The following is a 72,089-nucleotide window of genomic DNA, read 5'->3' on the forward strand; positions in this document are numbered from 1 at the left end:
GCATTCATCTAACCCACACCTAGTGCCATTCCGTGGGGAAAAAATAAAACATTGGGAAGCTGGTGCCTCTCCTTTATGCCTATTGCTTTCAGTGTTGCTCTAAGTGAACAGAGGCTTAATTGTTACATTCAGTTTGACTCCTTGTGCTAATAGACCAGCTTGACACCTGAAAGCTCAACAGCCAATTCAATGTTATTTTTCTCTGGCTGGAGTATAAACTATAGAGTAAATTGAACAGTTGATTTAAAGCAGAATGTATTTGAGTCCAATATTTTGAATAGCAAAGAGTTGGCAGCAAAGGACCTTTTGTGAACTGGCTTATAGAGGTAATGACCGAAATTGTAGTTCAGGCTATAGCACTGTCATAAAGCTGAGGGTAAATGGAATGATATGGAAGCATAGTCAAACTGACACATCATCATAATACCATACAAGAAATTTATGTGATCTAATACTGAAGCAAAAGTTTAAAAACTAAAAACACAGACAATAGGAAAACAGAAGTCAAAATTTGAAGCAGAGCACTGGGAAACACTATCAAGGCAATCAGGGTCTGAAAACACAAAGGTACCAGAGAGCATGACAGCACATTATTTCAGAAAGATATTCAAACAAAAGCGGTGAGATATTCAAATTTCAAAGCAAGAAAATAAATTTTAGGTCATAAATTGTGCAATCTGGACACAACTCAGCCACAAAAAACAATGGTGATCTAGTACCTCTTGCTGGAGCCCATTCTCCTATGTGAAATATCACAAGAACAGAAAAACAAGCACCACATATACTCACCATCAAATTGATATTAATTGATCAATACTTATGTGCACACATGGTAGTAACATTCATTGGGTATCAGGCAGGTGGGAGGGGGGAGAAGGGGATGGGTATATTCACACCTAACGAGTGTGGAGTGTGGTGCACACCCTATGGGGGATATCCACGCTTATAGCTCTGACTCAGGCAGGACAAAGGTAATGTATGTAACCTAAACATTTGTACCCACATAATATTCTGAAATAAAAAATAAAAATTAAAAAATATTAGGAATAGAAAAGACAGGAAGACATTTGGACAATGTTGGTGGGAGCCATGCAAAAACAGCAGAATTTAGTAATGGAAGAAGGCAATTTGTAGTCAGATGTAGAGCATCAGGAATAAGGACACTGAAACTTGCAGCAGTGTGGGATAGCAGAGAATAAAGTTAGTAGTCAGATACACTGAGTTTAGGAAAGACCTCCACACCTACTATTTTAACAGTCGCCACGAATATAGTACTGTAATTAACTTGTTTATAAGTGCAAGGCAAGCCTCAAAGTTTGTTTGTAACGTGAGTTTAAAAAATGTTTTTAAAGTCAATCATACTTTGCAGTTTGTATTCACTTTTATACCTATTGTGAATGTAAATATAAAATGCAAAATTGATAAGCAAAGTTCAAAATATTAAAAACAAATAAGTAATTTTCAAATTATATCTCCAAGATACCCAACATCTGGTAAATTTAGAGATAATGTTAGTTGTTTGTACCTCATTGCATAAAAACTTCCTAGACTGACTAAAATTAAAGTCACAAAAGGTTTCTAACTTTCTTGCTGTCAGAAGACTTTGGGGCAAAGAGGTGGAGAGAAGTTTGGAGATACTAAAAATCATGAAGAACATAGAGTTTGACTCCTTATGGTCTTTTCATTTCACTAAATTCTTTTGGTGTTTTTAGCAAAATTTCAAAATATTTAATGTTTCTCACTAAAAAACAAAGCGTATGGTTTTTAGGTTTTGAAGGTTAATTCTGGGTGTTATGAATTATATAAGATATCTGGGCCATATCTTTTTAAATCCATAAAAAATCTAGGTAATTTTATTATCTGGTCATAAAGAAATAAACTCTGTGTATATGTCAAACCACACCGAGTAGCTAGAAACTGAACAGGAAGTAAAATGGAGAATATTTGTGTTTAATTTCATTTGATGATGATTTAGTTCATTATTGCCTTTTTTAGTAAGTAACTCTGTATACTATTTATCATTAAAAACAGTGTTATTCATTTATCAGTTACTGTTTCTTCAGATAATATGCTCCAAACCAATCTATTGTCCTATACATACTATGTTTTTTGTTTGTTCTTTTGCTTTTTAACCAGGATGATATTGCAACTAATGAATAGTGAGGGAAATTTTAAATTAACTCAATGAATAAAAGGATTTTTTCTGATAATCATTCAATTTTAGATATGTTCACTTTGTTTTTTGTATAGGCAATGGATCATTTATGAATATTATATGTTTATGTGTCTCAAAATGATAATTATATATCCTATAGATTGTGCCTACATAAGCAGAATGATTTGTAGATAAAGCAATGCTGAATTTAGTAATTTAGTTCACTTTAGTTCCTAATAACTAGCAGGTGTCAAGCTCTTACTGACAAGATTAATAAAATAAAGGGAGTCTATAATCTATCCATTCTATAGTGAGGAGATAATGCCAATACTCTATAAGCAGATTATACCTAAGAAAGATATAATAAATATTGTTGAATTTTTACAAATGGAAGAGTTGAGAAAATCAACTATTCAAATATCATTGGAATTTCAGGAAGTTGACAGAAGCTCACATAACCCACTAATAGGAAATCTAGAATACTCACAAGTTTTGTATCATATTTATAATGCTGATGTTAGAGTGCCTCAAAATATAACAGGATGATACAGAAAACTCTCAAATGGTTATAGAGAAAATATAGAAATCATATCAAAGTATAATAGTATAATATATAAATCTCTCAAGCAGTTATAAAGAAAATATAGAAGTCAAATCATAAGAGATACATGTATACCATATTTACTACATATCAGGCACTTTTCTAAGAGCTTTAGGTATATTAACATTTAATCTTTGCAAAGATTCTGTGCAACAATTGCTATTTTTCCCATTTTACAAATGAAGGAACTATTTAGATTAAATAACTTACCCAAAATCACAGATTTTGGAAGTGGCAAAACTGGGATTCAAATTCAGGCAGTCTAGTTTCTAGTTTATGAGATTACTAGCACACTATATTGCCTTGTCTGTGGTGTATAACTTCTCAGAAAAAAATTATTTCATAATATTTTTATGTACCAAAGGGTTTGGTCAAATTTTCTGGATGGTGGAGAGAAATTAATATATTAGTCAAGTTGGATTTTCATGCTTTGTGTTGATAGTGTTAGAATTTTTATCATAAATGTGTAATACCCTTTGGGAATTTTTACATGTCATTAAGTATTTAGTGTACGTGACTGGTTTTGCTTTTTCTTTCTTTGATTGAGTTATAAGTTTGAGTTATAGCAAGCTTGGCAATGTTTCTAGTAAGTCAAAATCAGTGTTAATATGAAAATTATAAATATGTGATTCAAGTGGTAAAGATAATATAAGACTTTAAAAAATTCATTTGTAATTAAAGGTACCCCACAATGTGTACTTTGTGAATAAGTTTCTGCAAATAGCAACATAAAACCCCTTTACTTCAACTTTTAGCAACAAATACAAGATATATTAACATTTCAGTAGTTCCTCAGTATTTGTTCCATTTTAATGTAGCAACTCTAAGATAATTTTAATCTATTTTAAAAGTATTATTTAAATAAAATAACAAATGTTATTGTTAATAATTTTTAAATGTTTGTCAACAAAGTATATATTGTTTTTTTCTTATATAATTTAAAGTAAATCATGTTTCTCACTTGTTAAATGGAAAACAAATCAAATTCATGTATCTCTGATGCATCAGTTTATGCAAATGTTTTTGACTGCAGGCAACAGAATGAAAGACTTATTCTGATATTTGTTGCATAGTTCAAGAAGACTAGAAGCAGGTACTTCTCTGAATGTCTCTTGACTTTTCCTCAAGGCCTCAATATAGTGTAGCAACTAAATATTACCATCTGAGAAGATACCATCTACAGAAAAAGGCAGAGTTCTTAATTTCTGTCTTTTATCAGGGAAGAAAATGTTGCCTCTAAGCCTTGAATAGATATTTCCTATGTCTCTTTGGCCAAAGTTATGTCATATGCCTGTCCCTAGAACGATCACAGAAAAGGAGAATGAGACTATCATTAAAGGATTAAACCCCAAATAATTCAATCCCTTGTGCTGGATATTTCACCATAGAAACCCTATTAAAGATCTGTTAGCAGGTAAAAAGGGGGAAGAATAGCTCTTGGGAAAGATATTGTTTCTAGCATACCTATAAAAGTATAATTAAATATTATATTAAAAGGAAATGTAGACTGTAATATTTATATGTAACAAATCATAATTGATGTTATTTTTAATATGAAACCTCAGTTTTATTATACACCATACTATAAAGAACAGTTGTTTGTTTGATTTTTTGTTTTATCTTTCAATGGGATGGAAATAATATCTGCCTAGGAAGGACTTCCAAAGTCAAGGAGGGTGAGGATCATGTGCAATATGTGGAACCAAATAAAATATTCCAAGAGTGAAATGGTCTGAGTTTCCATTTTGCATTATCCTCACATGTTCTATCTACAGTATTTATGGCTTGCAAAAAATACAAGTGTTCTACCTGACACATTATAATGGAAATTGGAAATCAAATGTGCTCTCAATATTTTAACTGAAAAAGAGCATGGGTTTAGAATCTAGGATAATTGGATTCTTAGCTCAGTAGATACTTATAATCCTACTTGATCAAGAGTTCTGTGAAAACACAAATCTTATTTCATTCAGTTTTCAATTCTAATAATGCTCACCTATGATGAGCATATGCATGTTCTTAGTAAACAATTGTTATGTGTGAGAATTATAGCTTTAAAAAAATCACTCTTTTGCATCTTGGCCTAAGAAGTTAAAACTTCTTGCTTTCCTTTTTATTTTATTTTTATTTTTTTTTAATTTCAGTTCATTATGGGGGTACAAAAGTTCAGGTTATATATATTGCCCATCCCCCCCACCCCTCCCCCGAGTCTGAGCTTCAAGCGTGTCCATTCCCCAGACAGTGCTCATCACACTCATCACATAAGTATACACCCATCCCCTCCCCCCACCCCCCCCGTCAGAACTTCAAGCGTGTCCTTTCCCCAGACAGTGCGCATCGCACTCATCAAGTAGGTATACACCCATCCCTTCCCCCCAGCCCCCACCTCTGTCCGATACTCAATTGGTGTTATTCCCAAATGTACACTTAGGTGATGATCAGGGAAACCAGTTTGCTGGTGAGTACATGTGGTGCTTATTTTTCCATTTTTGGGATACTTCACTTAATAGAATGGGTTCCAACTCTCTCCAGGAGAACCAAAGAGATGCCATATCACCATTATTTCTTATAGCTGAGTAATATTCCATGGTATACATATACCACATTTTGCTAATCCATTCATGAATTGATGGGCATTTGGGTTGTTTCCACATCTTTGCAATTGTGAATTGTGCTGCTATAAACATTCGGATGCAGGTGTCTTTTTTATAGAATGACTTTTGTTCTTCTGGGTAGATGCCCAATAATGGGATTGCTGGATCGAATAGTAGGTCTACTTGAAAAAGAAGATATAAAAATGGCTAACAAACATATGAAAAAATGTTCAACATCTCTAATCATCAGGGAAATGCAAATCAAAACCACAGTGAGATATCACTTAACTCCAGTGAGAATGGCCTTTATCAAAAAGTCCCAAAATGATACACGTTGGCGTGGATGCGGAGAGACAGGAACACTCATACACTGCTGGTGGAACTGTAAACTAGTGCAACCCTTATGGAAAACAATATGGAGATACCTTTTTATTTTTTAAAAAAAATTTAAAATAAATACACACGTACATAAGAGAAGCATGACACTGTACCTCGGGTAATCCTGGTGCTAAGAAAAACTTCCATATTTGCAAGTCTTGGCATAGTCATTTTTTATCTTCTTTTCAATAGAGTGGTTGTATCTATTTCTGGGTGTGCAGCATCAATTCATAGTATCATCCCAATTCCCTGTTTAGAGAAACTACCTCTTCCCCACTGGACAAGTCAAGGGATAGGTACGTAATGTGACCTAGGCAAAATCCCACCCCACCCCCAAAATTCAAATTCACCTGCATTTCCATCTACATTCAGTTCTGTAAATTTCTAGTACATTTCCCTTTAAACAATTCCCTTTTCAGTAAGAGAATAAAAGTTCATTTTTGTTGTTTGTGCCCTCCAAAATTATATAATATTTTGCCAAAATATTAATTTATGTTAAGCAATATAAAGCCTGCTTATAGGAATCATAAAAGTGCTCTCTTTCTATGGTAATTTTTAAAAGTTATTTTGTTAGTGTATAGTCAAATCTTTATGCTTTTTAACACAAATTTTTAACATTTAGAGAAAGAGATAGCCATATCTGAAGATCAACTTGTAAAAAAGTTAAAAATAGAAATGAATCTTCAGAAAATATATAATTAGAACACCATTTTTCAGAAGCAAATCTTCATCATGAAAGGACACATATTAACAAGACACTAAATCTCAATGTATTAGATTCTTTCTATCAGTAATTACATCAATATTGGTCTTGTGAATATTAATGTCTTAGTGTATGTATTATATATAGTCACCTATTGGATTTATATAAACTTCTTTCTAAATGTTTTCTAAATACTTTAAAGTTCTTGAAAATATCTGTTAGTAATATAAAAACAACAGGACTCAGGTGTGTCTGGCAGAAAGCTTCTCACATTTCTATCTGTATATATTTGAGTATAGGTGCAAGATTCTGACTTGCATTGCATCAACCAGCTGGTACTTTCCCCCTTTAGTGTGAAATTAAGCAATTTTATCAGTCTGGAGACCATAATAATAATTGCCTCCATCAGTCTAATTTTGTCAAAATTTCATTTATAATGACAAACATGATTTGCTTTTAAAAAAGTACATTTCAGGGGCACTTAAAGTTTTGGAGAAAATTCTAATTTTTCACAGTAATATCTCAAATTTTTTTCTCAAATAGCCTTAGAGCTACTGACAATTTCTTCTTTTCCTTTTTGAGTTTTGGCTCACTATTTCAGGTATTATATTCATAATTCCAGCTCCCAAGGGGGGCTATTGTTCTTACACAGTGAAAACAAATATGGTGGGACTGTCCTTCTCAAAAATATGTGCCTTAGTTTAAATATGATGTGCTGTCAGTGTATATAAATTCAGAGCTGCTGGGATCATGGGCCAAAAGTGTAAGGGTGTTTCCACTAGAGAACATCCTTGCATTTTTGCTAGCATAGCCTAACAACCTAAATAATTTGAAGAATGAGGATTGAAAAAAATATAGAAAATAGCAACTTTACTTAAACCTCAAACTTCTCTCTGGCCATAATCACATAACTTCCAATCCAACTGATCATACAGAAATCCTCTTTGAAGTAAGAATATGAAGAGTCTCTGTATAATTTGTAGACACGTAGCCCAACTTACATGGTTTCTACATTTCTTAATTGATTTTCAATTAAATATTGAAGTTCCACTAATAATAATGAAATAATATTTCAATATTTCAATATTGCCTGTTTATTTTCAGAACTACTAGTTTACTTGTCAGTTAATTTGTCACTAGGTCCTTGTTTCTCAACTTGGCTGCTCATTAGAATCACTTGGGTTACATTTAAAAATTCTGAAGCCCTAATGTCTGGGTCCCACTACCAGAGGTCCTGAATAAATAGGTTTGATTGGGGACCTAGAAATGATGTTTTAAAAGCACCCAGATAATTATAATGTACATCCAGGGATACATTAGAATGTATATTTTTTTCCACAAAGACTTGATAGTTATTGACAAAAGATGCAGTCCATGAAAATAAATGTGATCCTCATGCATTTCTAACCTTTAACTTCTATATTGATATAACTTAATACTTAAGTCTCTAATTAGTGATTATCTTACTATTACAGAGCAAAATCTTCTATTGACTTTTCCATTTCTCAGAGTTCACTCTATGTGATCCTTAAGAGAAGCAAAGAAGTCATTCTGATATTCTACCTAATCAAAATAACATTTATGGTATTATTCACTTCCTAGATCAGTATCACAAAAACCTAAGAACACTAGTGTGATATCCCTAGAACTGAAACTTATTTAATGGGGACCCTATATTTAATATTTTCCTTCTCAGATTTTCCAGTTCCATTGTTACTAATATGGGCCTAGTATTCTGTATTGACTGAAGAATTTTTTAAGAAATAACTTTTGTAATGATAACTTTTGGGGAATATTAAAGTTAACCTGATTGTACCATTACATAGTTTAAAACAAGAAGAACTGTAATTTATTTTATTTTTTTCACACAGATAATGAAGAATATAATATGGATAATAATTAAATTATTTACCCAGCCCTCTTCTATGTGTCATCTTTGATCACTGAAACAATCCCAAATGGAAGGTGTTATAATATCCATTTCGTAGGTGAGATAACAAAAAGTTGTCTAGGGTAGATTCATATAGGTAGAAAGTGCCAGATTCATATAGCTTTTAGAAAGTGATAGAAACAAATTACCCTTACTCCAAACCAGTAATTCATTCTTCATACCATGATCAATCAATATTCCCAGAAAAATAAAAGGGGCATGTTGGGTCATTAAAAAGTAATCAGTAGCATCAACTTATAAATGTAATGTCATGTAATGTTTATTTGTATATTTATTAAAAATAGCTAAGATATGGAATCAACTCGAGTGTCCATAAATTGATGAATTGATAAAGAAAATGTGGTATATATACACAATGAAATACTATTCAGCCTTGAAACAGAAGGAAGTTCTGCTATTTGTGACAACATGAATGAACCTGGAAGACATTATGCTAAGTAAATAAGCCAGGCAAAGAAAGATAAATACATGATCTCACTTACGTGTTGAATATAAAATAATCAAATTTATAAAAGTAGAGAGTGCCAGAGGCTGCGATGGGGGGAGGTGGAGAATGGGAAAATGATTAAAAGGTACAAAGATTCAGTTAGACACGAGGAATATGTTTTCAAGATCTAGCGCACATCATGGTGAAAATAATTAATAATAATGCATTATATATACTAAAATTGTTAAGATTTTTAAATATTCTCACTACAAAAAATAAGTGTGTAAAGTAATAAATATACTAATTAGCTTAATATAATCATTCCACAATGTGTATACATGTATCAAAACATCACACTGTGCATCATAAATATATACAATTATTTGTCAATTAAAAATTTAAATTAAAAAATAAAAAACATAAAAAAATAATAAATACAACAGCAAATAAAATCCAAGAAAGAAAAAAATTGATAAATCAGACTTCATTCAAAATTGAAACTTCTGTGATACAAAAGACACAAGAGAATGGAGAAACAAGCCAGACTGGGTGGAAATATTTGTAAATCATATATCTCATAAAGGATTGTATCCAAAATATTCAAAAAAATCTTAAATATCTACAATGAGAAAATAACACAATTTTAAAAATTGGCAAATATGAATACACCCTCTCCAAAGAAGATACACAGTTGGCAAATAAACATACAGAAAAATACTAATCAACACACATTAGCAAGAAATTGCAAATTAAAACAATGAGACACTACTATATACCATTAGAATGGCTAAAATTTAAAAAAAAAGATTAAAAAATAAAATTTAAAAAATTAAAAAATACTAAATTGTGATTAATAATGTGGAGCAATAGCTACTTTCATTTATTTCTCAGGGGAATGCAAAATGGTACAGCCACTTTGGAAAATAAGTCTGGCAATTTCTTACAAAGCTAACCATAGTATTGACATAAAACCCACCAATAACACTTCTAGGTATATACTTAAGTGAACTGAAAACTTATGCAAATCCCCAAACCTGCGCAAGAATGCTAAAAGCAATTTTATTCATAATTGCCAAGAACTAAAAGTAGATAATATGTCCTTCAATAGGTGAATGGATAAACAAACTGTGGTAAATCCTTACAATGGAATACTACTCAGCAATGAGCTATCAAGCTACATAAAGACCTACAGGAATCTTAAAATCATATTACTATATGAAAGAAGTCAGTCTGAAAAGACTACTTATGGTATAATTCCAAATTCCAACTCTATGACATTCTGGAAAAGGCAAACTATAGAGATGGTAAAGATACCAATGGTTATCAGTGTTTGGCAGGAGTGAGGGTAAAAGTGAAAAGGTGAAGCAAAGGTTAGTGCAATGCAGCTATTTTTTATGATACTGTAATGGTGAATATATTACATTATGCATCAAAATCCATAGAACTGTACAACAAAAAGAGTAAACCTTATGTAAACAATGGACTTAAGTTAGTAATAATGTAGCAATATTGATTCATTAATTATAACAAACATACCACTCTAATGCAAGATATAAATAATCAGGGAAACTGTTGGGAGGAGGTAAGTATATGGGAAGCCTGTGCTACATGCTCAATTTTTCTGTAAATCTAAAACTGTTCCAAAGATGAAATCTGTTTATTAAAGCAAATAAATTATAAAGTTGGGCACAATATAGCCATGGCAAAATGCCATTACTCTTTGCCTAGGAAATGTCGGTGAAACTAAAAAGGTAAACCCTATCATTAAAAACATGTCTGTGCCCTGTTCTATCCTGTTTGTCACCCAGTTCTTTTTCTGCTATCTAACCTCATCATTACTGTCTATCATCAAGGTGATCAAGTGCTGCTTTTTGTGACAAAGACAGGATAGTATGTGTTTCCTGGGAGATACTGACAGCCTGCCTATGTGGGTGAAAGAATTGTACTTTGATGGTCATGTGCACATACGAGCAATAGATACAATCTGTTTGTATAATTCCTACCTTGGCTTTTTGTTTCCTGAATTTTATGCCCTGATGTTACACAGAGACTACATTTAGTTCCTGTCTTAATCTGTCCTCCTAGGAGGTGACTTACCCATCTTCTCCCCTGTAAAGTTGTCTCTATATTAAAACTAGTAATAATTTTATTACCAATATAATTAATATATAGCAACAATTATTAAAATATAATTAATATTATGACATTCAGTAATGTTAATGATCACTTATATGACAAATAGTGTAGTAAGTACATTTTACCAGTAACATGTCTTTTATAATCACAGCAATCAAATGATAGAGCCATAATAATTATACCTTTTATTACAAGGAAAGAAACCAAAGATTTGAAAGGCTAAATAATTTTCCCACATCTCACTGCTAATGAGTGATGTAGCCAGGTTTTAAACTAAGGCAGTGTAACTTCAGAGCCTTTGCCATTATTGCCTCTGTATGCTGTATCCATAGAGCTGCTTTGAGATATTCTAGACTACAGAATTAATCTGAGATGCATTCTTGGTGTAGCAGAGACTGCAATGGGCAAGAATCCAGAGTTTCTACATAATTTGCAATGTGATGGGTCACTTGAGTTATTAGGAAATTCAGGTTGTTTAAATATTTAAAATACAACTAAATCTAATTATCACTCAAAATCTTGTGACTAACCCTTGAAAGCTTGTATATAAGAGTATATAAAATAGTTTTTATAGTAAAAACCACTATATGTATGTGCATTTTTACTGAGATATAATAAAGTAAAAGCACAAATATTAAAGGTATAGTGAAAAGTATTTTGACAAATATATACAGCTTTAAAACCAAAATTTCAATGAAGATATAGAAGACAGCCTTTTCCCTAGAAAATCCCCTCATAATCTTTTCTGTCTATCTTTCTCCAGTGGCTGCCACATAAAAGCTGTTGAGTTCATCTGAGATAATATTGTCTATACTTCTAGGTCTGGCTTCTTTGCTGAGTGCAATGTATTCAAGATTCATCTTTATTTCCCCATATATTACTAATTATTATTAGTTTGTTCTTTCTAATTTTTAGTAGTATTGTATTGTATAAGTAGACCAAATTTGTTTAATTTTTCTTTTATTGATGGATACTTGTGTTGCTTACAATAATTTGCTACATTGAATAAAGCTAAAGTGAACAGTCCTTAATGCATCCTATGGATATGTTTCTTTTTTATTTTTTTCTTCAAATACTTAGGATTGGAATTGTTGGATCTTAAAGTAGGTATTTATTTAACTTTGTAGAACCTGACAGTTTTGCACAGTGGTTTAACAATTTGACACCCTCCCTCAGCAATGTGTTTGAATTCCAGTTTCTCCTCATCCTCTTCAACAATTGGTATTGTTAGTCTTTTAACTTTAGATTTTCTAGGGCTATAACATGAGATCTCATTGTGTTTTTAATTTATATTTATTTTACGAAAACAATGTTGAACATCTTTTTATGTGTTTCTCACTGCTTGTATAACTTCTATTTGGAAATATTACAATCACAGTCAAAACTTGGTTGCACTGCCGTAAAGATAAACAGAGAAACAGAACAGAATAGAGAGTATAGAAATAGAGCCATACATTTCATGGACATATAATTTTTAGAAAAGGTACAAATGTAATTTAACGGGTACAGGAAAGTCTTTTCAACAACTAAATATTTGTGTGGAAAAAAAATAATATTAACCTACTGAAATTTCTCCTCCTGGGAATTGGTAAAGATTTCTTACACAGAATGCAAAAGCACTGATCATAAAAGAAAAATTTATTAACTTCTCTTCACCAAATTTAAAAATTGTTTTTATCAAAATAAATTGATAGGAAAATGAAAAGGCAAGCCATAGTTTGGAGGAAATATTTACAACACATATCTGACAAAGGACTCATAATCCAGGTTTATAAAGAACTTCTATAAATTGATTTATATATGAAGTTCTAATGATCCTCAGAACTCCCAAACACTATATAGCATTCTGTTTAACAGAGTTCACAAGACACATCAAATCCCATGTGTTTTACTCTCTCTTAAAGGTCCTTGAGGCATCTCTGTTGTATCTCTTTAGTTGAAAATTAATGCTTGAATATTGACATTTAAAATAGCACTCTAAATAAGAGAACTCCTTTTTATTTGTTTGTTTTTCTTTTCTTTCATGGGAAGTCTTTCTGGAGACTCTCAGTGTCAAGAAAAAAAAAGTGCTGCATACATCTAAGGGAGCTGGAGCTGCCACAACCATTTGAGTTGTCCAAATTTTCACTGAAGGCAACAGCCTTAGCCTTTACCACTATCACTGTCTTGTATGTGAGTTACCAAAAAGAGATTTAGAGATTTAAGGCCCCATTTGAATTACAATGGATGTAGATATATTCTAGTTTTATGATCAATTCTAACAAACCTTTAGTTCCTTTGAAGAGCAAGATGATAAAAAATATATTATATCATGGTCTCGGATCTCAGTGAGCACATTTTCTCTCATCTCCCAATAAATTGTTTCATCTGCCTAGTAGGTGGACAATCTAGTGTAAAGGAAACTCACAAAACAATGGGAAGTTACCTTTAAATACAGAAGGAAAATAATATATTATTTCTGATAAAAACATAATAGCACCAGTCTCTGACAATGTACCTCCTACCTTATCTTATACACATGGTTTGCCCCAGTAAGAATCCTACTATACCCTCCCTTTCAACAAATAGAAGGCTTGGAGGGACAGTTTATCTACTACCTTTTTTTTTTTGGTGGGGGGCAGGGAGAAATTCATGTTTCTTATGCCCTTTGTATCATTCTCACAATGCCTTGCTCATTAACTATTACCTGAATTAATTTTATGTCTTGACTTATCATTCTTATAAATTATACATTTCAATGTTTAAAAAATCTCTGCATCTTTGTCTTTTGTTCCAACATTATATGTAACCAAAATGTTTGTAGCCCCATAATATTCTGAAATTTAAAAAAAAGAAATACATTTTGGAAAAATTCTAATTATCTGAATGCTCTTAGAGAAAAATGAAGTATCACATTGGATAATTAGCAGTAGAAAATTTGATTGGGTAACATTAAGTCCCACAGTTTCTAAATTACATGAACAATAAACTCAAGTATATGGTGTTCATTTAGTGAATAGAATAGAAAATTAGCAATTTCTACGTTTAAAATTTGCTACTTCATGTATACTTTTATCAATATGAAGCAGTATATTCATTGAAGGGAGGAGTAGAAATTTCCAGTTCTCTCCACATAATTCTTGACTCTGTCCATACTTTCAAATAATGAGAGCATCATGGAGCTTAAATAAACTTTAGAGATCATCTCATTCAGCACTATTTTTATTGTAAATTCCTAAATCCCAAAATGATGACAATCCTCTAAACAAATATATTCTGGAAGAGAAAATACCTTGATTATATGTTTTTACTACAGTTATTTAAAATTCTAATCAGGGTATCAAAGTAATTATTAAATAAGATTTTGTAGATTTGCATCTTTTATAGTTCAGAAGAATCACAATAGAGAATTTCTCTCTTATGTGAATTGCAGTTGAGAAAAAAATACAAATGATATGTTTTTCCCATGATCAGTTATAAAAACCATGTTAGTAATTCTAACATTTAAGTGCTTCTTTTGAAAAACAAAATCACTTACCAAATAGAGTATATCAGAAATAATATTAAATTTTTTTCAACTTAAATTTTATTAACTTGCAAACTCAGTAATTTCTAGTAAATTATATATTTACTTTCAGAGCTAATAGGGAAAATTAATTTCTCTTAAATACAAAATATTAGTTTATAAAAATTGTAGAATCCTATACCTACTAAGGGCATATTCAAGAGCATCTTTATTCAGTAAAGAAAGTCCTAGAACCATCACTGAAAGATATAAAGTATACATTATTTTTAAAAACCTCAATCAAGGAGAGATTGTATAACTACCCTCTGGAAAACATTCCAAGGTTTTAAAATCCTATTGTCAAGAATTTCTTCTTCTCCCTATCTAACCTACATCACTCATGCTTCAGTTAAGTCCATTACTTCTTGGCTTTTTTTTTTTTTTTTTTTCAGTATAAATCAAGAACTGCTGAGATAGAGCTGATTTAGAGATTGAAACAAGTTGAATTGTCACCCGGATTACTATCTCTCAAAAGAGAACATTCTAAAAACAGCAATTTGGGCAACTTAAATAGAGTTAAATATAGTAAATTACCCACAGCAATAAATTTTCCTGAAATAATTTGTAATTTTTTTTTTTTTTGGAAATAGCAAAACTGGTGGTAAATTTTCTTTTTCTTGGTTTAGTACTGCTAACTCCTTAAGTAAACGTATGTAAATTCTCTCATTACACTAAAAGTAATGGAAAGAAAAAATATGTAGCCATCTATTCAGAAACTTCACAATATGTAGAATTCATTCTGAATATTTTTATTTTTAAAATAATGCACTTCAATTCTTTTTATTTGTCAGAGCTTATTACTAAATGACTGTATATAAGTGATTATAACAAATTAGGGAAGATGATAATAGCATACACTGGCATGGAAACCTATGTGCTGACTTTTTTGGGTTTTGCTGCCAAATCAAGGTTATATACCTCACATTATTAGCCCTCTGTAAGTTGACCAGTAACTCTGTTTATGAGTTTCATTCCTTTCAAAGTTCGAGAAACTCTAAGAAATCCATGTCTTTAGAAGGAATATCACAGATAGACATGAATATCTGTCTTTTAGAGACATGATACTTGGAGAGAAATGGTAATTTGTATAAATCTAGAAATTCCTATAGCACCTGTAGTTGACCTGAATCTGTAAGACCACAGAGAAAAATTAGCTAGGTCATACCAAACTTAGAACATTTTATCCACAGAGAGGGAAGCAGAACTTCAACAGAAAGGAAAAAATGACTTTTAAGAAAGAGACTACAATTCAGACAACCTGGGTTATTCAAGGTGCTGACATTCCAAATCCTTTGTATTTGTCATGACTTTGCAGGTTCAGTGTTGAAAACAAACTTTTTTGGCTTCTACCACTGTCCAACTTGAAACTGTAAAACTTAGAGACTTTCTCTGCAATTTTTTTCTCATTTTCATGCTTTTCCAGCTACCACATTCAGTGTTATTTTTTAGTGTTATTTTATGCAATCAAAATCGTATATGTTTAATTTCTCTTTGGGATGATATTCTTGAGCTATAAAAGAATTCATGAGAGGGAAAGAGGAATGGAGAGAGAGGGGAGAGAGTGTACAAACTTTGTAAAGAAGTATCTCATAATCAGACAAGAAATTGTCACAAGATAAAAGTGTTCCAAATCCCAAGAAGGGGGGAAACAAATAACAATAACTTTTAAACCCAGAAATATTATTTACAAATCTACACAAACTTCATAATCTGAAATTAAGATTTGATTTTCTCAAAAACATGGATTATGGACCATTCACATAGGATTCACCTCTGCCACTAAAGATACCTATTTCTGACCATCAGCCTAGAGTCAACTAAATAAAAATCTTTGAAGGTAGACCTTAAAAATTTGAATTTTTTTACCAAGTTTATTATATGATTACCTGAACCACTGAAATTTGACAACGAACCTTGTAGAATTTCACAGACAGAAAGAAAAACAAAGCAAAACAAAACAAAAACATTTTCCAACAAGAAAAATTTTGATGATGTCAAGGTCTAAGTCCTTTTAGCCTGATTAGCTTAGTTGAAACAGAGGATTCCTTCCCTTGGGCAGAAAGCCATTTCATTAATACTGCTCTTGGCTACAAAAGGAAGGGACAGCAAGTAACAGACTAAAAGCAATCATCCCAATGCAGAAATCTCCTTAACAACAGAGGCTATGTGGTTTACAGCTGCTTCCAGATAAAATAGGCATATAAATATTTGTCAAATGAATGGGTGAACATGGTCAGAAAGTTTGCCCTACCAGTCAACGGCTGATCAATTGCTTTATTTAAAGCACAGCAAAGCCCTTTTCAGAATGTATAACCAGCTATACCACACCTTGAATAATCCACGTCCTAAATATATCGAAGGCAATGGTGTGTGTAGGAGCCTAATGGAAAATTACCAGCCGAGAATGAAAGCAAGCTGTGTTTTTGACCTTCTCTGTGCTTTTTCTTTTTACTATGCAATTGGCCCTATTATTGTTTTCATCACTGCTGCTTACGGTATTCTTTGTGGACAATTTATTAACATATTATTATTCTTTGCAGCTTTCTATTGTATTTTTTCCCTTCAAACTTTCAGTTACTTTTTTCAGATGTGACTTTATTTTATTGCAGAAATCATAAGTAGATACTTAAAATGATGAGGAAATTGAGACGTTACCTGCATATCTTAATGCAATGATTTTTAAAGTAGTACATTTTTGGCATAAATTGGGTTCCACAAAGGGGAATAATCAATACCTAAAGAACAAGTGAAACACTCTGGCAAAGTCTAATAATATTATGGTGGACCAAAGCAAAGAGTTTTATGAATAGCAATTTCATAGTGTGAAAAATACATACAAAGAGAATGATAATAAATTCACATAAAAATATTCCTGTAAAATAAATATTTACATTCCAACAGCTAGACAAAATTAAGTAAATCACTTGAGCTACTTATTACAGTCTGACTTTCTAAAATTTTTGTACAATAAAGTTCATGATTCCTGAAATAGAATGTTTTGATAAAACAATATGGGAAATCAAAACCTGATAAAACCATTCCAGTGGTTTTAAATTGGAATGGATTTTATACCCAGTAACCATGTAAAAATTACATATCATCATTTCCAATTTAAATTTATATATGGCATATATTTCAATTATTACATACTATTTATAAACAAGATAAGGCACCCCCATGAAAAATAGTGTTGCCTTCAAAAATGGCATTAATTAATAAAGTTATTTATTCCAGAAAAGTTTTATATGTTATCTTCTAAATGCTAAGCATCATAATATAGGATTTGGAAGTCTAAAGATAAAATATATATGGAGTCTTACTGATGAAACACCCATAAGAAACATTTTATAGATGTAATACCAAATATTATGAAAATAATGAAATATTAAAATAAAAAAAAACGTTGGCACTGACCAAATGTAAAAAGGAAGTTTCAGAAAGAATGTATTTCAGACAGTTTCAAAAGGCATTGGATTGGTAATTGTGAGCAGTTCAAAAGAACTGAAGTATGGAGGGAAGGAAGAATTTTAGAAACTTAACCTGTACAATAACTGCTTTGTTGATGATGTGCAAAAGCTTCAACCACTTTTACTATCCATTTAATTTCAATTTGAATCCCTCACTACCTTATCTGCATGGACCTTACCCAGTCCAGACACACCTTCGAGCAAAATGTCCTACTCATTCCTTTGCATGTGAAATATAATGTAACTCTTTTTCATTTGTAACTCTTTTCTACCGAATCTCTCAGCTAAAAAAGTATAAATCAAGATTATTTTAATACCTAGAGGTAAAATGACATAGATACGAAAATATAAATATAAATACATATATATACACACATATATATTCAACTCCAGTTTACTATCAAATCTATCAAGAACTAGATCATTTCCCAGGCTTGATGATTCCCTTCAACTTGTGGTTATGGTAGTAGTAAAACACTATGATCCACACTTACTCTTCTGACGTGTGAGAGTCTAGGATGTATTACCATTTGTGTTGAATGAGGTGGATATTTGCAAAGTTGATAAAAATAAACAGAATTTAGGAGTTTAAAAAGAGTATGCTAATACTTATCTCTGAAATATTTAAATATTCCATTTTCATTAAATTTTATATATTTGGATTCCTAATATCTTTGAAGTCTCCATTTCTAAGCCTCCTCCTAACATCTGCATTCACAATAATGGATGAACTTACTGTTTCTATCTAACAAGTGGAAATGGAAAATCTACAAGCATGCGATTCCCAATGCATACTGCAAGAAAAACAGATAGCTAATGGTGGGTTTAAATAGTTCTTTACAGTTTACAGAATGCTTGAACATATATCATTTTATAATATTTGTGTAAGATTTCAATTTCACTGTACACATGTATTGAAAAAGAAATTGAGATTTTCAGATTATTCTTTAAGTCATACATCTAGGAAATGCCAAAGCTCAGTATTGAATTTAAACTCATTACTAATCCATGTATTTTTCCAAAAATACCATAACATATGACTAATAAAGCCAAACTCAAGGGTGACATCCCTCCAAAAGGTAATTAGATTTATTTTGATTTAATAATGTATTATTTTATTTAATATTAATTAAAAGTCAGTTTTGTAAATGCATGTCACACTAATAAGTCCTTGTCCCTAATAACCAAGTCATTACAGAGGAGACTGTGCATAGTTCAGGAGAAGTTTTAACCACGAGTGAATAAAACAAATCAATACTCATAATTCTGATGGTTCCTCAATACAATTCCAAATGCACAATTGACTATTTACCTATATAAAACTCTATCTGTACGTACAGATAGTTATGTATAAAAATATTAAATACCAATGTGTATACAGAAGTGTAATTATTTCTACATTTTCAACATTTGAGTTATAATATGCCTCCATTATTAGAAATAATTTTTTTAATTACTTTTGAAAGACTTCAACAAATATTTTTCTCAAAATGTTTTACTATTTTTTTTTTTTTTTGCTTATCCTTCCCCTTTGGTTTTGCTTAGAATTTTGATTGAGAGTTTTAAGTTTTCTCTATGTAAAGTGAAAGTTATCTTCTTATACTAATACTTTAATTAGTTCTCTGTAGTTCTCCAAACCCCGTCAATCTGCACAATGACTAATTGACAGCACAAAACTTTCTCTAAACTAGTATGGATCGAGATATCAAAAGAGATTTTTGAGTTTTCTACTTCTGCCTAAAATGTTGTCAATGCTCTTCCTGATAGAGCAATTTGCATGTATAAGATATTCAATAAATATTTGTAGAAATAAGGTGAGAATGTGAGGGAAGGATTCAGTTTATAAAAAGTAAGTGCTATTAAATAGAGTGCCTACCTCTGAATGTCAACTTATAGGCAGTTTGAATTGTCTTATCGTGTGTGATTCATATCCCCAGGTGGATTATCCATTGCTTAAAGTAAAAGAAAAAGAATAAAGACCTAACTCATGGTATTGCTTTTCTTCATCCATTTATAATCAGAAATAAAACAGGGAAGAAAAAAAATTGGAAGTAATAATGAGGACAGATTAATTAAACTTCTAAACTTCATAAAAGCTAAAAGTTTGGGGAAATAGAAGTTTATACTTTAAATGACCTAGAGCTTTCATTTCTAATAACTATAAAATGACAATTTTCTTTGTAAGTGAATCCCTTCTCATGCATGCTATTTTAGATTGATCAGAGAATCCTTTGAAAGGTTGAAATACATTCTTGCTTGGCTTTTAATGAACTTGTATATTAGGATAGAATTATAAGCATGATATAATTCCTTTTTCCCATCAGGTAGGGCAAGGTTGTGTGGCTTTCTTCATTGACATCATGTTAAGGACATGACCACAGAATAGTCCCAGAAGATGACTGCCCAAAGCAAGTTTTCATATATTTAATTTTTAGATTATTGTAACGACCATCCAGTTTTTTGCTTTTTTTTTTTCCTCCCACAAAGTGCTGGCAATTTAATTTAATATACAGCCAATAGGGCAGCAAACTGATGACTTCTGTGGTTGATTGTGTCTCCTCAATTTTTTCAAACAAACTAGTTCTTGTAACAATTTACTTATTTTTTTCCTGCAATCATTCAAAACACTTTTTGAATGTCTGCTAAGTGCAGTACACTGTGAGAGATGAAATCACCTGCAATCTAGTAGAGGATTCAGACAGCAAACAAATCATTACTCAATATACTGGGATGGGAGCTTAAGAGAAGCAAATACAAAAGCTCACTGATAGCATAAAGATAATGATGTTTTCAGAGAAGTGCATACTTGTGCAGGGCCTCACTGGAGAAAAAGTGGGCTTGGGAAGCTGCAGAAATGAGGGGAGAAATTATTCTAGCCAGAAAGAACAAGGCATGGAAAGGCAAAACAATGTGGACTGGTTGGAACATTCTGAGAACAAATGTGATTAGAAATATACGTTTTTAGAAAAATAAACATAATATACTTTATTACTCTAGAATTCTGAAGTGGGAGGAAGATAACAGAGCCAAAATGTATTATTTTGGTCAGTCAGGATCAATGATGATAAAAATAGAAATGGAGAGAATAAAAATGTAGATACTAAAAGTGATAATGAATAGAAATTTTCAACTCATAAAACACCATGAGTTAGGTATAATTTTTTCTTAAGAATACTATGAAGTTACTTTTGGTATTAATATAGCCAAAATAAAAATTTGAGGTCATTTACTTATGTGTTTGGAGTAAGTGTTGGTGGATTGTAGCCATGAAAGAAAGTCTGGGAAGTTATTCTCATCCTCACAAAAGGGAGAGATAAAATGAAAACCTTTCCCTATCTCATCAAGTTCCAAGTCTTTTAAGGTTAAAAAAATTCTATTTTTCTCATTTTTACACCAAACTGTAAGTGTTAGTCTCAAAGAATCTGCATAATCTAAAACTTTATTATTTTTGAATTCTCAGACCCATTCTGTATAAACAGCATTTAATAAAAATTACACAGTGTTAATGCATATCCCTAAATTTGGAATGTCTCCAGTTTTTGAATGGTCTTGGATACAACAGTATTTATTTATGTCATATCAGTAGAAATAACCCTGTAGTTACTGCATCAAGGCATGCAAAATATTTTTTCAAACAAAATGTTTTAATACTCATAGTCTAAGAGGAATATTTCGATCTTGAAGGTTCATATCAAAAAAATATTTGGTATTCAAGTAGAGGAAGGCAGCAGAACATCCAGCTTCCCTTAAACTTAAGGTCTCAGTTCTTTCTGCCTTACCACAATTGTATGACACTGCTCTTTCCCATGACTGCTATCTCCTTAACTAGGACATGAGATATGAGGTTGGAGAGTTAGCAACCTGACACTGCAGAGAGAAACAAGAAAAACAACCAACTGCAAAACCTATTCATGAATCTAATGGGATTGGTCTTTATCCCTGAATATCACCATGCATAAACTTTTTTCTTTTGAATTTCCTACCAACTTTCAAATGAAATAGCTATGGGAAAATGAGTGTCAAATGCCTTTGGTATGCTGCCTCAAAAATCTGTCCTTGCACTGGTATAAAATATTACCTAAAACCAGTAAACTAGAATTTCTGTTATAGCACTAAAATTCACAAAGAAGGTTAGAGTGAAATCAAACAAAGAGGAGGCAGAGACTTTAAATTGCACAGTAGCCATCATCTCACATATCAAACTATCAAACCAAGAATAATGAGTGAAAACTCGGTGAAAATTTGGATGATTTCAAAATACTTCAAAGTCCTCTAGGTAGAATTTTCTAATTGAAAAAAGAAATTAAGTACAAGCCTCAAATTGGAGACCATTCAGGTTCATTAGTCACCAGTAGCCATACCAAACAATAATGAAAGAACTATGAAAGCCTAGAATGCTGCTAAATGTTCAATTAACTGTCCCTAGTACCTTGAAAATGAAATGAATGGGAGCAAGTTCTCAAAAAGAAAAAGAGGTGAAAAGTAGATAAGTCTATTGTTTGAAAGGATGAAGTAGAAAACAATGCCAACCACTATGCAAGGGCTCACTACCTCTCACCCTTCACCTCTCTCCTTGAAAATAGATTATAATGCAGGGAAAAGACATAACAAACAATATAATGCAAAAGATTGAACAAAAAAATAAGTATATTCATTTTTGATTCCTTTTTTATATAACCTTGTACATGCGTTTCATTCATCAACATGATGAATGGCATGAGTTTGGCACTCAAACTCCAAAATGTATCAGTTCACTTCTCTACTTTTCATTGCTTATCACCACCCAAGCCTTCAATATCTCTGCCTTTACTGCTTAAATAGTCTTTCAGCTGGTCTCCTGATTGTCTGTTCTGCCACAGTGCCCATTCCTGCTTCATTCTCCACCCATTTCCAAGTGCTCTTTTTGAAATATAAAGTAGATAGGTCAGTCCCTGCATGAAAATACTCCAAGAGCTGTCCATAGTACATTTTGTTTTATTTACTTATTTATTCTTAATATATATAGAATAAAATATACTGTTTGATGTGCCCTATGATTTGAATGTTTTGCCCCCTCTAAAACTCATGTTGAATTTTAATTGCCATTGTAACAGTATTATGTGGCGAGACTTTGTGAGTGATTAGGCTGTGAAGGCTCCATCCTTATGGGTGGGATTGGTACCATTATAAAAGGGCAAGTTCAGGCTCCTTCTTGCTCTCTCTTGGCCTTCCACCTTCTGCCATGTGAGGCTCCTGCTTTCCTCCTTTCTGGAGCATGCAGCATGTAAGACACCATCTTGGAAGAAGAGAATGGCCTCACCAGACACCAAACCTGCCAGTGACATGATTTAAGTCTTCCCAGCCTCCAGAACTGTGAGCTGATAAATTTCTGTTCATTATAAATTAACTGTATGTGGGATTGGTATTTTGTTATAGCCAGCACAAAATGAACTAAAAAAAGGTGTATGACTCTATGGGTTTTGCGAAATGCATGGAGTCATATATCTACCACCACAATCAGGAAAGAAGGAAGGAAGGGAGGAAAGGAGGAAATAAGAAAGGAATTTTATAAAATGAAAATAAATAAGAGTACTTGCTTAGCAGCGGCTCAGCCTCTGGAGACTACTTTAGTGTGATCATGCAAATCCTCTAAACAATAGATACTTACATCTCAGTGAACACTTGAATGAAAACAAAAAGACATCTATGTGAAGATGTGGGCACAGTATTCATGGCATAGGATTAAAACCCCAATCAGGATGAATTTTGTTAGGCATAAGTGATGGAATGGCCAAGGTCACTGGAGTACTGTGAACAAACAGAAGACTTGTATATGATGAGCCTGCAGAGGTGATGGGCTCAGATCTTGTAGAGCTTTATGGGCCTAGTGAGGAGATTGTATTTTTTTCCTAATTGTGATAGCAGAGGCGTGTTATCCTTTGCTTTGTATTTTAAAGATATTGCTGGGTAGAAAATAAATGGAAAAGAGAGGGCGTAGAATCAGATTGTTCAGCAGAAATACTATAGCAATAGCTCAGGTCTGAATTATGGCATTTGGAGCAGACATCATTGAAGATGATAAAAATGGTTGAATTGGAGATATATTTGGGAAGTTGAAGAGATAAGACTCTCTGAGATAGGACAGGATGGAGGAGTATGAAGGGGAAGGGAGAGAAATGATAGATGAGTGTTTCTAGCTTTGGGGAAAAAACAACTGGCTAGGAATGAAAACATTCTGAGAATTTAAGGCCTATTTTAGACTTGTTAAATGTAAAGTTCAGTTATGACATCTAATATTATTGTACAAATCATGATAGATTTTAATTATGTTACTTTAAATACAAACTAATTTCTCAAATCTCAGCTAAAATGACACATCTTTTTATCTCCAGGCTTACGAATATACCTCTCCTCTGTTGTGACAGTGCTCTATGTTCACCCAGATGATAAGAGAGAGAATGTTTCATTCATCAGCCCTAGCAAAGTTCCTATCCTACGATGTATTCAATTAATAGATTTTAAATATCTGTTGTCTCTTTTTCATATTCTGATTTTTTGAATCATATTTTCCCCCAAGAAAGACTTTTATAAATAATATTTTGAAAATATCAAAGTATCAGACAACCACAGTAGGTTAAAAGGAGCAAAAGCAGCAGGAAATGAAAGACAAAGAGAAATATCAAAAGACAGAAAAGATTATCAGAGACAATTTGCCTTAATGAAATGATTCCAACACAGGTAATGCAGATGTTCACCTAATGTCAAGTGGGCTTTGTTTTGAATCACTTCATATTTTATTAAATATGCCTCAAAATCTTTTCCTTTATGTAACAGTTCACTGTTTTTTTCTTTTGGTTTTGTATTTTTGATATTTTAAAAGGTTATTCATTATTCTCTTTTTCCACCGTCTCAAACAATTTCCTTTTATGGACTTCTACTTTTGTTTACAAAAAGATTTTCTTTTCACCTCTCTGATATGAGACCTTGCAAAAGTACATTGGAGTTAAACTCTGGATGAGTGGTCTTTGATTACCAATTGCTGTTAAACTGACATAAATGTTGTAGGTAAAACTATCATTTTCTACTCAACATGTTTTGATCTTTTCGGTATTATGTAACTCTAACCAAAGTTGGAACTATTTTTTCTACTCTCAAAGTATAGCAACACAAGCAAATACCAGGATTATTGATATTGATCTTTTCAACTAAATAACTTTTATTGATATAGTTGATAAATTAACCTTCTTTCTCAGTTATGGGTATTTAGACATCCTATCTTGTATATTGTATACACAGAATACTGTTTTACTAAGGTTGCACATTTTTATTAAAAGAACAAAGTTAAAGCAATGCAGTGCGAATTTTTAAAATATTATCTAGCATAAGGTAATACCATATTGAAAGAATATTTATGATTATTTTACTCTTAAGTATCTATGAGGTACACAAAACTATCATTTTGTCAATCCCTACACATATAAAGAGTTTAGTCACAGAAGAAGCCGTATAGCTCCAGAGACAATAGGTTTACAGAAGCAAAAAGGATAGTCTTCTAAAAAGGCTTCATAGATTAGTGAATTTAGGCAATAAATACCTTCTAATATCTGTACTCGTGTGATTTTTTTAAAAATCAGTGGTAACTCATGATCTACCTTATTTGCAAAGCAGTAGCATTTCATTAAGAAATATGCATAGGCTATGCCAGCCAGAGAGGAGAGATGGGGAAAACATGCAGCTTGTAACCACAATGGTCAAAGAAAAGGCAACATAGAGAAAATGGAATATTTAGTACCAATACAACTGCAATAATCCCAAGTATACTTTGTTTGGGTTAGGAAACTGGTACAGCTATATTATGAGTAAGAAAGAGAGGCAAAGAGAGAGAGAAAGCTTGAAACATTTGCTATGTGTCCTAGTCACTTCAGGCAGCTATAATAATATCATAGACTGAACAGCTCATAAATACTAGAGATGTATTTCTCACAGTTGTGGAGGCTGCATGTTCAAGATCAGGGTATCACCACGGTCATGTTCTGGTGAATGCCCTCTTTGCGGTTGCAAATAATTGTCTTATTCTTGTATCCTCACATGGAGGGAGAGTTCTCTGGGGTCTCTTTTTATGAAGGTACTAATCCCAGAGTGAGGGCTCCACCCTCATATAGCCTTACTATCTCCCAAAGTTCCCACTTTCTAATGCTATCACATTGAGGGTTAGGAGTTGAACATATAAATTTGGGGGTGACACAACATTCAGTCCATTGCATTATGGATAGCAGAGCAGCATAAAAATATTCTAAACATAGACTGTAAATCAAACCATAAATCAGATACCATGATATAAGAGGCACAGTTATTTATTTTTCAGAAATTCAGTAATTAATTGAGAATAAAAGAAAACTATACAATTTCAAACAAATTAATAACAAAATTATCATTACTTATATTTTTAGTATTTTCATTTAAACCTCAAATAATACTACCTTCTTCTGTAGTTATCTTTTGGTTGATTTGATTAATCATGCCACTCACTTTAAAGATGAAAATAAAATCGTAAAATTTAATAATAATGTTTATTTCATGTGAGAGAATTTTTGTATAAATGAATATATGTATTACATGATTTCACAAAGAAAATACTTTTTTTATAATAAGACATTAATTATATACATCAGTTAATTTATGTTACTGTTTAAGTGGGTTAAAATAGTTTTAATGTTTTTAGTCTCATAATTAAAATGATAATCACTGTGTTTCTAGTATATTATTCTGTATTTAGTAATATTTTCCTAATTGCTTCAAATTTTAACCTAAGTATCACATTTCACAATTTTTTAAAGTGATACATCACATAGAAAACCTGTAGGTTCTTGAGAGTCAAAGTCTCTTCTTATTATTGAAGACATTGAATCAGAATTCAATCTACTCTTTTTATATTATATCCAAAGAGATAATTATGACAAGCATATTATAAGTTAAACACACACACATACATTTTCGATGTTTCTGCTGAGTGATAAGAAATCAGAAAGTTCTAATCTCTAGTTCTTTAATTGAAAAGGTTAGTTTTTCACAGATACATTTATTAAAATAAACACATTTAATAGCAATTACATGCCAAGCATAGGTTCCTACTATAAAATATAACCAATTGATGAAATAAAATCTCTTTCTGAAAATATTCTAAAAAACAATTTTACAGGTCTTTGCTTCAAATTAATATATATTGTTCAAAATTTTTACACATAAGGTAACTAAAATAATGTTAAAATGGCTTACAATGAGGTCTACATGTTGAGGAACCTTTGATTCATTTCTTTATTTTCTCTTTGTTTAGTTAGATGAGTTAAATTAAACACTATGCCATACTTAAGCTAAATAATTAGCTCTTTATGTATTTTAAAATTTATTTTGTTAGTGAAATTTATTGGGACAGGATGTGTTGCCTGTTTCTAACAGAAGATAACATGAGATAACAGGTAAGCCACTTAAGTTTTAAAAATTCAGTAAGCATCCCTCACAGCAGAGACATCATGAGAATATAGAGATGGAAGGAGCAATAGATTAAAATAAGAGCTACATTTCATGGTATGACGTACTAAACAATAGAAACAGTTCAATCAATGAGAAGTGAGCCCTCAATTTTGTTGTTGAACCTTAGCAATAAGTAAGTTCAGAGGAAAATACACACACACACACAGACACACAGACACACACACACGCACACACACACACACCTCACACCCCTCATGTAATAACGCTGAAGATGCACCCATGAAAAGGAGGTCCAGTTCAGGGAAATAAACCTGCAGTTGTCAAAATTTCAACTTATGTGCTCAGATAAGGCCGTGAGAACATATTTGACTCTCTAGGTTGCCAGGAGCAAGTAAGTAAAGTGGAAACTTGGCAACAGCTGAGTCCTTGTCCAAGAAACATCACCTCCATCACCATGACATTCATCACTCGCCAGGCATGCTGCAGGAACACCATGCCTTGGGAACAAGAATGAAATAACAGGGGAGTAGGAGGTTAATTTACTAATGTGCTAGTTTTGTTTCACTTCACCCATAAAAGTCTAGCAAAAATGGTTGCTTCATTTTATCATTCTTAATAGTGCATCAGGAAGAAATGGGATATGCTGTTAAAGTTCCCATTCATTTCTCCAGGTTCCCCAGCTCACACAGGAACAATCTTAAATAAAGAAGTTAAAAAAATCACCGAAGTTCCAATAACTTATCTCTGCCTGAGCAAGACTTCACCCTCAAGTCTGTCTAATTTTTAAGCTTGTGATAGGTGGTACTGACTTATTAATTGAATGTGATCTGATTTTTCCTTGCCAGCAAATGGTCAGAAGATTTACTAGAGGGGTTGAATTCATGTTGCCAAGATTCTTGAAAGGGGGATAGGACAGGAGGATATACGGGCTGACCCAGTTTTATTAATTCTTCCACATTCCAACAATCTGCCATTTAATTCTGTAAGTGGATATTAAATGAATTTCTGCTTTCCCCTAGTCAATAGCTGAAATCATCATAAAGTGTCAGTAAAAGCCATGCTCTAGTAAAATCACAAGATGTCCACAGAGACATTTCTCAACACATTCTATGATCTGATATAAGACAAAAAAAAGAAGAAATTATGATCTCATGGTTATAATTTGCCACTGGAATTAATGCATGAAATTGGCTGCCAATGAATATGACTAACAATAGTAGCTATTAGAAATTGTTTCTTTGAAAAATATTCTATGGAGGAATTACATTAGTTCAAAGGCATAAAATGAATAGCACAAAGCAATTTGGAAAATTTTTATTAGTGAATTGGGAAAGGACAGAATTGGGGAGTAATTATTAAAGCAGAAAACTTAATATAATATTCAAAAATGATTAAACCCATGATGATAAAATAAACTTTGCAATTTTTTCCAGACCCTTGGCTGGCCTTTCTAATTTACACAAAATCCCCAAGCTCTCAGAACTGATCTAAGCAGAACAAGAATACACTCATCATACTACTAAGAGCTTCCTACAATTTTTTAACATTCAATGATTGCAAAAGAACATAATCAGTAATCTTTATAGACTAATTGTAAACCAATATGGAAAGCAGTTAATTATATTATCATAAGCTAAAAAATTATCTGAAAACTAACAAAAGCAGAAAGTGCCCACAGATTCCAAATATGTATCTGGCCATGGAAATTTTAGACCTGTTTTTAAAACAAATCAAGGATATCAGAATTAAGCTAAATACATGGTTTGGTTCCCAAAGAGGTCTCAGAGAATTCTGAAATGGGATATTTAGATCAAATTTTCAGCTAAGAAAAGAGAGTTGGGATAGCTGTTGAAAACACTGCACTGAGAAAATAAAACTGTGAGAAGTGGATGCTATGTTTTAACAGGAATAAAGCAAAGGAAAAGAGCTGGATCATGAATATATGTTTATTGTAAAGAAATATTGCCTGAGGAACATTAAATATTAATTCTAGATTTAAAACAAAAAAAATTCACCTACACTATTCAGTCAGATATCAAAGTGAGACCTTGACAAAATAAAATATTCATATATAAATAAAAGTGCCCATAAAGGGATTTAAATTTTATCTCTGCATCTGCCACTCTCACATTACAGCACCAGAAGGTTGTCAACATAGCATAAGTCTACTTTCTTGTCAAACACAATGACTTAAAATCACACAAAGTTCTCTGGTACTAAAACAATGCAGCACAGATAAGAGTTTGCTGTTGTCACTAACTTAAAAATGCCTAAAACATTTATAATTTATAGAGAATTTTAAATTATGTTTCATAATCATTTATTTATTCATTCAAATATAATTTATTTAAATTCTAGAAGCTAGTCATATAAAACCTAGAAGATGTATGAAGCTCCTGCTCTTCTGAAGTTTACAATCTATTTGGAAAAAATTTAAAATAATAAAATAAATTTATAATTAAAAATAATTCAGTAAAGTCTCAGGATACAAAATTAATGCACACAAATCAGTGGCATTCATATATGCCAAAAACACTCAAGCCGAAGATCAAATCAATCACGGAACACCTTTCACAATAGCATCAAAGAAAATTAAATATTTAAGAATATAGTTAATGAAGGAAGTGAGAGACATATATAGGGAGAACTATGAAACACTGAGAAAAGAATTTGTAGAAGATGCAAACAGATGGAAAACCCTACCACACTCATGGATTAGCAGAATCAATATTGTTAAAATGTCCATACTACCTAAAGTGATCTACAGAATTAATGCAATCCCTATTAAAATATCATCATCATTCTTTATAGATCTAGAAAAAATAATTCTATGCTTCGTATGGAATCAGAGAAGACCTCATATAGCCAAAGCAATCTTCAGCAAAAAGAAAAAACTGGGAGGTATCAGTCTACCAGACTTCAAGCTCTACTACAAGGCTATAGTAACCAAAATAGCATAGTATTAGCACAAGAACAGAGATACAGACTTTTGGAACGAGACTGAGAACCCAGATATAAAACCATCCTCATATTGTCATCTAATTTTTGACAAAGCAGACAAAAATATACATTGGGGCATTTTTTTTTTTTCCCCGCAACAGGTTTGCTGCCAGAACACAAGTGTCATGAAAACCACCCATAAAAGCCAAAATGGGGAAGGAAAAGATTCACATCAACATCGTTATCATCGGATACGTAGATTCGGGCAAGTCCACCACTACTGGCCATCTGATCTACAAATGTGGTGGGATCGACAAAAGACCATTGAAAAATTTGAGAAGGAGGCTGCTGAAATGGGAAAGGGCTCCTTCAAGTATACCTGGGGCTTGCATGAGCATGGTATCACCATTGATATCTCCCTGTGGAAATTTGAGACCAGCAAATATTATGTGACTATTATTGATGCCCCAGGACACAGAGACTTTATCAAAAACATGATTACAGGCACATCTCAGGCTGACTGTGCTGTCCTGATTTTTGCTGCTGGTGTTGGTGAATTTGAAGTTGGTATCTCAAAGAATGGGCAGACCAGTGAGCATGCCCTTCTGGCTTACACACTATGTGTGAAACAACTAATTGTTGGTTTTAACAAAATGGATTCCATTGAACCACCCTACAGCCAGAAGAGATCCAAGGAAATTGTTAAAGAAGTCAGCACTTACATTAAGAAAATTGGCTACAACCCTGACACAGTAGCATTTGTGCCAATTTCTGATTGGAATGGTGACATGTTGGAAGCAAGTGCTAACATGCCTTGGTTAAATGGATGGGAAGTCACCCATAAAGATGGCAACACCAGTAGAACCACACTTCTTAAAGATCTGAGCCGGGTGCGGTGGCTCATGCCTGTAATCCTAGCCCTCTGGGAGGCCGAGGCGGGTGGATCGCTCGAGGTCAGGAGTTCAAGACCAGCCTGAGCGAGACCCCGTCTCTACTAAAAATAGAAATAAAAATTATCTGGACAACTAAAAATATATATAGAAAAAATTAGCCAGGCATGGTGGCACATGCCTGTAGTCCCAGCTACTCAGGAGGCTGAGGCAGTAGGATCCCTTAAGCTCAGGAGTTTGAGGTTGCTGTGAGCTAGGCTGATGCCACGGCACTCACTTTAGCCTGGGCAACAAAGTGAGACTCTGTCTCAAAAAAAAAAAGAAAAAGATCTGGATTGCATTCTGCCACCAACTCATCCAACTGACAAGCCCTTGCGTCTATCTCTCCAGGATGTCTACAAAATTGGCGGTATTGGTACTGTCCCTGTGGGCCGAGTGGAGACTGGTGTTCTCAAACCCGGTATGGTGGTCACCTTTTCTCTAGTCAATGTTACAACTGAAGTAAAGTCTGTTGAAATGAATCATGATGCTTTGAGCGAAGCTCTTCCAGGGGACGTGGACTTCAACGTCAAGAATGTGTCTGTCAAAGATGTTCATCATGGCAACATTGCTGGTGACAGCAAAAATGACCCACCAATGGAAGCTGCTGGCTTCACTGCTCAGGTGATTATCCTGAACCATCCAGGCCAAATTAGTGCTGGCTATGCTCCTGTACTGCATTGTCACACTGCTCATATTGCTTGCAAGTTTGCTGAGCTGAAGGAAAAGATTGACTGCTACTCTGGAAAGAAGCTGGAGGATGGCCCTAAATTCTTGAAATCTGGTGATGCTGCCATTGTCAATATGGTTCCTGGCAAGCCCATGTGTGTCGTCAGTTTCTCAGACTATCCTCCTCTGGGTTGTTTTGCTGTTCGTGATATGAGACAGACAGTTGCTGTGGGTGTCATCAAAGCAGTGGACAAGAAGGCTGCTGGAGCTGGCAAGGTCACCAAATATGCCCAGAAAGCTCAGAAGGCTAAATGAATATTATCCCTAATACCTGCCACCCCACTCTTAATCAGTGGTGGCAGAATGGTCTCAAAACTGTTTGTTTCAATTGGCCATTTAAGTTTAATAGTAAAAGACTAGTTGTTAATGACAAAGCACTGTAAAACCTTCAGAATGAAAGGAAAAGGTTTTATAGACCACTTTTGGGTTTTTTTTTGTGTGTGTGGCAGTTTTAAGTTATCAGTTTTTAATATCACTACTTTTTAATGGAAACAACTTGACCAAAAATCTGTCACAGAATTGTGAGACCCATTAAAACAAAGTTTAATGAGAAAAAAATATATACATTGGAGAAAAGAATCTCTATTCAATAAATAGTGCTGGGAAACCTGGATAACCACATATAGAAGATTGAAACTGGATCCCCACCTCTCACTTCTCACAAAAATCAACTCACAATGCATAACAACAGACTTAAACCTAAGGCATGAAACCTTAAGAATCCTAGAAGAAATTGTGGGGAAAACTCTTATAGACATTGGCTTAGGCAAAGAATTTATGAAGAAGACCCCCTAAGCAATTATAGCATCAACAAAAATAAATAAATGGGACCTTATCAAATTAAAAAGCTTCTGCACAGCCAAGGAAACTATCATTAGAGCTAATAGACAACCTACAGAATGGGAGAAAATATTTGCATTCAATACATCCCATAAAGGATGATAACAAGAATCTATATATAACTTAAGAAAATTAACAAGAAAAAAATCAAACAGCCCCATCAATAAATGGGAAAAGGACATGAACAGAAACCTTTCAAATGATGACAGAATAATGGTCAGCAATCATATAAAAAAGTGCTCAACATCTCTAATCATTAGAGAAATGCAAATCAGAACTACAATGAGATATCACCTAACTCCAGTGAGAAAGGCCTTTATCAAAAAGTCCCAAAACAACAAATGCTAGTGCGGATGTGGAGAGATTGGTACACCCTTACACTGCTGGTGGGACTGTAAATTAGTACAAACCCTGTGGAAAGTAATTTGGGTATATCTCAAAGAGCTAAAAATAGAAATACCATTTGAGCCAGCAATCCCACTACTAGGCATCTACCCAAAGGAAAAAAAGACATTGTATAATAAAGACATCTGCACTCAAACATTTGTGGCAGCACAATTCACAATTGCAAAGATGTGGAAATAACCAAAGTGCCCATCAATACATGAGTGGATTAATAAATGTGGTATATGTATACCAAGGAATACTGCTCAACTACAAAAAACAATGAACTAGCACTTCTTATATTATCCTGGATAGAGCTTGAGCCCATCCTTCCAACACAAGAATGGAAAAACAGGCACCACGTGTACCCTCCAACCAATTGGTACTAACTGATTGACACTAAGGCGCTCACATGGTAGTAATATTCATCGGGTACCGGTCAGGTTGAGGAGTGCTGATGGGAGTGGGTAAACTCACAACTAATGGATGCCGAGTGCACTGTATGGGGGAAGGGCACACTTGTAGCCCTAGCTTTTGTGAGGTAAAGGCATTATATGTAACCAACAAGTTTGTACCCCCATAATACTCTGAAATAAAAAAATAAACATTTCAATTAGTTAGAAGTTCCATGAGGAAAGTAAGTCAGCATAAAATGAAAGGGAATTACTTCATTTAATATACATTTATTAAATGCTTACTAAGTGCCAGGAAGTCTTGAATGGAAGTCTTGATATATAGTAGTGACCACTACATGTAAAGTCTGTGCCATCACAAAACTTATAGCAAGTATAAATATATATTTTAAAAAACAAATTTTTGGTTTGTTTCCTCTTTCTTTCACCAGAGAAAAATAAGATTAGGGACTATATCTATGATGCTGATCACTATATAACTAACACTATCATGTGGTAGATATCTGCAGAATAATAATAATAATGAAAGAAAGAAGAAGAGGAAGGAATTGGAGGAAGGGAGGGAAATAAAGGTGAAGGGTCAAAAGAAAGGAGGAAATGAATAAAGGAAATAAATGAACAGAATAAATGTAGAAAGGAAGGGAGGAAGGAGGGGCAGAGAAAATTTAACAGATATTTATTATCTGCTATTATTGAGTGACTAACCTTATCAGACAAACTGTTGCTATGATTAAAAAAAATTAAGAACTTACCAGTTTAATACAAGTAAATGAATGTTTGAATAGCAGAATGGCTATTGCTATGAAGAAGAAAAACACAAATGAGGTCAAATCATTCTATTTAGAAAAAGAGTCAAAACAATGGTGGAGAAAGGTAATACTGAGTTATATCTCAACTATTTGCCTTTGGATGAGGTATAAGTCTAACATAAGACTTTTTACTGAAGTTCAAATGAATGTTTCTAACAGTTTACTGGGTCTTCACTATGGGCCACTCCATCATAATAAAAATTCAATGTGTCCAGACTGACTTTCTCATTCTATTCTCTATACCTGTTCCTAATCTTAACTTCTTGTCTTATGTATTATGTGATCATCCATCTCATTGCTTAAGCCAAAAAATTTGACAGCCTTCCTCTTCCTTAGGTTCTCTCTCCAAATGATTTCTAAGTCCAGTCAAATGTTCTCCTTATTGCATCACAAGTCCTTTCTCTCTATTCACACTTACCTTGCCTTGTTTCAGACCTACCTTGTTTCTTTGCTAGATTATTATAACGGCTACTGAACTAGAACTCTTTATCCTTATTCTTGAATCCTTCATCCTATAGCACAAATGAAATCCAGATCTAATTATGTCACCTCTTTGACTGAAAGGCGCTAATGACTCTCTTGAGTAAGAATAAACTTAGCTTGAAATGAGTCTCCTTGTGATTTGATCCATAAATACCTTTCCTACCTCATGTTCTCTATGCTGTAGTGATATCCCACTGCTGAAAATGTCCTAAATATGTCCTTCTTTTTCTCACCTCCATAATCTTGCATATGCTGTTATTCTGCCTGAAGTGACTTCAATCCTTTGGATACATAACTAATTCCAACTCATCCCTCACTTTTCTCAAACCCCTCCTGTGTAATGCACAATCTTAGCACCCATGTATACCTCCTCATAGTGATTACACAATGCAATGTAGTAGATGATAAATTTTGTCTTCTCTACTGAATTTTGAAGTACTAGAAGGCAAAATATCTTATCTGATTCACTTATAACAATATGAAGTGCATAGTTAGCTCTGACATAGAGTGAGTATATTAATGAACGAATTAATTAATATATCAAACAGCAATTTATTATCTAATGCATAAAATATTTTCATTAAATAAATTTATTTCTAAGTTATTCTCTATTACCAAATTTTAATCTTTATTTATTTATTTTTACTATTTTAGCCTTGCTCTGTTGCCTAGGCTAGAGTGCAATGGTATCATCAGAACTCACTGCAACTTCAAACTCCTGGCTCAAATGATCTTCCTGCCTCAGCTTCCTGAGTAGCTGGGACTTCAGTCTTATGTAATCACAGACCCACATAACCATGCCTGGCTAAGTTTTGTATTTTTTGTAGAGACGAGGTCTTGCTATGTTGCTCAGGCTGGTCTTGAACTCTTGGCCTCAAGTGATTCCCCGTCACCCCCCCGGCCTGTCCTTCCAATGTGCTAAGATTAGAGGCATGAGCCACACACCCGGCCTTCCTTAAAAAGAAGAAAAATATTCCAGGATCTTACATTTTATTCTAAGAGGGAATTTATTCCTTTTATTTTCACACATACATGGATATCTGCCTATAGACTTACTATTCAGAATATTTAGTCTTCTTATTAATAGAAAACAGAATTGAAGAGAGAAGATATTGAAATGTAAAATTGCACTGTTAATGCAAATTAGTATGCCAATGAATGGTTACCTCAAATTAGAACTTTTAAAACTCCAATATATTTGAATAAAGCATTTGAAACTATATTGAATTTTTTTCTCGCCATTTTCTCTTCTTAAGAGAATTTCAAAGTCTAAATTGATCCAGGTGTAAGTTTGAAAGAAATAAATGCCACATATCATTTACTATTGTGTGTACACACACACACACACACACACATATATATATATACATACATACACACACACACATGCACACACACTCCTTAAAAGTCTGAGGATTAAGAACACTGGAATGAAAATTCAGTCAAAATGGATTTTAAAAAAATTGAATGCTAACATCAGCAATGAAAATCAATTAGTACAACCAGCATCTATTTCAAAAGAAAAAAATGCAAGACACAGTCCTAGGAAGGAAACAACAACAGACTCCTTGGACCAACAGTTTAAATCTAGTCATGCTTTCTAAGTTTTGATTAAATAAAAAATCAATAAAAATGATGCAAGAGATAATATGTTACACAATAAGCTAATATAGAACCAAACACTGAGTAAGACAAACTATTCTATTATTAAACATACTCAAAGAGCACAAAATAAAAAATAGGTGATAATATAAACCCTAATTATGATAGGAGAAAAGCCTCAGATAAAATGTACCATATAGATGTATCTTTATGAAGGGAAATATGAGACTTCCCCACACTAGTACTCACTGACTACTCTCTTGGAACCTCCAGATTGAATCTGTGGGAATACTGATAGAAGAGGAAATCAACTGCCATGTTTAAAATCTGGATTTAATACTTCAGTATTTTTGTTTAATCATGTAACTTTCTTAGTGTCACTTGATAGACAATATTAGAAGCTTTTCCTAAATGGTCTTATTAATGCTTACATCACATGGTAGTAAAATCGCCCCTTTTCCTTCTGGTCTCTACTCCAAGCTTCTTGAGAACAGAGACTGTGTTTTTCACAGCATCTTTAATGCTGAGCATTGCCTAGATGCATGATAGGTGTTTGTGATATTTTGTTCCTGTTGAATAAAGTTGCAGTGCCTTTCAGCCAAAGGCCACAGGAAACACACATGTCATTAAACAAAATTTGGTTTATGATTTTTTTCCAGTGATGAAGAACACACATCATGGGGAATCACAGAGCATCTCAGGAAAAGGGTGTTAGAAAGGACCTATTATAGGATTTGGGCTTGTGTTATGTGCCTTTGGGGCAGGTCTAAGAAAGCAAAGCATTGCTCTTGATAAGATGCAATGAGGAAAGGGGGTTAATTCTATGATTAAGTATCTTAATATATCTTATCTAGGAGAAGGTAAGACTCAACAAAGGCCAAAGTTGTAATTAGTAAAACAGTAGTAATATTTGATATAAGGTATTTTTTTTGGTTTGGATAATGTTCATGTTTTTGCCTCTAATCAAACATAAATACAAAGTGGTAATTTTTCTTTTGTCTTGATCCATCAGAGTCATGGAGTAGCCTTGTCTGATGATAATATTCTGTGAAAAATTTTAGATTCCACAGGACAATACCAAGGCCTAGCTATGAGTACTCACCCAGTCCTACCAACATTAAGATCTGCTGATAATATCAGGTCAGCTTCTGAATGGCATGAGCTGCCTTTCTCCTTCTCAAAAACTGTGGATTAATGAATTGCTTAATATTGTACTATTTTTTCTCTCAGAAACTGATCTGGTATTTTACAACATATCCATTGTCTGAATAAGAATCCATCAAGAGCTTTAGTAGTCCACTTATCCAAAAGGAAGTCCACTAGTCCTCTATACAACTCTCCACTGCCTTGTCATGGACAGTCTGCAGGGATGACTAACAAGTCCTTCCTTATCTGTAAGTGCATGCTGCACCATCCATCAAGAAGTAGAATTCATTTATTTTTCCCTTGAATTTGAGGTAGCTTTAAAATTTGTTTTGATTTAATGGAGAATAGTGGAATACTTGCTCATTTACATGACTAAGCTTTTAAGAGGCCTGGTTGACTCTACCTTTCTTCTTGGAAGATAGTCACCATTCATGAAGTCTGACTTCACCTTGCTGTAAAGAGACCCAAGCTAGTCATCAGAGAAAGAGAGAGGAAATATGGAAAATCACTGAGGCCCCACACATGTGTAAGAGGCCTTTTCTCACCTTTCAGCTCAGTCTAACCCCCAACTGAACACATCAGCATGACTAAGCCTAGACAATGCCAATAGAACCATCCAGTCAACTGAACCAACTGTGAGCAAATAAAATCCTTGCCATTTGGGGTTATTGCTATGCAGCAATACGTATCTGAGCTATGCCAGAATAAGAGCTCCTCAGACACTTCAGTAGTCCACTTGTCAAAAAAAGTACATTTCTTGAAACTTAAAACAATAAAAAATATATACAATTATACGGCTTCATTATGAATATTGAGAATGCATGTTCTTCCAAAGAGTTTTTTTCTGCTACTAAATTCTAAGAGAAATTTTAAGTAAAAAAAGGTCAATGGATAACTTTAAGTTTCATTAATATCTGAGAGAAATTTTCCAACAAATGTATAAGGAATGTCCATTTGACTATTTCTATAATAATTCTTGATGTAAAGGCATTAAAAATAAATAAGCACTTCTTAGAGAAACTAAGTAATATGCCCCAAATGAATGACCTTGTGATCTAATTTGTTATAAAAAGGCACAGTAGAAGTCTTGCATTCTACATCAGGGAACTGGTAGTAGACAATTTGAGGCAACAGTTTTGGCATGGAGCTATTCTGTGTAGGTGACTGTAGAAAGATAAAAGACATGACTAAGGTCACCAGATCAACAGGTAATAGGGTTCACATTCTATTGGGAAGGTCAAGAAGTGCTAGCAACAGTGTGTTCAACAAAAAAACATGCCCCAACTTAAAAAAAAAAAAATATCTTCAAAGATACCTGCAGATAGGGCTAGAATTTTTCTCAAGATGATCACTTGGATCCAAACTACCAATTGAGTGCACTTCCTTGAAATCTTAGAGTTCAAAACCATAGAGTATATTACAGCTGTCATTTTTTTTCTCAGAGATCCATTTGGTTTGAAGCTTGTTCAAGCTGCACATTACCAACTGTATAACTTGATTAGAGAGAAGACTCTCAAGAGTTTCTGTGCAGTATACAATTTCAAAGAGCATAATCTCCAGCATGCATTTGCCCTTGGACACAGGGTAGTTCTTGGTCCTTCTGACTCAGACTGAATAATATCACTAGCTTTTCTGGTTCTCCAGTTTAGAGACAGCAGACCATGGGACCTCTCAGCCTCTATAATCATACTAACAAATTCTCATATATACTGATACTGTTATTGTTTTCCTGACTTCGTGTAGCAATTTTTTGTGTAGTAAAAGATCTATGTCATTTCACTGCATCTATGGCTGTATTTCTGGCACTATCCTCATATACATATAAAAACATATACTGCTTCTGTTTCGCTGAATAACCTTGACTAATATAGCAATCAATGATGTCATGAGTGTAATTACTGTTAAAACTTCTTTTTAGTGATAGTTAGAAATTGGAATCCATTATCTATAAGAATAGACTTCAAGGGAGCCTAAAACCTGGGATAACAAGGAGGATGGTATGCCTGGGAAACTTACCTTTGATTTGCCTAGTGCCACAGTAAACACTAAGGAATATGCTTTAGCTGTTAGAAGTTGTATTCTTTTTGCTGGCAAGCAGGGATGCCACTAGAATCTAGAAACACTAAATTCTCTGCCACCATAAAAATGTCAAAGAGTTGTTTTGCAAAGGAGTAACAGGCTACACACTCTATTCAGGGGTGGTACTGGGTAGTTTTGAGGAATTTTAAAGCCAGAAAAACTTGTCTTTATGACTGAGATTACTAGTGTTTTCCTAACTTTGCATAGAAACTTTGTGTTGTTAAAGGACCTATATCATTTGACTGAGTCTTTGGCCATATTTCTGGCACCCTTCTCATAACGGAAGCCCTGAAGATTGATGCCTAAGATAAATGTAATGGAAAGCACTCTGGCTATATTGGTTGGAGACATACACAGAAACTTGAAAGATGTGATCCCAGAAAACGACAGACTCATATTTTTAACCATTCTTGGTACTAGACAACAAAAGCTGTTCTTCCTAGAGAACTAGGAAGAATAGTGGCAAAAGTTTATTCTCTTCCTTCTTGACTTCAGGCTTTTTGGCTCTTTAACCCACTGCTTTTTTTAAAAAAAAAGTTAGAATCTGAAGTAAGCAAAATGTGTAATTTCCCTGTGGCGTCTATTGGCTTAGTAGAAGTGGCACCTGAGGTTTTCTAAAAGAGAAACAAACAGGAAACCGCCAGATCAAGTGTCTGGCTGGCAAGGAAACAAACACTAAAACTGTAGTCTCAGTGGCTGAAACAGAGACAACTACAAGGATGGTGCTGCGGATGGCAGAAGTCCTGTGGACCTTTCAAGCCCAGCCTGGCAGGCAACAACTTTCTAGCCATACATTTGCAAACTGCTGAGGTATTAGATATGGAAAAGTTTTAACAGGAGCTGAGAAGTGCTTTACCTCATACTGATGCAGTTCTAACTGCAAAAAAAAAGAAAAAGAAAGAAAGTTGGGGGTTGGCCAGATCACAGGAAGGACACAAAATTAGTTAAAGTCTTAATAATATTTTTAATTGTGAGTAACCCTGTTTTAAGATGTGTGAGCTATTCTTGCTGCTTTCACAGACAGGCTGAAATGAGAGCAGTGACCTTGGAGCACTGTGATTTGCACAAGCTAATTGGGTTACAAATAATGTTATTCAGACGACTGGGTGTCAGAAATAATTTCCTAATTAGAACAGGTGGCCTCCAAGTGCAAATGTAAAAGAGCTTAATTGAGACAGAAAACTTTAATTTGGAAGAATAGTCAAAAAGCAATTTCTTTTTGAAAGTTCCAATTATCATGTATGGGATTATCTATGTATGGATCTATGTATGGAATCTGGCTAGGAATACAGTGTTTTTCAACTGTGGCATTGCTGTCATTCTGGGTAGTAAGTTTGTTTCATTATTGTTCAAAACCATAGCACACATTAGAGGAGGTTAGTATCTCTGCTCCCTGCTTACAGATTGACACTGTCTTAGGGCCCACAGTCATTGAGCGAAAGCACATACACGTAATTCAAAAAAAAGCCAGGGGATGCACCAACTAAATGTATATTTAATAAATACAAACAAATTTTGATCTGTCCAAGGTTCCTAGAATATTGAATTAATATGTTCTTTTGGCCGTGCTAGTGTCTACTTCTGACATAATTTTGGTGAGACCTAAATGACTTCTTTAGTCTGAAGCTAATTATAATGGGGATGGGGGAGGTTGGCCATGTATCTGAATCTTCATCAAGGTGACCAGAAAAAGGTATTTTTCCTGTTTTTATAGATTTCAAAAAGTATGGCTTAAAGTTATTTAAACTGAGAAGGGTCCATGTGTATAAAGGTATATATCCACTTTCAATATAAGAATGGTTCAAATTTAGGTGAAATACTTCAAAAAAATAGATAAGCCAAATGAGAGGTAACAAAAATAAGCATTGCTCCTGTACTGTAGCGAATGTGCTCCTCACCCCAATTCATATATTGAAACCCTACATCTTAATGTGATGGTATTAGGAGGTGGAGATCTTTGGGACATAATTAGGATTCAATGAGATCATGAGGGTGGAGCCCCTATGAATGGGATTAGTGTCCTTATAAGAGTTCAGAGAGAGCTTATCATGTGAGGACACAGTGACAAGATGTCTGGCTATGAACAAGAAGCAGGCTCTCACCAGACAGAGTCTGCCAGAAACTTATCTTTGACTTTTCAAGCCCCAGAACTGTAAGAAATAAATTTCTGTTATTTATAAGGTACCCAGTCTATGGTATTCTGGTATAGCTTCCTGAGTGAACTAAAATAGCTCCCGAGACCCCAGGTGAACAGAAAAGCTCAAGAGTAGGGTGAGACAGGATGCAGACTCACTACAAATGCTGAGCCCCCGTAAGAGACTTTTCCTGATGTGGTTCAAGAGTGCTTCCAAATCTGGGAAATCAGACATTTAATGGAAGTAACTCCCATGTATACTAGTGTGGCAACACAAATGCTTTCCTGTGTGAATACAGATGCTAACATGCCAAGCAAAACAAATACATTGATATTGCAAGCCACAAGGCAAATAATGAAACCAAAGCAGCTAATCCATGGTGGGTTTTTGTCAGTGTATGCTCGCGGTAAACCCTATGAAATAACCTTGCCAACACCAAGGGCAAAACAAGAAGACCAATGATTTTAGAATTTGTCAAAACCATTTTACCTCTACCAATTTACTAAAATAAAGGAAATTTGTGTTCCCTCTCTGTTGAAGGCAAGCAACTGGCTCTCACAGAATGCGAAATCAAGCATGACAATATGGCATGCATTAATTCATGCAAAATGTTAAACATTTGCAATTGATCATTTCATAAAAATAATTTACTGAGTGGTTTATTTTTTATATGAATCTAAAATAACAAAGTTACATATAAAGACATTGGGGAATATCTAAATGTAACATGAACATAAATATGAAATAAATTTATTAGTGCCCTTTCTGAATTGGGTTGAATTTTGTGAAACATCACAGTATTGTGGAAATATGGACTTCAGCAATAACTCCTTACTAAACCTTATGGCTTAGTTTTAAAAATCTTTCATGATCCTAGATATTAATTTAGTAATATTTTCTGGCATTCTATTTTTTTAAAAAAATTATACAAAAACAATAAATATATTTATATTGTCAAAGAGTTTTAGAAATTTGAGTTCAACATTAAAGTTGCCTGTGAGGTGTATAAAGTAATGACATAAGCAAGAATAAATTTCTTTAAAGTGTATTTATAAAGTCTTTAGTATTTCCTCAAGAAATGGTCAGATTTCTTCTTATTTCCTAATAAGAGGGATTTCTAGACTTTAGAAACAGTTTTAGAATGCTTGAGCTTATTTACAATCAAGGAGAAGGAAAAAAAAGATTTCTCATTTGAGGGGTCAACCAATAAGTTAAATATTTTTTTTATAATAGTAAATGTTCCATGGAAAATCAAAGGAAATTAAAAAAATAAAGTGAACATAAAACATGTATTTTCAAAAAATCTGTGTTAAATAAATTGAAAGTTATATATGTGAATACATTATTTTCTGGAAAAGATCATTTTACTGCTATGTTGCTGTAGAAATTGATACTTTGTACAACTACGTACTTCCCCCCCATTGAGTAGTTCAAGTACTTATTGTATTGATACTGATTGTAACTTGTTTCATTTTTTACCTATTATATGGATACATACATGATAAACATATCATGGATTGAAAACTTCAATACTATTCAAATATATATATTTTAAAGCATCATGGTGTACATAATAAGTAATACAATTTTACCTGTCAATTTAAAAATAAATACATTAAATTTCACAAATAAGCAAACTTCCAAAAACATAAAAAAAGAAATAAAGAAGGATTCAGATAGCACTCTCAAACATTAGAATGAGATTTAACAAAAATTTTTGAACAGTTTATCAATGTTCTCTTGAGCAAGGCATTCAGGGAAAAAGTACAGGGGGAAGGAAGAGCAGATAGAAAGCAGAGGGCATTGCTAACAACAGTTCAATTTAGCAAGTGTTTATTAGATGCCACCCTTGCCACATGAGAAGAGGGTAAAGAGGGTTTTACACCATTGTTCTCAACTAGTAGGCATTTAAAAGCATACTCCATCTCTCACTGAATTTTTAAAATTTATTGTAGTGAGATGGAGAATGAGAAATAAACAATGCTGTTAAAAACAACATAATTCACTATGAATTAACTTAGTGCCAAGATTTCTTATTTTAATGATCTAATTAGTGATTTATAACTCATCCATATAAACAAATTTTTTTCTTTTTATAACACTGTTATACAGTTGATAATCTAACAAAATGCAGCTGTCAACATATACCAGTTATGAAAGCCTTATAGTGAATTTAGAGCCAATTATTTCAATCTCGTTCCAAACGATGTCACTAATATAAAGCTAAAGTCATGCAGTTTGTGAAGAAAATCGAAACTGTCTCTTGTGTGAAATTTATCCATTGACAGTTTCACAGTGATCCAAAAACTGGGGTGTCCCTTGGAAACAAAATTCAGGAAAAAACTGAATATTCAGCTGGTATTTTTTGAATTTAGACATTGGTCTGCAAATTTCCTTAGTAGGATATTATCTATTTCACTAAATCTACCATGAAACAAGATTGTTCACAATAAGGATAAACACTATGTATAGGAAACATACATAATATATTAAAATAATATAGTAATAATAATGGACAAATATTAAAAATCATTATCCCAACTGATGTTAAAAAAGTGTGTGTGTTTCGTGGGAAACAAAAAGTCTATTAATTGTCACGGTACACCATGGAGAAGAATATGCTTTAAGTTTACTGAAACGTGTGTCTGTGTGCGTGTGTGTGTGTGTGTGTGTGTGTGTGTGTGTGTGTGTGTGTGTGTAGACGACATCTCAGAGCATTTGTTTTTGAGAAAAGATTATCCAGATAGGCGACTTATTTTAACCACTTGATTTAATTCAATAAAGTAGTTGATATATTTATCAAAACAACCTTAGTTCATAGTTTACTTATTTTTTTAATTAGTTCACCCAAAACTATCACTCTATATGTAAGCGCATAAATAAAAGCATTATTATATTCTTTATACTGAAACATTTTTCTTGCTTTATCATTAAATTTACTTTACAAGTCAATTTCTTTTTAATAAATCTTATATGGCAAAAAAATTACCTGCTTAAAAGGGTAGTGACATGTATTTTACATGTTTTGGACTCTCTTGGTTTTTGTTAGGATTCTGTCCTTGGCTCGCAGATTTGTTTTTTCATTCAAAGCTCCCAAGGCAGACAGACTACCTCTCTTATCTCATGGCAAACTTTTAATTAATTGTGTTTGCATCACTATCACCTAATTCACTGGCCTAATGACCATACAAAAGATTCCTCCATTTTACTGATGTTGAGTTTCCAAGGCTAAAATTCATTAAAATACTTTTTTGGATAAATGTAGTTTCCTTACTCAAAATACTCTATGAGCTTCCATTCCCAGTTGTGTAGTGGACATGACATTATAAAATGACCTCTGACACTGCAAAATGCACAGATGTCTTTTCTGTCCTCTGTATATTATATACACAATAGAACAGTAAACTATTTGGAAAGTCTAGCCCAGATCTTACTTTTAAGTAATCTAGGCTGTGTAAAACTCTCGATCGATAAAGATACTACCTTATGAGCAATGCGTAAGAAAAACGAAATAGACTAAAACAGTTTATTTTTTAAATATTGATTATATAATAAAAGTTTATAAATCTACTGCACAGATTTCCCATAAAACATGATTATGACAGACTACAGAATAATGTGTTCAAATGTTCACTTCAATTTAATACATAATTTAATGTTTCATCTATAGACATTCAAAATATATTTTAATCTAAGTAGGAGAAATATTTATTTTAATGATATTTTAAAATAATCATGATTGTACAAAAATGAACCTATAGCAAGAATACTTTTAAGATTATAGTTTTTTAAAATATTGGAAAAAGTACTATTGCAATTTATGCATTCTGTTATTATATTAATGGAAAGTTTAGACATGACAAAATACTTTTTTAAAACTGTGCACATAAATCCCTTTCTTTCAATATTGAAAGAAAAATGGCACTAATTTCATTCTCACATCATTCTTTGAGTGAGATATAAATATTAATATTTATTTTTAACATGACAATAGGAAAACACAACCACATCATTAAAAAGAATTAAATTAAAATGCAATATGATTGGTATTCTTATAAGAAGAGAAAATTTGGGCATAGATAGCTACAGAGGGAAAATCACAAGAAGATGATGATCTATAAATCAAATAGAATGGTTTGAATACCTTGATCTTGGATTTCTGGCTTACAGAATTATAAGAAAATCAATTTCTATTTTTTTAGCATCTAGTCAGTGGTAGTTTGTTATGGCAAACCTAGAAAATTAATATACCCAACATATGGTCACTTATCTATATACTGAATTAAGTTTAATGAATCTAAATTAAACTCAATCTAGTTGAGTTTGTTAGATTAATGGAATAGCAAAGTTGTCAAATAAAATAAAATTTCAAATTTCATAAACCTTAAAAAAAATTCTCAAAAACTGTTGATTTAAGTAAGAATTAAAAACTGCAACATAAAATAGAACATAACAACACAAAATCTCAGTCCATTAAAACTTATTAAATGCAACCAAAGTTGTAATCAGGAAATATTTTCATATTTAAATTTTTTTAGTACCCAGAAAAGATAAAAAAAAAACAAAGTATTTCAGTAAAAATAGGTTGTAAAAATCATAACAAATAAAAATGACAACGAAAAAATGATAAAATACAATGATTAAAGTATATTGAAGTTACAAAAAACAACAGAATTGATAACTACGATCTAGAGTTGATTTAAGAATACAAAATAATTTCTAGTTAAATCAAGAATAAAGATAAATAAATATTAGATATATGCATAATCTGTGTGAGAAATGCACATAGCCATAGAAACAAAGTAAATATCTTTTTAAAACTTATGCTGAGACATTTGCCAAGATTCAATTAAAAATGCAAAATTGACTCAATGAAAAAATTAAGAAAAGTTGTTTAAGCAATGAATTTAAAAATTGAGTTGGACCCAGATGGCTTTACAGATTTAGATTTCAAATTTACAAGGAAAAATATAAATCTTATGCTAAAAGAACCATTACATATGTAGAAAATAGGGACATGCCCAATTAATATTTCAAATCCTACTTAATCCTGGTATCAAAATACATTAGCTTTATATCATTTTCCAAATATTAAATAACAACTTTAGGTAGGAATAACTTTTAAAAGTCTTAATATAGGTGACATTAGCAAGATGGTAGAATAGAAGATCCTGGATATCACACTTCCCTCACAATAACACAAGACACTCTCAAAGACAGGAATACCATCCTGAATATACCAGAACTTGGAAGAAAAACAGAGAAACCACTAGGACCACAGATTCGGGAGAAGCTTTAACTTGCAAGAAAAATAGTCATTTCAAACTAAACTACCTCCAATCCCAATGTGGTATAATTCCATTCATAGAGGATTTCTGTAGACCCATGGTTTCCAACGTGAGAGGAGGGATTTGGAGGTAGACATTTGATCTCCTCACTGGTTTAGCAATATTCTTGGGAATTCCACTCTGGTCCCATATCATGGGAGCCATTGGGAGTATCAGGAGGGCTGAACCACCTAGAGCATATTGGGGACAAAAGCGGGGTGCTCATAGCAGTGATTGACACACAAATCTTAGTAACTCTTCAGCACTCTGATTAGCAAGGATGCCACCTTGAGAAGACTGGCCAGTGCCATAATTTTTGTCAAGTCCCTTTATTTCTCAGAGTCTCATGTTCCTTCCTAGACCATGAAAATGTTGGACTAAATATTTCTAGGATCCTAAATTATACATCTCACAAAAATAAAAAATAAAAATAAAAATGGCCAATAAGAATATGAAAAAAAATGCTCAACATCACTAATTATCAGGGAAAATGCAGATCAAAACCACAATGACATATCATATCACCCCAGTTAAAATAGCTTTTATCAAAAAGGCAAAAAATTACAGATTCTAGTGAGGATGCAGAGAAAGGGGAACGTTAATACATTATTGGTGGAAATGTAAATTAGTACAGCAATTATAAAAAACAGAACAGAGGTTATTAAAAAAGATAGATCTATTAATACTATATGATCCAGCAATTCCATTGTTGGAGATACACACACACACACACTCACACACACATATATTAAAAAAAAGAAAATATCGGTATGCTAGGCCCGGCATGGTGGCTCACGCCTGTAATCCTAGCACTCTGAGAGGCCGAGGCAGGCAGATCATTTGAGCTCAGGAGTTTAAGACCAGCCTGAGCAAGAGCGAGACCCCGTCTCTACTAAAAACGTAGAAAGAAATTAGCTGGACATCTAAAAATATATATAGAAAAAAAAGCCGGGCATGGTGGCCCATGCCTATAGTCCCAGCTACTCGGGAGGCTGAGGCAGAAGGATTGCTTGAGCACAGGAGTTTGAGGTTGCTGTGAGCTAGGCTGACGCCACAGCACTCTAGCCTGGGCAACAGAGTGAGACTCTGTCTCAAAAAAAAAAAAAAGAGTATTGGTATGTTGAAGAGATATCTACACTTCCATGTTTATTGCAGTACTATTTACAATCAAATATATCAAGGAAGGAATGGCTAAAGAAAATGTGGTATATATATACACAATGGAATATTATTCAGCCATAAGAAAAGGGAAAAAATCCTACCATTTCCAGCAACATTGATGAAACTGTAGGGGACAATCTTAAGTGAAATAAGCCAGAAACAAAAGGACAAATAATAACATATTCTCATTCAGATGTGGGAGCTAAAAAAAAAAAAATTTGATCTCATGGAAGTAGAGAGTAGAATAATGGTTGTCAGAGACTAGGAAGGGCAGGGGGAGATGGGGGATGGTAAGAGAGAGGCTGGTTAATGGTTACAAAAATACAGTTAGATAAATGAAAACAGTTCTGGTATTGGATAGCACATTAGAGTAACTATAGTTACCAATAATTTATTGTATATTTCAAAGTAGCAAGAAGAGAAAATTTGGAATATTCCCAACACAAAGAAAAGATAAACACTTGAGGTGATGGATATCCTAATTACCCTGATTTGATCATTACATATTATATGCATGTATCAAAATATCACATATGCCCCATTAATATGTACAATTATTTGGTATTAAAAAACAAAAAAATTTACAACACAAATTTTAAAAAGGCATAAATAAAACAGGAGAGAGCTATAGATGCATGCAGACACTCAGCTTTATCTGACAGTCAGACTTTAAATAATCTCACAATAGGGAAATGAGAGCACATAACATCAGAGGACCACAGTGCAATGACACATGGTGATTACTGTTACGATTATGAAGACTACAGAGAAACACAGAAACTGTTGAGAATATTTTAAAAATATATAGTTTTCATGTAAACAATGAATACATTGATGCAAAAATGTCCACATAAAGGTATGCATGTGGAGAAAAACTGGAAGGCAATATAGAAAAAATAGAAACAGCTTTGTGGCAGCAGTGAGGAAAATAAATACCTTAACATATTAATAATGAAATCTGAAAATACATTAAATCGATGATTAAAATATTTTTTATTTAGGGAAAGTAAGTATAGCTTAATACTAGTATTTTTCACTTATTCAAAATGTTTTGACTGAAAGAAAAAAATTGCATAAATTGTATATATATATAATTTCCTTTTCATAATAAAAAATGTTTCAATTAAACAATGACACATTAGAAATAGGAGTATTAAATGCGTGAATATAGGCCGTGGATGGCCTATATTACTGAAGTGTCCTAGCAAATACAATAATTTAAGAAGGAAATATGACGAATACATAATTGCAAGGAGAAGCAAACACTAAATTATTGTAGATGATGTCATTGCCTGGAAAAACTAAGAACATTTGTAAGTCCACTAAGAACAAAAGAAATTCCAATGATCACAAAAAAGTCTCAATATGACAACATAATGGGGGGAAATCCTAGGACAGTCAGTTGTTCTCATGTAACACATGGAAGTTTTACCATAGAATAGAATACTGCTCCCCAGTGGTGCAAGACTTTCCAGGAAGACTCTCTCAATCTGAATCTTGTCAACTTTCACTTCCAGCCTATGACCCAACAAATCGGTTATTTATGGAGTTTGGCCATATTTTGTTTGTTTACTTATTCTGATATCACTTTACTCTTATGGGAAGGGGAGTTCTGTGTCAGACTTCAATATTTGCTATAAAAAATGTATTTTCTGCCCTATTTAATATTAATAGATACAACTTTAACATCGTGACTGATAATACCATTTTCTAGTTTTCTGCCTAGGAACATATTTTTCTAATTTTATATCCTTCAGCTATTTCTGCTTACACTTGGAAAAGGGAAGCTGGAGGTTTATGTTTATTACATCTACATTATAAATAGACTCTTTCAAGAAAAAAATAGAATTCTTTTGGTTCAAAATAATTTTTGTCTAGAAATTTTTTATATCACTATTAAAATCTTAGCTTACTGTAGATATAATTGTTCCTGGTATTACTTCCACATTATTTTATCCATGAATATTTCTAAGCAACTCTTCAGGATTGTCTAACAGAACATAAAATTATGTGTGTTAAATGAACATATACTTTAAAAAGTGAATTTAAGTCATTTACATTTATTTTCATATTTATCAAAAATTTACCATATTGTTATTTTTTTCTTATAGAAACGTAATTTTTTTTCATTTTGCTATAACTATAGTTTTCTTTTTCCTATAGAAATTTAGACTATTTAGCTTCTATTTCTAACTTTACAAATAACTACCATTCAGTATAAACATACTTTATATTTTTCTATTAATAATTATGATTAGAAATAACCAATATCTCTTTAGTCTCTTCTCATCCCACATAAGAAGTTATTTAATTTTTCTTAAGTCTTGGTTGCACTTGATATAATCTCTTATTTTCTATTTATATTACTGTAAAATATTGTATGCCATTTAAAAATTAATTTTAACATTTGTATAAACTATTAAAAACACGACTATAAAAATAACTAATTTTGCATTAATTTTTATTATTAATGCATTGTATAATTCTTTTTGAAAACTAGATATTTTGTTGTTGCAGCTTCCCTCATTTTGGGTTTTGAATTTTTCTTGTATATCCACTAGTCTCTTATATATCAAAAACACTTTGTCTTAGCATATAAAAGATGAATTACCTAAATACAAAATGCTTTGCTTGTTAAAAAGATTGTTAATCTTTTCCCTTAAACTTGTCTTTAAATTTTGTACACTATTTTTTTTTTTAATGTTGGCTGTCATTTCATGTTGCAATGGAGAAATCTGAGGCTTCCTGGATTTTTCTTCCTTTGTATTACTATGTATATAGATTGATGCTTTTTTTTTAAAACTGAAAAACGTGTATGCTGAGACTTTACTGAATTCATTTATCAATTCCAGGAGTCTCTTGGTTGAATCCTTGGTGTTTTCTAGATATAATATCATATCATCAGCAAAGAGTGAGAGTTTGATCTCTTCTGTCCCCATCTGGACACCCTTGATTCTGCTCTCTTGCCTGATTGCTCTCGCAAGGAGTTCCAGCACTATGCTGAATAGCAGTGGGGACAGTGAGCAACCTTGTCTGGTTCCAGTTCTAAATGGGAATGCTTTCAATTTTTCCCCACTCAGTGAAAAATGTGTATGAACAACTGTTAGATATATCATTTTCATTAACTTTAATTGGTACACGGTGAGATTTTTTGAATCTGTATTCTCTGATCTTTTACTACAAAAAATTATATTGCATCTTTTATTGTATACATTTGTACATTCACCCTGATTTCTTCTTCAGGTCATCAATTATCTGAAGTTTAGATATCCATTCTTGTGCTTCCATATGTATGGTCAGAGCTGTTATAACTTTCTCTTCTGTTCTTTCCTTTTGTATTTTGAGAATGCATCATCATATTAGTCCTCTACCTCATTGAAGTTGTTTTCTACCATTATTATTCTGCTACTTACTATTGCTATTGTGATTTTAAATCTTGTGGTGGCATTTGTTATTTGTTCCATAACAGGTCTACATTGTAGGCAGAGCTTTCAGATTCTTAGGGGTATTACACAATCATCTGGTCTTTTCAACTCCAGTTTACCAAAAGGCACAAAATAAATATTTCTAAAATTCTCTACTGAAGCTTAATATAAATTATTTTCAAAATTTTGTTCTCCCTATCCTTATTGTGTGCCAGTTTCTTTCAAGTTATATCATATTATAGTATTTTTTCATAGATCCTATGAAGCTTTTGTATTTTCTTTTCAATTTGTTTTATTTTAAATTTCAAAACATAAGTGTGCATTCATTTGACAATGTTTTAAAGTTGGATCAAGGTCTTTTCTTTGTAAGTGGATATTTTATTGTATCCAAGCTTATCTTAACTTATCTTTTTAAATAATATAAACCCATGATTCATCACTGACTCTTTCCAGTTACAGTTGCTTTAATGTAGAACAAGAAAAGCATTCTGAGTGGAGAATCAGTCTGTAATTTTATAAACATCCCCCCAATCTTTTATAGTTATCTTACCCACACCCAATTTGAGAGCAATATTTGTAATCAACACACCTTCATCTAGTCTTCCAAAACATTCCACTTAATTTTCACTAGAATGATTCTGTTTTCACAATGTTATGTGAATGATTGATGTTGTATCTATTTAACTTATGCATTTATAATGAAAATTCAATTGGAACAAATTTGGAAAAACCACAACTAGCTTTTTGGCAAGCACTAAATGTGACCGCTGTGAAGTAACCAGATAGTGGCTTTTTAATCATCCATATTCAAATGCTGAAATCAATCTCCACTGTTCCTGAGAGAATGAAAGCTTTTATTGAGTGGAGACTGGCTAAGTGATCGTGTAACATTCATAGCATTAAGCATAGCATGTGACTAGGTAGAGTGGAATAAGAGGTGATATACTGAAAAGTGAGTAACAAACTGGTAAATTAGAGCTCATATTTAGCCAACAAGAGATTGCTTAAAGCACAAAAGGCATATCAGAAATAAAACTTCATTATCATGCCAAAATAGTACCTGCTGGCTAAGACTTTTGTAGCCACTTGATAATTTGTTTTTTATACATCAACACTGGCCTTGTTCTATAAACTATCATGAAATAAAAATCAAAGAAAATTTATTCAGTTAATTAAGATATGGAAAACTCAAGCTCACATTATTCCCTTACTTAATAAAAGTTCTAACAAAATATTTTCCCATTTTCTACCTCTAGCCATCATTTTTTAAAACTGAGTTATTAGCTTATGAAAATACTACCACTATGTTACCTACTGATTTGATAATTTGGAGGATTCAAGGAGATTGATATTCACAAAACATACCCCAAGTGTGGTCAACCTCCAAAAAATACGTCGAATTATTACTTACAAAGGAGTAAAAGATATTTGTTAACATGAAAGAAAGAAAGGAAGAAAAAAAGCAAGGAAGGAAAAACTTCTAGTACATCATCCTTTAATTTAAAAGTATTCATCTCCTGGGAGATGGTCTTTTGTTCTGAAAGCATGAGGAGCTCCACTGATCAAATCCCCAGTGAAACTGGTGAAAGTTATCAAAACAAAAAACAAGCATTTAGAGATTCTGAAAATGGTCCTAAAGGGAAACAGGCAATGAATGAACATCTTTTCAAGAAAATCTGTGAAAATTTGTAAAGAACTGTGACAGACTTTTATTTGAACCAACACTGCTTTCTTCCTCCATACTTCAGACTGCTTATCTTCCTCACATTATCCACAAAGCCCACTAGCTCCCAGCTGGGGTGGGGGGTTTATTCCTAGGACTAACAGAGCTTTAGTATTTCTCATCCTGCTTCCAGCTACCTAGCCCCAGACTAGTGCAGTTGAGCAGTGGGGGCTCCCTTCTTTCTCCATACCTCACTCATGAATGGAAGCTCTACCTTTGGCATAAACTACTGAAAATACTGGGGTCCAGGTAGTGCTTCCCCTGACTCTTGAGGTGGTGGTTTCACATCAGCAAAAGTAAGCTGAGATAACCTGAATTTACTCCCCCATATCACTGAGAGTTCAGCTTCTAGAATGAGGGTATCTGTTAGAGGGAAAGATTAAATAAAATTTATAGAAGGTCTTTGGTTTGGACTGAGCTCCTGCACTAGGTCCAACCAACAGACCCTACCAAAATGGAATCACTTACACTAATGTTCCATGTCACCAAGCCAAGAAATCAGGAGAGTGAGAGACAGTAGCCAAAACCCAAAGAGTTAACAGAAAAATAAGCTCTGTAAAATAATTTAAAGAGGTTTATTCTGAGCCTACATAAGTGACCATGGTCCAGGGATCCACAAATCCAAGAAGACTTGGGTTAGTGATCCTAGGTTACAGTCTAGTTTTATACATTTTAGGAAGACAGGAATTACAGGCAAAGTCATAAATCAATATATGAAATGCATACATTTGTGTGGTCCAAAAAGGTAGATTATCTCAAAGAGTTGGATTACAGGTTATAGTGGGTTCAAAGATTCTTTGATTTATAATTGGATAAAGAAATAAAGCTTTGTCTAAAGATTTGGAGTCAGTAGAAAGGAATGCATGAGTTAAAATAATCAAAGAGCAAGCCACAACATACCAACCCATAGTGATCTGTTAAGCAAATTGATGGTCTGCAAGTGTGACTTAACCTTGGCCTTGCATAGCCTTAAGTCCAGTTTGCAATTAGTCTAAATTCCAAAAGGGAGAGGGTATAAGGAGGTGTGTTTGACCTCCCTTCCCTTCATGGCCAGGAACTTGTTTTTAAGGATTTTCTGGGGTCCCCTTGGCCAAGAGGAGATCTGCTTAATTGGTTGGGGGCTTATGATTTTATTTTTAGCTTACAAACAAATTTTAGCCAACATGATAAGGAAGTCCCTTCTGCTTTAACCTTTACAAGGAAAGTACTTCGAATGAACCAATCTGCTTTTTCTTTTCTGCTTCTGCTTTACTCAGCCTTTTTCTGTCTATAAAACTAACTTCTTTGGCTCAGCTCATTGCAAACTCATTCTATCTTATAGAATGTTGTGTTGCCTCATTCTGAAATTGCAAATAAAAGCCAATTAGGATATTTAAACTAAATTTGTTGTAATTTTATCTTTTGACAGAGTTTTCCACTGTCTCCATGCCCAGCTCCAGGACTCTGGCTCAGAGATCTTGCAGTGGGTAGGGGTGGGGGTACTGGAGAAGCAAGCAATAAAACAGAGTCTAATCTCTTCCCAAAGGAACTGACTTCATTTTAACATAGCATTGAGAAATTTAATCCTAAAATCACAAATAAAGCAATGAAGGCTATAATACAGTGAATTGGGAAGAGATTTATGAATTTAATGTATAGTCTAGATTGTAGGCCAGGTATTTGCCAGGGGAAAAGGCACGGGCAGGGGGATAAGACATTTGGGAGAGGACTTCCTGAGGTCAGAGCAAATAACACTAACCTCAAAAATTATTGTCTAAAGGAGCTGCACAATTTGATTAGATTATCTTGTAGAGGAATTAGTGCCCCAGAGCACCTTTATAGTCAATACACCAATGATCCAGCAATTAGTGAAGCTTGACAGCTGAGTGTGGTCAAGAAAAGAGAATGAGAGACCTGCCAAAACTAATGTCGTCCTAGAGTGACTGTGAGCATACTCATAAGTGGACTTCCTTGAGGAACAACAGTTAAGAGATTTTAATGCTAAGTGTAAGGAGAGGGCATTGATGGTGGAAGATTCACTAAAATAATGCAGCCAGTCAATAAACAAATAAACAATCAAATAACAATAATAAGCTCCAGAGGGGAAGGAATCATTATCCAGAGTTGTTACAATATATTATTGAAAATGTCTGGTTTTCAATTAAAAAAATTCCTAGATATGCAAAGAAATATGACCCATAAATAGTAATAAAAGCAAGCAAAAAAAAAATTGCCTTTGAGAGTGCCCTAAGACCAGATTTTACAGGAAAATATTTCAAGTAGTTACTGTAAATATATTTGCAAATCTATAGAAAGCTAGATTAAAGAAGTAAAGAAAGGTATCAGGACAATATTGCATCAAATATAGAACATCAATAAGGAGACAGGAATTTGGAAAAGAACCAAATGGAAATTATGAAGTTGAAAGTATAATAATTGAAATAAAAATTTACTAGAATGGATCAACAGTAGAGTTAAATGATCGAAGATAAAATGAATGAACTTAAAGAAGATCAATAGAAATTATGCAAGCCAAAGAACATTGTTAACAAAAGACTGAGATCTTTGGAGACAAAAGAAAGAACTTTATTTTCTGAAAGAAATCGGCTTGTTGGGGAGATGCCCCTTCAGTGTAAAATAAAAGTGCATTCCACAGACCAAAGGGAGAGTTTGGCTTTTACAGAGAAGGTTCCTGCCCAGTTTCTCAATCATGTCCATTTATGCAAATGAAAAATTCAAACTTGTTTCATTCCGATTGGTTGATGCAGCTGAGCCCTGATTGGTTGAGACAGCAGAGTCCTGGTTGAGTTACCTTCATGTCTGAAGCCAAACATTCCTTTTCACTGGGGCTTTCCAGAGAGCTGCTTGTGAAATTTCCAGTCCTTCATAATAGAAACTACTCCACATTAGGGTTGTGCTAGCAGGATGTTTGCTAAAGGTTATTTTTCTCTGAGAACACAGAGTTCTCTTTCAGACCACTCTCACACCTCATTATGGTCACCTGTTTCTCCTTTAAAGTTTGATCATCTCCTTTAGCCACAGGGAGTCCATTTTGCTTGGAGAGTTAGGGTCTTATTTTGCAGTTTTATTTCACAACAGAAAAATGATGAAAAAATAGCTGGCATTTAAAATTCCTTTTCTCTGCTACCCACAAACTATGGCTCAAGCAATACTTTGCCTTCAGAAAGTACTTCAGTTGGTCATGGCTCTTTACCTGGTGGAATGACTCAAACCTTCATTCTGGACCATTGGTAGTGCTACCCAGATTGGGCTGCTATAGCTTTTCACTAATATTAATCACAGGCCATGTTAATACTAAGAGACACCCTAAGGTAGCTCCTATATCCCAGACATATTGTTCCTTAGCTCCACTGTGGAATACAAGTTCAATTTTTCCTTGGTAGTCAAGATCAATTACACCACATAGCATAATAATAACTCCATTCTTTGCCTGTTGATTCAGAGGTATGAGGAGCCCAAAGTATCCGTCTTAACTTCCAGTTGATGGAATATTTGTTTTGTCTCTCGATAAAAGCATTCCTCTCTTTAGATCTAAGATCTCTAAGTCAATGGAGCATAAGGTCAAGGGAATAGAAAGCAAAATTTTGCTAATGAGTCACTAAGAGTAATGGTGAGTGGTGCCCCCACTGTTACCCCTTTAATCCTGGACCCATGAACCCTAGCTATGGGAGACAAGTACCATATAAGGGACACTGATCAGAGCATATGCATTCTTCTGGAGAATTATGCCCCAGCCCTAAGATAGTGTCAACTAACTGGCACTGTAATTAAGTTCTCAAAAGGCCATTCTACCATTCTCTCCATCCAACTGCTTCATCATGCTGGGGGGAACATGATAAGACCAGAGGTTTCCATGAGTATGGGCCCACTGCTGCACTTCTTTTGTTGTAAGTTTCTTGATCAGAAGGATTTTTGTATGGAATACCACAATGGCACATAAGATATTTGGTAAGTCCATGGATAGTAGTTTTAGCAGAAGAATTACATGCAGAGGAGGAAAAGTAATATCCAGAATAGCTATATATTCAAGTAAGAACAAATGCTAAGCCTTCCATGATAGAGGCAGTACGTTTGTAATCAATCTGCCACCAGATAGCTGACTAATCACTTCAGGGTATGATGCTATGTCAGACACTTTGTTGGTCTCTGTTGCTGGCAGATTGGGCACTCAATAGTTCTTGTGACCAATATGGCCTTGGTAAGTGGAAGTCCATGTTGTTTTAGCTATGAATAACCTGCATACCAGCCAAATGGAGACTTTGTTCATGAGCCCATTGGGCAGTGTCAGAAGTTCCTGGAGAAAGAGCCTGACTGGTATTCACAGTATGGGTCATCCTGTCCCCTAGATTATTAAAACTTTCCTCAGCTGAAGATACCTTCGCTGAGCACTCATGTGGAACACACATATCTTCACATATTTTGCCCATTCAGAGAGGTCTAACCATATATGTCCTCCCCAAAGTTTCCTGTCACCAATTTCCAATCATGTGCCTTCAAAATTACTGACCATTCAGCCAAACCACCAGCCAGTCCATGAGTTGATATATTATTACATGTCTGGATATTTCTCCTTCCAAGGACAGTGAACAACAAGTACAATGCTCAAAGTTCTACCTATTGAGAGGGTTACCCTTCACCATGATCTTTTAAGGATGCTCCAGAGAGAGGCTGTAATACTATAGCTGTCCACTTTCAGGTAGTCCTTGCATAGTATGCAGAACCACCTGTAGAATAGGCGTAAGTCTTCTCTTTCTCTATGATCAGAGTGTTCTGATCATAGGGAACACACTATGAGGTAATAATTACAAGCTAGGAGAGAAAAGGCAATATAACAGAAATGGGTACCGTGGACATTTGGGGCATTTTTTCATGGAACTTACTTGTGCCTTCAGGTATCTTCAGGGCTACCACTTCCATCTTTGAGGCAGTGCTGCAGTTCATTCCCAACTTTAAGATTTGGCAATTAAGGTAATACCAGTTCATGATAGACAGCTCAGGCCATAAGGTAACTTGGTGGCCCATGGTTAAGTGTTCAGCATCTACTAAGGTCTAGTAGCAAGCCAAGAGGTGTTTATAAACAGGAGAATAGTTATCTACAAAAGGTGGCAATGCTTTGCTCCAAAATTCCAAAGGCCTGTTCTGTGATCCACCTATAGAAGCCTTCCAAAGGCTCCAAACAGCACCTCTAACTGCCACTGACACTACAAGCTCTCTTGTATGTGATGGATCATAATGTCCAAATTATACAGCAGCCTGGAACCTATTGTACAGCTTTCTTCTGTTTGGGGCCCTATTGAAAACTCATAGCTCTTCAGGTCACTCAGTAAATGAGCTGGAATAACAAAACAAAATAAGGAATGTGTCATTGCCTCCAAAATCCAAAAAGGCCCACTAGGTGTTGAGCCAGATGCAACAACTTATTCTTTATCTTAGAAGAAATAACTTGACATCCTTGGGACCTGAGAAATTTCACTGAAGTAGAAGACCCCCCAATTTGGGGGAGATTTATTTTTCATCTTCTGACATGCAAATGTCTTATCAATAAGTCTTGAGTAATTGCTACTTCTTGCCCACTATGTCCAGTCAACATAATTCATTGTTATTATAATGAACCAGTGTGATATTTTGTGGAAGGAAAAGGCAATCAAAATCTCTGCAAATTAAATTAGTATATAAGGCCAAAGAGTTGATATACCCCTGAGGTAGCATGGTGAAAGTGTATTGTTGGTGATCTTTACGAAAGATCCTGAAACAAATTATTTGTCTGATCAATAACTGCATACCAGTTACCAGGAGATGTGTTAATTTTCTCAAACAGTGAAACCACATCTGGTCCAACAGCTGCAATTAGAGTGACCACTTGGTTAATCTTATCATAATCTGTTGTCATTCTCCAAGATCTGTCTGTCTTAACAGGCCAAATAGATAAGTTGAAAGGGCATACAATGGAATCATCTTTCAAGTCCTTGTGGGTGGCACTAATCTCTGCAATTCCCCTGAGAAGTATGGTGTTAATTTTAGTTTACTATTTTCCTAGGTAGAGGCAGTTTCCACCTAATATCCCTCATTCCACAAGTCAGGAAACCAATCTGGAGAGTCTGCCAAATGCTAAGTATATCTATTTCAGTTATGCATCAGAACTGGAGAAATAACCACAGGATGAGTTTAGAACCTCATCCTAAACACACCTGAGCTAAAACCCCATTGATTACCTGATCACCATAAGCCCGTTCTCTAACTAGTAGACCAAAGTGATGTTTGGGGGTCTCCTGAAATTAGTGTCAGTTCAGAGCCTGTGTCCAGTAGTCCCTGAAAGTTTTGATTATTTCCTTTTTCCCAATACACAGTTTCCTTGGTAAAAGGCCATCTGTTCCTTTGAGAAAGGCTGAGAAAAAGATTAATGGCATAAATTTTTGACTGTGTACTGCTTTCCTGAAGAAGACCCAGCCTTCCCTTCATTCAAGGAGTTCTAAGTCTGTATGTGAGCTCAACTCTGGGAATTGATTGACAGACCCTGAACTCTGTTTTTTTGATTGAAGCTCGGTTATTCTTCACTTGACCAAGAACTTTTCTGCTTATATAGAATAAGTAAGAATTTTGGCTTCTTATCTATTTCTCTTCTAGGAGAACCATGATCAACTAGTCAACAGCATATGTCTATACAAGTCAGACTATTGTGATTGCTGTTTTGACTCTGCTGTCCATTGCAGCAGCTATTCCCACATTGCCTTTGGTGGTTGAGTGTTGTTACTTGGCCTATGCCACCCTGGGATCCAATTACTTCAATTGTATTTAAGTTTCCCAATTCAGTGACTGTAGCTTCCACTGTAAGGTCTGAACTGTAGAGAAGAGCAATCACAGAATTCTTCAAGGATACCAGGGATTCCCACTCAAATTTATTTTCTATAGTACTGGTGAAAGATATGTTTTCTGGGTCCTGACAGTGTGGGTAAGTATGTCCTAAGTAACAAATCCATTCTTATATGCCAATCCCCCCCAAGCCTTTGAATCCCTTTCTCCACAGTAAACAAAGGTATATCCAGCATTTTTAATTAATTCACTATGGGCCATCCTTCAGTACATATTTCAGACAACCAACCAAACAAACTGTTAGAGCCTTCCTAATTCCCCAAGCTATAATATTACTTGCAGAATCTCTACTTAGTAAGCCTATATCAATAAATTTGACCTGATTCAACTTTATATGCTTCCCAAAATTATTGTACATCCTCAATATCTATTCCAAAAACATGTTCCCTAAATTTATATCAGTATAAATTAGAAAACTCAAATAGTTCTTTTGGAGTGTAATGTACCTTCTCATGGGTTATACTTCATATCTCACATTTAAGGGCCTGCTGGGACTTCAATTTAGTTATATGTCTAGAAGCTAAGAGGGGTGGTGGGAGTGGGTCCTGAAGAGAATCAGCATTGTCTTGTGTGATAGCTGGCTCAGGGAAGGCCGTTATAGCTTCCTCAAGCAATACAGTTAATTCCCCCAGACAGGGTTGGACAGGCTACTAACACTGGGAAGTGGAGATGCTGTTGCCATTGAGGATGGAGAGACCAGTACCACTAGAGGTGGGGAGGCCAATTTCATTGAGGGGTAGGGAGACCTCTTCCACTGGTAATGAAGATTCATCAGAATTTAGTGTCCCAACATCCGAAGATTCATTAGGGTCTTCCCACATGTCCTCATTCCAACTCAGAGTATACCATTATTTTCCAATCAATGTTTTCACTTCAACAGTAGGCATTCTATGAGGTAGGAGTTCAACTTAAGTTGTAATTCAGGCAGTCATAGGATGAGATTCTGCATTTGATTTTTAGCGATCTCAGTACTGAGATTACAGGAAATAAGGGTCTCCTTCAAGGCACACATAGAAGCTTTTATGTCATTTATGCAATGTTTGAGATGGGAATTCAAATCCCTAACCTTGTACTTCTCTTTTCCTACTATTTCCAGTGATATTATGAGCAACCAGCCAATTTCATTATATTCATTAGTTTTCTAAAAAATATCTGAAAGTATCATATACCCAGACACTCAGCTCCTTGCTTTATAGAAGTGGTTAATTAGGAGTATCCAATGGAGACATTTCACATATCTGTAATGTTAGATCATGCTGTGGACTATCAGTGCTGTGTTTACCACTGAGTTATTAGGATATTTAAATCTAATAAAATTAGAAAGCCAATTCCAGAAACCCTAGAACCAATTTGGAAAATTCAACCTCAAAATTCTGTTCCTCTGGAACCACTCTTGATTCCAAAAGCAGGGTTCTCTAGAGAAAGAGAACCAATAGATGGTAGATGAGTAGAGAGATAGATTGATTGATAGATAGCTAATTCCTTATAATAAAGAATTGGCTCACATGATTATGGAAGCTGAGATGCCCCAATGTCCACTGTCAACAAGAAGGAGACCCAGAACAGCAGATGTAAGTCTGATGACCTGAGAAGCAAGAGAGTTGATGGTGTAAGTTCCAATTTCAGGATGAGTCCAAAGACAGGAGAAGACCAATGTCTAAGATGGAAGACAGGCAGAGAGAAAGTAAATACTCCTTTACTCAACTTATTTGTTTTATTCATGTCTTCAAGGGATTGAGTGAGGCCCAGTCTCATCAGTGGTGGAGAGCAGTCTGGTACACTCAGTCTATGGACTCAAATGTTAGTCATATCTAAAAAAAACACCCTCATAGAAACACTCAGGATAATGTTTACCCAAATATCTGGGTACCCCATGGCCCAGTCAAGTTGACACATAAAATTAACCATCACATGACACTAAAATGCTACAATAGAAAATAACTATTTAAAGTAAAAGAAAGCAGTAAAGGAGACATAGAGGAACAAAATAGACATGAGACATATAGAAAATAAAAATTAAAGTGGAAGAGATAAATCTAACATATTAATAATAACATTAATGTGAATGAATTACATAATGCAATCAAAAGGCAGAGATTGTTAGTCTAAATGTTTAAAAATTATTCAACTGTATTTTGTATATAGGAGAGACATTTTAGATTCAAAGACAAAAATATATGAAAAGTAAAAGGCTGAAAAAGATACAACATTCAAACATCAACCACAGGAAAGCTGGATTGGCCTTACTATTAGCACACAAAATAAACTTTATAAAAATAATAAAAAAAGTAATGCAAATAAAAACTGCAGTGATATACACTTTGCACTTGCTAGAATGGCTAAAATTTTAAAAATCAGATAACTACAGCTGCTGAAGAGGATATGGATAAACTGGAAAATCATACACTGCTGGTGAGAATGCAAAATGGTACAGCTACTTTGGAAAACACTCTGGAATTTCCTCAAGGGACTAAACATACAGTTACAATGTGACCCAGAAATTCCACTCCTGCTTATACACCCAAGAGAAATGAAAACATACATCCACATAGAAACTTGTATATAAATGTTTATATAATAGCACCATTATTCATGATAGCCAAAAGCTCAAAACAATCCAAATGTCCATCAATGAATGAAATGAGAAAAAATGTAGTATATCCATGCAATCTAACATAATTCAGCCACAAAAGAAATGAAGTATTGATACATGCTACAACACAGATGAACCCTGAAAACATTATACTAACCTAAAGAACCCAATCACAAAACACCACTTACTATGTGATTCTATTTATATAAATTTCAGAGTAGGAAAATATGTAGAAAGTAGATTAATGGTTGCTTAGGGATGGAGTGGGGTGGAACAAGGGAATAGGAAGGTAATAGCTAAAGTTACATTTGGTTTCTTTTGGAGCTGAAAAAAAGTTCTAAAAGTGTGGTGTTGGTTGCATACATTTTTTAATATACTAAAAATCACCAAATTGTACATTTTAAATCAGTAAATTCTATGGAATGTGCATTATATCTCAATAAAGCTATTAAAAATTCAGGTTTTCTTTAAGATTATTTAAATGAAAGGAAACAAATGAACTACAAAATAAAATATTCAATACCTTTTTAGCACAAATGTAATTTCCAAGGAACACAAAATCCAAAGTGACATTTCATTATTTTTCATTTCCATGTGCTGTCTTCTCCCTGTGATGTTCTTCCTTGACTCCTGCAACAACAATAAAGAAGATAATTGTCATTATTCTCTAAGCAGTTTCAATATCACTTTAACTGACTCTTCCAGGCAATATAATCACTAATGTGATCTGTGCTCTTATAGCACTGTGTTTACCCTATAATTATAAGCATTACACTTGATCATAATGGTCTATTATCATGTCAGTTTTCTCCAATATACCATGAGATTTTTAAGAACAGGTCTTTAGTCACTATTTTTAAAAAATGTATTTAGCATTCAACACAGTATGATACATGGTAAAAATGAAGGAACCTACTGTTTGGAAATAAACTTTCTCTTTACATATTTATATGCTTTAGATAAGAGGTGAATTTCAACTGAAGAAGCAAACATACTTTGACTCTTATGCAATATCCATTCCACAGCCCCAGGTAGAGAATAGCAATATGTGAGATGAGGTCATTGTTTTGTTTTGTTTTTCAATTTCTTTCATTGTCATAATTTCCTTCTATGGTCAAAGACAAAGCATCTGTTCATAAAAATTGTAGTGGAAATACACTGTTTCCAGGTTATCCAAAATATTGGAAATACACATCACAACTATACTATGCTAATAAAATTGATTAGTGTATTAATTCAATTTAATAATTAGTTCAGGGGAAACACTTTCCTTTCTGGCAGAATCAAATAGTCATTTTAATGAAAGTGACTATTTAGTCTTATAAATCCACAGACAAGATGAACATATAATTTCACATTTTCTTATTTTATATTTTATATTTATTAATTTATTTAAGATATAATCACCTTTTAGTTTTATAGTTATTGTCATTATGTTGAAAGATTTCCTCTCTCAAAAGAAATAAATTTCCTCAATAATATCAATGTTAAAAAAATCTTGAGAAGTGAGATGTTCATAAAATTAGAATATACCTTCTAATAGCATCAGCATTTAGATAATTATTTGCACATATTTAACTTATTCTTAAAGATAAATTTAAAAATTTACATCTAAGGAGGATGGAGCAAGATCGTGGTATAGAACATTCCAGCAATTATCCACTCAGAGGAACATCAAATTGAACAGCTATTTGACTCAAGAAACATCTTCATAAAACCTAAAGAAATCAGGCAAGACATCACAATACCTGGTTTTAGCATAATAAAAGAAAAGATACATTAACAAACAGATACATTAATGAGAATAGGAGGAAGTTTCACATTGTCTAAATAATTCCTCCCCCAAGCTCAGGCAGTGCAGCTCAAAGAAGTTCCTGTCTGCTTGGGAGAGAGAGATGGATGTGTGTAACTTTGCATTGAAATTTAGTACTAGCCTCACCGCAGTAAAATACAGCACCTGGAAGAATCCTGCAGCCCTGTTTTCTATGCCAGTACCTACAGAAGGAATATTTAAACTTCCCCCAAACCAGAAGGCAATCTGCTGCCTGGGCAGAAAGAACCCAACTCCTGGCCTGCTTCACCACCAGCTGACAAATGTGGCCTTTGGCCCCATATAAATTTTAGTGGCAGGCAAGCCATAGTGGCTGCCATCCTTGGGAAAGACCTGGTACTATTCTAGTTGGAAGATTATAGGCTTTTAGTGCAACACAGCATGCCGTCATGTACAGTGGGCATGGGAATGTCTATAACACTCCTCTCTCAACTCTAGGCAGCACACACAGAAAGAGAATTCCACTTGGGGAAAGCAGAGAAAAGTGTGATGGAAACTTTGCCTTGAAACCCATTACCAGCCCTGCCACAGTAAAACAGCACCAGGAAGAAATCTTTGGCCCCTGATTTTAGGCAGGTGCTCCCAGATGGTGCTTCTAGACTCACCCTGGACTAGATGGGAATCTACTCCCTGCAGGACGGACCCAAGTCCAGGCCAGCATCACCAAATGTCCTTTGGCCCTGAATGAATATGAGTGGCTATCATGCAGTAGTAGCCACAGGCAATGGGCAAACCCAAGGGCTGCTCTGATCTGGAAGGCTGTGGGCTTCAGGTGTGACCCAGCATAGTGCCAGATGTAGCAAACAGGAGAGTGCCTGCATAACTCCTCCCTCAACTCCAGGCAGCACAGCATGAAGAGACTCCTTCCACTTGCGGGAAAGAGAGGTAAGTGAGTGCAAGACTTTACCTGGGAACCCAGGAAACTCTCCCTGATCCTCTCCAAGTCCATCAGGTTTGGAGACCTTGAAGTTTTCAAGAGACCTGCAGCATACCTTGGCTTAGGGTGTCCTCTAGTGCTGAAATATCTGCTTAGGCTTAGGAAACTCAATAATCAGTCACCTTTGAATGACTGGAAAGCCCTCGAAGAAAGATGGGTATAAACAAGGCAAAACTCCACAGACTGGAATAAATACCTAATTCTTCAATCCCCCAAAATTAATTTATGTCCACAAGCATCAAGGACATTCAGAGAAATATAACATCACAAAAGTGAACTAAATAAGATGACAGTGACTGATACTAGAGAATTGGAGATGTGTGACTTCTCAGATAAGGAATTCAAAATAATTGTTTTGATGAAGCCCAATAAACTTAAATAAAACACAGAAAAACAATTCAATAAGTTATCAGTGATATTTAACAAAGAGATTGAAATAATAATTTGAAAAAATCAAAAGAAATTCTGGAGTTAAAAAATAAAATGGATAACCACACAGTGGGACTGAAAGAGTAGAATGTTTCCTGTGTCCCTGAGAGGGACATATATGAAGCAAAGAGTGAACCAAAAAGGAGAAACTTTTGGTTAGCGATAAAGCGAGGCACAGAGGCAACTAATATAGACAAATATAGTGGTGTGAGATAGGATGGCAGGAACGCCAGAGTGGATGGGACTCCTCGTGTTCATGCATTCAGAACCACCGCTTCTCTCAGATGTGGTTTCACCCTTTCTAAACCCTCCAGAATTTACACAAAGCCTCTGTGAAAATGAGAAAATCCTCAACTGGTTGGTAGTGATTGCATATCTAATACATGGTAGGAAAAAGACTCATACTTGATATGGTTTAGTTATAGGAAAATTAAATTACATTTATTACACACCTCAGTTTCTTGACTGGGAGATCATTGAAATCTGTATTTTTAAATATTTTCATGACTGAAGTTATCTATATGGGGCACTAATGTGTTTTAAAATAAGAAAAAAATACTGAAAACACAAGGCTACCTTATTAAAAAAATACTGTGAGAAGAGAAGTTGTTATATGGAAAATCAGATTGGAAAGGCCCTGGATTGTCAATATTTTGAAAATAAATGTCGAAGTGGAATAAAATATTGACTGAATCTATTTCTTGCCTGATTAAAAAAAAATGCTACTAGTTTCTGCCAATAGGGATTTTGCTAAACCTCTCGAAGACTGAATTAATTACAGGTACTTTAATTGAGAGATGATGTGTTAATTATATTTTTAAGCATTTTATCTTTGTTCAAATACATAAAAGTAATAACATTACAACCCTCTAGATATTTTCTATTAAGCCTCCAAGTATTTGCTTTCCAAATCTTTTTCTCAGGATTAAAAAAATATAAATATGAACTCTACCTATATAAATCAAGGAACTGGACTCAACTAAAATTAATAATTTAATAAATACTTGATACTATGTGAAAGATGTGCTAGATGTTGTGGAAAATGCAAAAAGAAATAAATATGGGGGCCAGAGAACTTATAGTCTAGTGGAGTAAGTAAGACATGTACTCAAATATCTATAATGCAAGGTTTAAAGTGAGAAGTGTCAAAGGGACACAGATAAATTGTAAACATTAAGTAATGATAACATCACTTCTAAACATAGGAGTCAGGGAAAATTTCATGAATGGGAAAGCAGGTGAACTGGTTCTTGAAGAATGAATGCCATTTACACAAGGAGAAATGGGGAAAAAGACATTGTAGGAAGAAAAATAAGAGGGAGCAAAAGTGTGTAGGTGAGGACGTGAGAGTTGTAGAGGAAAGAAAAATTATTTCAATTTTGTGAGAACTTAGAGCAGAACTGTACAATAGAACTTTCTGTTAGGAGGAAAATGTCCTATATATGTGCTATCCAATATGATAACAACTAGCTACATGTGGCTATTGAGCACTTTAGTGTGACTAAAGAAAAAACAGTATAATTACGTGTAATTTTATATACCATAAATTGACACTGGATAGTCACATGTCTGGTGACATATGGGACAGTGCAACCTTCAAGCATGTGAAGACTTGTGGTACCTAACGTTGAGTCCAGTCTGTGGATTAAGGAACAAACTTTTGAACAAAATGTTTCAAGTTTTCTACGAAAGAAATATCAAGAGCAGAAATGCAGAAAATACCAAGATGAGCAACAATTGATACTTTTGTGAAAAGGTAGGCAGAATAAAATAGAAACAGTAGGAAAGGAGTCTTTAATAGATACTATTGCAACAGTGTATTCCACAGGTCAGGGGAGCCTCAAGTAGAATTGTCTCATTAAATTGTGGAATGCAGAACAGAAGGAAGGAATCTTGTAGTGATACGATTGCCAGCACTTTGCATCACCTTCTCCAGTAAGCTTTTCATAGTTTATGCTCAATCTCTTCTTCCCTTTCCTCATTCTCCCCAATTAATTAGAAGTCCTTGGCATATGCTTTCATATATTTAATATATCATCATATCACACTAGATATTTCTATTGTATTATTTCATAGGACCATGTCTCTTTGGTTGTCTCTCTTCCTCACTAGATTGAAAAGTACAAGATGACACGATGTGGTTTATAAATCATGGCATTTTGCAGTGCTTAGAACATGAAAGCCATTCACTGCATGTTAATTGAATTGAATGGGTAACTAACAACAAACTGGTTCTCAATTCTGAATTACTGGAAAGATTGTGATGCCATGAACAAAAGTGGCAAATGAAGAAAACAAATGTATTTGGAAGACGAAGTTGGTGAATAAATTCAAGCATGCTACATTTATGGTTTCAGGCAACATGTAAGTAATATAAAGATAGAAAAGAATTTAGCTGCAAGGAGAGAAGTTAGGAAGAGAGAAGCAAGTGTAGAAGCAATCCACAAAAGCGATAACTAAAGCTACATGTGTCAAGAACACTATAAAGAGTATGTGCATAGAGAAAAATAAAAGAATGAAACTTCAGATTAATAAATCCAAGATAACTATATATATTTCTATAATGAAATAAGCAGAAGAATTGTTTAGTTGCTTATATTTTTAATCAACGTAATATGAAAAAATAATTTTGAAGTTAGTTCTTTATATACTTTATATTTTGTTCTCTCAAACAAGAGTAGGTGTTTTTGGTCTTTTTTTTTTCCATGTATTTGGCTGCTAGTGTCACCAGTTCTGAGGCCAAGTAAATGGATGAGGCAGCAACAACTCAATTTTCAAAGGCTAGCCTCTAGATACACACACACACACACACACACACAGTTGTCCATTTCATGAGGAAAGGTAAAATATATAAATTATCATTATTTTACTAGGGTTAATCAATTATTAAACATATGCCTATACTCTTTCATATATTATCATATTATTTTTATTTAAATATATTCAGAAATACATATAATTTAATAGAAATAAATGCTGGAATGAAAAGCAGAAAGTCTGAGTTCTAGATCTGACTTACAAAATAAGTGACTAGGTGAATGTTGGCAAATCACTAAGTGTTTGTCAGTATTGTTATCATCACTGACTAATGGCTGAACTGAAACATGTGAGCTTAAATTTTTAAATTGTGGAAATATATGAATTTAGAAAAAGAATTAGCTTTTGAGAAATAACTTATTAACTGTGAAAATAAAACTTGATTCTAATGCTTTTTGATTTTTCTGCAAATATTGTCAAAGATCTTTGATTACACTATTGAACCATAGAAAAAAATCATATTTTGTGTTATTATTTGTACCATAATTTGAAAAACAACACCTACTGAAATATAGATGAATGCACACCACCACTGTTGGTTGCTATAGTAATGTTGATTTATTATGTAAAGGATGTATGAGCCATAATTAGAAATCTTTAAACGTGAAGAGAAACACATATGTGCTATTTCAGACTTTCTATCCACATCCAAGTGCAAATATTTGGTCTCTATTCAACAAAACAGATCAGTGACATCATAATAATAACTAAATATATTATTTGCTAAAAATTCATGTCCATTAACTTTTCTAATCACTTTCATTAAATGGTGCAGAGAGAACACCAAAGGCAGAAGATATGACTAATTTTAATGCAAGATATATTATAATAATCAATAATGAATAACAATAATTAAATATAAGAAACCCATTAAATTAAATAATGAATTTCATCCATGAGTTTCATTTTAGTTACAGTTTTTTTCTTGCCTATTTAAAAAGTCTTTGTCACTATTGAATTATATAGGTTACTCTTAAAGATGCAGAATGTGTTGAAGAGTAAAACTTTTTTTATAAAAGTTATTATAGCAGAGATTATGATTATGAATCTAAGAGCTTTATGTTTGTAGTATACATATGAATATGTTTCTCTTAGCCCATTCAGACTGCTATATCAAAATATCATGAACTGGGTAGCTTATAAACAACAAAAAAATTATTTTTCACAGTTCTGGAGGCTGAGAAGTTCAAGATCAAGGCCAGCAGATTTGATGTCTGATGAGGCCTTGCTTTCTAGTTTGTAGATAGCACCTTCTCGCTGTGTCCTCACACAGTGGAAAGGGCAAGATAACCCTCTGGGGCCTTTTTTATAAGGGCAATAATCTCATTCATGAGAGCTCTGCCACAATGACCTAATTCCCTCCCAAAGGACCCACATCCCAATACATCACATTGGTGATTAACTTTCAATATATGAACTTCGAGGGGACACAAACATTCAGACCATAGAAATATTCTTGTAAATTTTTCATATAACAGAAGATTATATTGTTTAAGAAGAAAATTTACTATTGAGGCAAACACTTATAATTGTTTGAAGCATGTCTCCAACATTTTACTACTCATTTATAGGGATAGATTGAGTTCACATAAAGGAATTTTATTGCACATTTGTTTATTTTATCTAATAATGTGCCTTGGCAAACTCTTAATATCTATTTATAGACAACTACCTTATTATTTTTTTACTATTATAGAGTAAGGCATTGTAAAAATTTGCTGTATTTTATTTATATACATCAATAATGATGAATATATTCACTTTTTTAGATTTCAAAATTGCAGTAGATATATTTGTCTTCAGTATAAAATATTTGGGGAATTAATCTATCAAGGACAGATGCTAGAAATAATTACTGGGTAAATTTTATGAATATTTATTTTTTTGCTAAATTCTACATTTTCTACTAAAAAAATTATAGGTATTAGCATCTCACTAACAGTATACAAGAAACCCAGCTTTTCCCTCACACCATCACAAACATGTATTATTAACAAAATTTTTCACTCTATTAGAGGTGAAAGGGAAAAAACTCCTTTTAAATTTGTACATCTATAATGGTTAATGGCTAATTGTAGTATTTCTTGATGAAAGGTCTGTTTATATTCTCTATTTAATTGATTCTATATTTATCCATCTATAATATTAAAATACTACTCAGTTTTTTATAGCAAATATATTAGTATGGTTGACACTAAGGGTTGAAACAAGCCTCCAAATTTAAATATAAACGTATCTATAACTTATATAGCAGCTTGCTCATTATTCACATGGCATATAACTCAGGTAATGTATGTTCCAGGTTGATAGGCGGCTTTTCAGAAATTAGAGCCCCTTACATCTCGGTACTCACTTCCTCAGGATTCTCAAAGTCCTCTGCATCCAGCCTTCAAATGGATGAAGAGAGAATAAAAGTTATCTCTCCCTCTCCTGCTTCTTAAAACTGCTAGATGAGAAGTGAAGCACATATGCTCATTTTACTCGTTAGAATTGCTATCCAGGAACCCAGTATTAAAAGGAGACTGGGAAATATAACCCTTGGCTAGGATCAGTTCCATGCTAGAGATAGGGAATATGGACATACTGAACATCCAACATTCTCTGCCATTGATAACAAATACTGTGCTCTGGCCTGCTGCTGGCCTTTGAACAAATATAAAACTTTTTTTATTCCATAAAAGATGTTAATTATCCAAACATTTAACATTGAATAATCTAACATTGACCCAATATTCTTATCTTTAGATTTGTGATTCTATATACAAGTTGACATACGAAAATGTTTTAGGCTTAATCCTACAAACATTAAGTATCTTTGTTAAATTTTAATTTAAACTATTCATTAATATATTTCAAAAGCTTGAGTTTGTCTCTTCAAACTAAATTTGAAATGGTATATAGTTTATTATTTTAACTTAAAATCAACTTACTTTTATTACATTATGTTACTAACTTTCCTTTAAATTTTATTTTAATGGTTGGATTATATGCTATCATAAATATACCACAATTCATTTCATTAATCTTTAGTAAATGATACTTAGTTTCTTTCCTTTCTCT

General features: G+C 33.6%; 1 pseudogene across 1 annotated transcript; it reads left to right on the forward strand.

Moving 5' to 3' along the window:
* The first annotated feature begins 30,577 nt into the window (after nt 1–30,577).
* LOC123645024 lies at nt 30,578–32,364 on the forward strand (annotated as a pseudogene). The gene is made up of 2 exons (XR_006737370.1): nt 30,578–31,252; nt 31,586–32,364. The product of XR_006737370.1 is annotated as an elongation factor 1-alpha 1-like (transcript).
* Nucleotides 32,365–72,089: the final 39,725 nt, after the last annotated feature.

Source organism: Lemur catta, chromosome 9, assembly GCF_020740605.2.
Source record: "Lemur catta isolate mLemCat1 chromosome 9, mLemCat1.pri, whole genome shotgun sequence".
NCBI classification, from domain to species: domain Eukaryota; kingdom Metazoa; phylum Chordata; class Mammalia; order Primates; family Lemuridae; genus Lemur; species Lemur catta.